At 32.7% G+C, this 72,089-nt stretch overlaps 4 protein-coding genes across 7 annotated transcripts in view; 1 reads left to right on the forward strand and 3 right to left on the reverse strand.

Moving 5' to 3' along the window:
• The window catches only part of LOC133283946 (probable starch synthase 4, chloroplastic/amyloplastic), a 19,781-nt gene extending 18,996 nt beyond the window's left edge, over positions 1-785 (reverse strand). For both annotated transcript variants that reach the window (XR_009747846.1, XM_061480879.1), the window contains exons 1-4: positions 657-785; positions 408-443; positions 271-304; positions 88-157 (exon numbers count right to left, since the gene is read on the reverse strand). Coding sequence is in view for 1 of the 2 variants with exons in the window: in XM_061480879.1 (XP_061336863.1) it covers positions 88-157; positions 271-304; positions 408-443; positions 657-763 (247 nt within the window). In the remaining variant the exon portion in view is untranslated. The remainder of the gene's footprint in view (positions 1-87; positions 158-270; positions 305-407; positions 444-656) is intronic.
• Positions 786-6,305: 5,520 nt separating this feature from the next.
• LOC133283942 (uncharacterized) lies at positions 6,306-11,683 on the forward strand. Of its 3 annotated transcripts, none has more exons than XM_061480872.1 (10): positions 6,306-6,409; positions 6,882-6,988; positions 7,126-7,361; positions 8,023-8,140; positions 8,912-8,986; positions 9,079-9,205; positions 9,306-9,886; positions 9,995-10,143; positions 10,600-10,686; positions 11,304-11,683. In XM_061480872.1, exons 2-10 carry the CDS (start codon positions 6,968-6,970, stop codon positions 11,413-11,415), a joined length of 1,506 nt encoding a protein of 501 aa, XP_061336856.1. In that variant the 5' UTR covers positions 6,306-6,409; positions 6,882-6,967; the 3' UTR covers positions 11,416-11,683. The 3 variants fall into 3 exon arrangements, with proteins under 3 accessions (XP_061336856.1, XP_061336858.1, XP_061336857.1); XM_061480874.1 differs by having other exon boundaries at positions 9,082-9,205; positions 11,304-11,682; XM_061480873.1 differs by lacking the exon at positions 6,306-6,409 and adding an exon at positions 6,473-6,707.
• Positions 11,684-24,976: 13,293 nt separating this feature from the next.
• Positions 24,977-33,167, reverse strand: LOC133283958 (phosphoenolpyruvate carboxykinase (ATP) 1-like). Its single transcript, XM_061480894.1, has 12 exons — positions 32,911-33,167; positions 30,198-30,376; positions 29,369-29,522; positions 28,962-29,046; positions 27,794-27,894; positions 27,256-27,554; positions 26,848-27,021; positions 26,696-26,761; positions 26,017-26,195; positions 25,744-25,913; positions 25,486-25,654; positions 24,977-25,285 (listed from the first exon to the last, which is right to left on the reverse strand). The coding sequence occupies exons 1-12, from the start codon at positions 33,165-33,167 to the stop codon at positions 25,142-25,144; spliced, it is 1,977 nt and encodes a 658-aa protein (XP_061336878.1). The 3' UTR covers positions 24,977-25,141.
• Positions 33,168-39,431: 6,264 nt separating this feature from the next.
• LOC133283943 (phosphoenolpyruvate carboxykinase (ATP) 1-like) lies at positions 39,432-46,337 on the reverse strand. Its single transcript, XM_061480876.1, has 13 exons — positions 46,195-46,337; positions 45,697-45,972; positions 44,821-44,999; positions 43,873-44,026; positions 43,461-43,545; positions 42,247-42,347; positions 41,698-41,996; positions 41,291-41,464; positions 41,138-41,203; positions 40,424-40,602; positions 40,149-40,318; positions 39,890-40,058; positions 39,432-39,693 (listed from the first exon to the last, which is right to left on the reverse strand). The coding sequence occupies exons 2-13, from the start codon at positions 45,960-45,962 to the stop codon at positions 39,550-39,552; spliced, it is 1,986 nt and encodes a 661-aa protein (XP_061336860.1). The 5' UTR covers positions 45,963-45,972; positions 46,195-46,337; the 3' UTR covers positions 39,432-39,549.
• Between the last annotated feature and the right edge of the window lie 25,752 nt (positions 46,338-72,089).

Below are 72,089 nucleotides of genomic sequence, written 5' to 3' on the forward strand. Positions count from 1 at the left end.
CACTCTTCTGCAAAGCACAAATATGACTGAGGTCAACACCCAACAAACCCCCAAAAGAATGCAAGTTAAGGTATTGAAAGAACCAACTCTGCTGAGCTTCTCTGAACAATTGCCAAATATCACCATGTTTCAAATTCTGGTCATCATCAGAAGTTGACTAAAATAAAAAGGAAAAAAGATACAATAAGAAGGCAATGAAATACTTGAAAAATAAGGAGAGTAAGTAGGAAATGTGAAAAACACAATACATTTGAAACAAAAGCAGCATACCTGGGACATGTCCACATTTGTGTTACCCTCTAACCTAGTATACAGATTCCTAAATTAGTTGCCGAGTAGCCTCTTGTATGAACAGACTAATATATACAAGAAAATATTTATTTAAGCAAAAAAGAAAAAGCGAATACCTTTGTTCATGTAAGCCATTGACATCTCCATTATTCCTGAAAATACGTTATAAGAATTAAACAGGAAGAACAGGTAAAGCCATGAATCATTTGAGAGATCAATTATATAAACTATGAACGGTCACTGCAAAAATGATTGCTTTTTACGCAATGAGGCATCGAAGTTGGATTTAAAGGACACCCCATTTAGAAAATACAAGAATTGTTAAGGAGAGAGACCCAAATGCTTAAGACGATTTAAACTCTGACCTCAAACAAGAAAGAGGAGGAAGCGCAATGGGTTTTGGCATGGAGGAGAGTGAAAGACGAGGAGGGTAAGGAATCATCACTGTGTGGAACAAAAACAATGTCCCCATATCCTGATTTCAGCCACCAAGTGCTGGTGCTGCTAGTTACAGGTTACTGATGATATTACAACACACCCGTGTCCATGGACAATGATAATGTAACTATGTCACATCCATAGCACACGATGTTTAATCTAAGGGTGTCTTTGGTACAGGAGAAATTTTTTGGTGACCGGGAATCATGATTAATAGGAATTCAGTAGAAATTGAGTTTACTTGGAATCTTACGAAAGATATGTTTGGTTCGCTAAAATATTACCAGGAATATTAGGTAAAAATTACTGATTCCATATTTGGTTTAGAACGAAATATGACTTGGAATATGAGGTTACTTTACAAAAATAACCCCAAACTATTTTTACTTTTGTAATTGATAGATTGGGTCTAGATTTTTATGTGTATTGGGGTATTTTTGTCTCAAAATTTATTGTTGTGCTTTCCCTTTACTTGGTATTCTGATTAGTATTCCGAATTACCATATTATTTTTGGTAATCTGAATAGTGACTTTTCTTTATAAATCAAATTACCGGTAATCCTTGGATATCCGGGAATCGTAATTTATTCCTTCTACCAAACGTGGTAATTACATTTACCAAAGAAGGATTACCGGTAATCCTCTCCAAAAATTTGAACCAAACACCCCCTAATGGTTAATCTCAGCTACTTTGAAACTACCACCACAAAAGACAAGACAACTTGCCAACTACACAACACTATTCCAGTCACGAGGTTTTACTGGCCTATCACCTGTGATAAAAGGGGAAAGTATTTATAATTTATGTCATTTCACCTCCTAACTGAGATTTACATATTTATTTATTTATTTTTGTCAATTTTTTTTTTTTATTTATCTTTTTTTTCTTTTAAAATAATTTTATATCCTTTAAAATGATATATATTTTTTCTATGATAAAAATATTAATATCCCAAAAAAAAAGCATTTAAATATTAGAGATAAATTATATTTATAAATTTTTTATTTATTAATTTTACAAATTATATTATATACTTTTCAGAGTATGTTCTTAATCGAGTCTACTCTCCGTAATACAAGAGTTTGTAAATAAAATATTAACTTGATTGCTTAGGCAGAAAGTTCGAACTTAAAATTGATGGAGCATCAAAAGTCAAAACCTTGGTTGCATTGGCTATAGTAAATGGAAGAATATCCCACAATAAATGAAAAGGTTGAATATATTTTTTTTATATTGTATGAAATAAATTTTATTTCTTATATATACATAAAAATATGTGGCAGACTCATATAAAGAGAAGAAGGAGAGAAAGAAAAAATATGGATATTATATATTTTTATAGGGATATGTTATTCTATCTATCCTTATTTTGTCTACCCTGGCCTACCCCTTTCATATCATTTGATTATAATCTTATCTAACAGTTGATATTTGTGATATAAAATAAACTTTTTTTCGCTTTTTTTTTCTCACTTCCTCCCGCACCTTTTTTCTCTCCTTTCCTTCCTCTCTTCGTCTGCGACTTCTCTCTTCGTCTGCGACTTCTCTCTCCGAAAATGAAAAACCCACCACAGTACCTGCAAAGAGTGAAAAAAATGGGATTGGAGTATGAAAGTCCCAATTTGTTTTTTTTTTTTACTTGAATCTAGTGGAGTAAGCGGTAATAAGATTGTTTTTTTTTTTTTTTTTACTTTAATCTAGTGGAGTAATCGGTAATAAGATTGTTTTATTTTAAGCCAAAATTTATAAAATAAACCTTTATTTCTTCCTCTGCGACTTCTCTCTCCCGAAATGAAATACCCCGGTGTCTGATTAGTAGCATAGAGACTTTAAGTATTGACGGTAAATCAGTAATAATGTCTTATTTTAAACCAAATTATAAAAATATCTTATTTCATGTTTGGTTCCTTTATCGAATTTGTATGCATTTCGTGAAGAATGATAGCCAAAAGGACGTGAAGAAGAGAAATTGATTCATAGAAGCAGAGGATTTGTTGCAATTTTTTGTTTCATTACAAATAAAGCATTTTTTTGTTCGATTTTTGATTCATAGAAGGAAGGGTGTGGGCAGAGGAAAGAGAAAGGGTGTGGGAGGGAGTAAGGAGAGAGAAAGAGAAAAAAGAGTTTATTTTATTTCGTAATTATGGACCGTTAGATTAGACTGTAATCAAACGGTGATGAAAGAGGTAGGCAAAGGTAAGTAAAATAAGAGTAAGTAGAATAACTCATTCCAATTATAATTGTTCATTCATTGACCTGGGCTTCAACATGCTCTATATTGCTTATAAATTATATAATTAAAGACTAATTCAATTATTTGACTATTTAGCACTAGAAGGAAGTTGAACCAACTCATAAGTTACATGATAGTCCATTACTGAACTAGAGCCTATTTGACACTTTTTTCTTAAGTCAAAAGTAACTTTTATGTTGTTTCCGAAAAAAAAAAAAAACTTTTATGTTAAAGTTAAAAAAAGAGCTTATAATATAAAGTCAAAAATTGTTTAGCGATTATATAAAATTTTGATGATGTTTTTTGAATTTTGAAGAGGGGCCATGAAATGATTTGTCGTTAGAATAAAGGATAAATATAATAAGGATAAAACTAAAACATAAAACGAGAACTCCAAAAAGTTGACATATATTTAAAAAAAAAAAACCCTACTGGGAGCTTTTTTTTTTATTTGTTATAAAACAATTCTTTTTACGATAAGAATTTTTGTAAAATTATTTTTGACTAAATTTTTATTTTCAAGGTGAAGTGAAAGTAAAAATAAAACTTGTATAAGTTTGAAAATGGTGATTGTCCTTCTCCTTCCTCGTTCCACCATTTTCACGCAAAATATTATCAACTAATAAACTTGTATAATTATTTAATTTAATAAAGATTAATCAGCTGAATATGTGAACAATGAACATGATGATATGTATTTATCTTAGTTAATTATGATTGTAAGGTAATTAACTTTGAGCATATGTTGGATATTTGAATTATCTTGATTGATTTATATTGATTAATTTTTATATTTAAAGCATTTATTTTGATTAATTAGACCTTGATATTTACAATTATTTCCGCGGAAATAATAAGTAAAAAACAATGATGTTTTAAATAAAATCCAAAGGAATGATCCTTGGCAAAATTTAAAATAGTGATTTTGGAGAGGGATATATATATATATATATGTGTGTGTAGGGGTGGTAAACAAACTAGGGGCCTTACAGAAGCTTTTGGCTCGGCTCGTGAAGGCCTGAACCTACTTGTCTGAAATTGGTTATTGGAACCAGGCTTGGACTTGTATAAAAGCTCGTTTAATAAGAATGCCCGACTCCAATTCAAAAGCTCGGCCTTAGAATCTCTCAGGCGGACCTAGTATATTAATTTTTACTTTTACTTTATATTTTTTATACTACTTGTAATAATCTCCTCTCTCTCCTCAATCCATTCCTGGTTAAACAGATTTTTTGAATAATTTTGTTCTATATTATGTTGTTTGGATATACATTGAATTTATGAATATTTATGGAATTACCAGTGTTGTTGATTGTATATCCTGTTTGGATAAATTTTTGTTGTCTTATTTTTTTTTAAACAGGTTAACAGGTCAAACTAGACTTTTATTTTTTGTAAATAAGACATGCCACATGCCGATAATTATATTTGTAATAGGTAACACACTAGGTCAGGCTGACACATTTGAACACATGCTTAACCTTTTAAGACCAAAGCTCGGCTCGGCTCGGCCCGTTAACACCCCTATGTGTGTGTATACATATGGGTCAAGATCATTTTACACCAGTATAAGTTACACTTTTAATCTTGTCCGTTAATCCCACTTATATTTAAGGACTCAAATTTTTAGTAATACGAGTCATTAGATCAAGTGGATCAGTGGTCAAGATTGAGATATTATTAGTTAAAAGAATGCCGATTTAAAAAATGAGTTTCACTTCTTACAATTGAGGTCAAGGTGAGCTTATTGTCTTGTACTCTTGTACTCCTAATTTCCATTGTATATTTTTTTTAAGGGGTGAATTGAATTAGGATTTTAAAAGATTTTTTTGGGAGAAAAATCTTATAAATTTTAAAAGGCTATTTGGAATTGGAAAGACTTTGAAGACTTTTTTAAAAAACTTCTTTTACAATCAAGATTTCATAAGATTGGATTTTAATAGAATTTATAAGATTTGAAAGGACAATGTGGATTTATAAGATTTTAAAAAACTATATAATTTTCTAACAAATATTCAAAATTACAAGAGTCAATAAAAAAAGATAACAAAGAAATGCAAAGAGATTAATAAAAATAAAATGTAATATAATTTTCTCAATTAGTAAAATTTATGATAATTTTTCGTTTGGAATTTTTTGCAATTAATCTTGTAAATTTGGAGGTTTTTGTTCTAAGTGATGAGAGTTTTCTAACCATATATCATATGCACGTTTTCATTGAGTATTCCAATAAAATTTCGAATCTGAATTTATGGATTTTATCAGATGAGTTTAGAAATTTCTCAAATTATTTTCAATCGATACATTGAAATCTTAAATTGCTTTGCACATTTTGAAAAACAAGTTTTTAGTGATCTGTTGACACAAAAATTGTTTGAAATCGTTTCCTGTAACAAAGGAATTTGATTCATGATTGTATTATTATGAAACATAAGGTTCATATTATAAAAGTTTCAATTTTTCTTTAAATCGATCTTGTTTCATTGATATAAAATGAAAATTGGTTTGGGGTTTTTGTTCCCTTATTGTTTTTTTACTGTTTTTTTGTTACTTTTAATACAAAAATCATGCATTTTCGTACCAAGAAAAATTATGACCAATAGCTTGAAAAATCATTTTTAAACTTTCAAATTTTTTTAAAAATTACTCCAAAATTTGCTGTTTTTGACATGAATTTTAAAATCTTGTTGGGTTATTTTGTGATAAAAATTACTCAAAAATATATTATTTTTGAGCTTTGACGAAGCTCCTATGGCAGAACTTGGTTTCGAGCGGGTTGACCCACCAAAGGAAGAAGAAGACACTGCAATACAGAAATCACAAGAAATCCTAGGGGTTAGGGTTAGATTGTGAGAGAGACATCTTATTTATATTTCTCATTAAAAAGTCTCATGAAATTCACACCGATAGAAAATTCATTAAAATCTTAAGATTTTTGAATACCACAAGATTATTTTTTCTCTATTTAAAATTCTGATTGAATATCATTAAATTTGGACGGACTCTAAAATAATCTTTTAAAATCATAATCGAATTAAAATCTTAATTGAATACCAATGGATTGTTTTGTCTAAAAATAATCCATTAAAATCTCAATCCAATACATCTTCTTATTATAAATAAAAATTAACCACGTGACGTAATACAACGTATCTAGATCCCTCGTGACAAGACCAATTTTAATGGCTTAGTTGTTAATTATTTTTTGTTTTCTTTGGGTAGAGGGGCCAAAATGTACGGGCCCAAATACACTTTGCAAGCTCTATCCTTTTGGTATAATCGGGTCGGGTCGGGTCGAAAGTTGGAGTTTGGAGGGGCAGAGTGGGGGGGTCGGGGGATGGAAATTTCTGGAACAACAAAATAAAAAGACGTTCCCCTCCCAATGTTTATCTCTTTTTCTTCTGCCCTAATCGACCATCCCATCGCTGCACAGGGAAGAGATCAAGGTATGCTAGATCTCATTCTTTTTTTCCCCAATTTTCGACCTTTGCATTCCCTCCGTTACGCCCATAACATCAATTGTTACCCCACCGTTTCAATTTATGCTCATTATTGCGTTTCTCCCTTCTTTATTTTCCCCCAAATCCCCAATCGATGCGGGTGCCTCTCATCAATCAGTTGATTTTGTTCATTGGTTTTTGCTACGGGACCTTTTAATTCATCTCGCTGATCCTCCCAGTGTGTGGCAATTCGGCAAACAATCATGCATTTTTTTATTTTTCAATTTTAGCGAATTGTTACCCTGTAAGCCTAATTTTAGTGTTTCTGAGAAAATATTCTAGCTTTTTGTTTCTAGGTTATCGGGTCCTTTTCTTTCCCTTACAATTTTGTATTTTAACACTGTCAGTTACAGTTGCTGAGAAATTCAACTTCGAATCTAACCTTTATTTGCATTGCTTTGTGTATGGGTACCAACAGAGCTGGCCTTCAATCAATCAAACCCCTAATTTTTTGTCTCCGAATATTTCGTAATTGTTGATTCTCTAGTTCTACTTGAAAAGGCAATGCGGGGCTATGACAGAGATGTAAGCTTTCTCAACTTCAACGATTGAGATTCCGATTGTTGTTATTGTTTTCTTATCATTACTTTCTTCCCTAATTGAGTCACCTTTTGTGGTAACTGTTTTATGCCTTATATTCATCTCCTATTTCTTATCTACAGGAACTACAGGATTACGATGATTATGAGGATGAGGGACTGGAGGGAGGGGAAGAATACGAAGAGGACGAAGGGGAAGAAGACGAAGAGGAAGAACCTCGAAAGCCAACAAAGGAAGAATTGGACTACCTTGAATTGAGGCAGAAGTTGAAAGATTCTATTAGAAAGCAGATGAAGAAGGAGAATAGTACTTCCCTTGCAGATTCTAGTGCTAGAAAGAAGAAACTTCCTTATGATAAGTTAGTCTTGCAACTGTCTTTTTAACCATGTACATAGTCATTATATGCTAGAACCAATCTCAAGTCAAAAAAATTATCCTATATTGGTTAGGTATATGGTTCAAGAGTTCTTTTTATTTATTTTTCTGAAAGTTCTATTGCATCTTCTACCTACAGTAACATACCATTGACTTGGGGACATAGTGTCATTTATTTGATAAAGTTGCTTGTTTATCGAGGCAATTTGTATGAAATCAGTTGCTTCAGGAATATAATCCCATTATCTTATTTGCCTCAGTTTTGGAAGCTGCTTTTCTAACGACTTTGTGGCTTTTCTCTACATGTCTATTGATAATTTGATGTACTCTGCTTTATTTAACCTACATTTGTTTGTTCTTTTAACTGAGGCTCTTATTTTTAATTTTGATTTATGAGTAATGGCTTTTATCTTGCTTTCAATTCAGGTTTGCTTGGCTTTAAAATTTCTGTTATCTCCTGTCTCTAACAATTTTGAGGCTGCAGATTTTGTTATGCTAACCTTCTTGCTTGTGTGGTTAATAATTGTGCATGCTTTGTGCTCTTCATCAATATGGTTTGTAGTTGCTTAGCATGGATAAGATGTGTAATTTGTTAACAGGAATAATTTTAAAATGTTGTCCTCAATCTTTATCTGTTGCTGCAGTTATGGGTCCTTTTTTGGCCCTTCTCAACCTGTTATTGCACAAAGAGTAATCCAAGAGAGCAAGTCATTGTTAGAAAACCAGCATTTGACGCCTAGGCTTTCTAACTCACCTCACATTGTATGTATTCAGAACTTTTAATTTTTGCATTCATTCTAAATCTTTTTTGTAAAGCTCTGTATGATATCAGTAATCTTCATTTCAAGCTTTTATAATTAATTGTGATTTACCTATTTTAGGTATGCTGAGTATTTTTATTATTATTTTTAAGTGTGATGTCATGTGTGGTAAAATGATTGTTTGGGGTCTTATGGCAACTGGCTTCTGTTTCCCATTTAGTAATGCACCCAAAAATTAAACTAATAAACAAAAGAAAACAAGTTACATAAAAATCTTTAGCTGTTAAAATATATTATATGATTCCTTTCCCTCTCTTGCCTGCCATCATATGATTCGAGGGATGCCTAAAAGATTTCTAATGGTTTATATGTGGTGTTTTTCTTTGATTTTCATTTTAATTATTTATTATTTTTCGTTATCTATTGATGTATTAACTTTTAACTTTGATGTGGAGTTCCTTAAGCCTGACTTCCTATTGTGAAACTCCCTTAGGAGTGATTCCTGAAGTGAGATTGGTCAAAGATTTGTCATATTCTGCTCCTGTATACGAAGAGAGGAGTTGTTAAATATCTCCTGAGTTTCTTGCTAATTTTTGTCTTGCTTTTATATCATTCTTCAAATTGCTGTAGTTGTCTGTTTTTGCTCGATGCCTTTCGCTCATTGCTTTTCCCATTACCAGGAATATGTAGCAGCTAGGTGTTCTTTAATGCCTTTTTTGCCTTGTAGTATTTCCTTGATGCAGCTTTCTCATAATAATCCTCCTGTCTGCAGAGCAAGAACACAAATAAAGTATCTAATGTAGTATCAAAGTCTTCAGCTCATAATCAGCGACCCAAAGTCAGTGAGGTATTGTAGCTATTGTATAAAACTTCTCTTGTAATTCATAACTGTTTAGCAATCATCTTCTGAAATGATTGTTATGAACTATTGTGTTGAAGCAGAAGAAAGTTAAAGCTGAGAAACTTAAGGTTATCAGAGATTACTCATTTCTTTTGTCTGATGATGCGGAGCTTCCAGCTCCTGCAAAAGAGCCTCCATCTCGGAATGCATCTGTACGCAATTCTGGTAGGTTGCTGCTTGGATGTTTTTGTGGTGTTTGATTGCGGGGGTTAGAACATATTACTGTAATTGAGAAACTTATACAAGGTTTTTGTTGATGTTGAAGAGGGAAGACCAGCTCAAGTTGCAGGGTATAGTAAACAACCTTTGATCAATGGTGGTAAGCATGTTCATGGAAGTGGTGCAGACCGGAAATTTGTTGCTGGGGCTAGTCATTTACCTCCCAAATCAGGGTTGAATAATAAGCTAAGCTCTACCAGTAAGTCCAGTAAGGCATCGGCAGATTCTAGAAAACAGCTCGGAAGCAACATTGGGAATGGGCCTAGCCGGCCGATGGGGCCAAAAGGCTTACCGTCAAAGATGCCTGTTAGTTCCATGGGGAATGGACCAGGCCGGCCAGGGGGGCCAAAAGGCTTATCTTCAAAGATGCCTGTTAGTACCTTGGGAAATGGACCAGGCCGGCCGGTGGAGCGAAAAGGTTTACCTTCAAAGATGCCTGTTAGTACCATGGAGAATAAATCATTTACATCTGGTAGAAAAAACCCTATAAATGGTATGCAGAAACCTCTCCCTTCAAAGGTACACTCGTCTGTTACAAAGCAGAGTCTGGAGCAAAGAAAAGACTCAAGAGAACAGAATAAACCTAAAATGGTAGAAAAACAACCAGTGGCATCATCAAAAGCTCAGGTATAATGCTATTTACATATGCACATATATGCATAATGTTAAGGATTTTTTCCTTTGAACTTGTTCTATATATCCTGTTATTAATATATATGTTGATTTGCTTTACAGATAAATAAGCCACTTAAACAAATTCCAAAGCATTCTGATTTGCAAGATCACCGCCCCAAGAATAAGGTTAGGAAACGATACCCCGATGAGGATGAGGATGAGGGTGAGGGTGGAGTGGATTATAGCACAATGATCAGATCATTCTTTCAGTAAGTTATTAATTTTTCTTTTTATATGTAGAAAATCTTGGTTTCTGTACGCTGTTTTTTTTTTTTTTTTTTGTGGAGTTGAGAGATTGGAGAGAGAAAATATTGGAAACTTAGAATTATTTTTTGTTTTACTTCATTAATTTTCAGATTCAGTTCATATTTTGACTGCTATTGACTTTTGTTTGGGTATGTTTAGATTCCCATCTATATCCACTGAACTTTATACCTTTCTTCGTTTGGTTTGAATTCTGAATTGTGTTTGTCAAAATAATCTATTAGTGGGTTCCTGATAGTAATTAGTAACATCATTTTTTTGGTTGGTGGGGCTTGATTTCATGTACCTGATTATTGATCAATTTCTGAATGAGTGAATCGTTTTTTATCACCGAACGTCCTCCCCTTCTCAATTCTTATGATTTAGAATAATTGATTATCATTTTGTTTGATTGTTTGCAGATACAATCCCAACAATTATGTTGACGACGAAGATGATGATAATATGGAGGCAGGCTTTGATGAAATCTTGAGAGAGGAAAGGAGGAGGTTTGTTTCTCTACACTTAAACTTCGCATATACTACTTGTTAATTATACATTTGCCTGTTTATTTAGTTGAGCACAATATACCTAATGTGAGGGAAAAACCTTTCTTTTCTTATGTTTCTTTATATTAACGGGGCCTACTCTGAAACTTTTATTTATTAATTTTTTGTTGATTTGCATAACGTATGTTTTTTATGTCGCCCTTTACGCGATCTCTTTTTTTTTTTTGGTAAGCATACGATTTCTTTCAATAAAGAGCAAGAGGAATGTTTGGTACATACTCTCATACATTCTCTTTTCAACACTTACTTTTTTATTGGATGAAATCCTATATTGGTATCATTGAATAACTTGGGACCACTCTCTATTAGTAAGGTTAGTATGAGATTTCATCCAATAATAGTGAGGTTGTCGTGAAGAGTCTCAAAGACTGTTATTATCATTTTATGCTGTATCTTCCCAAGTATCTTCCCAGTAATTCTCCTACTACTTAATAAAGTATTAAATGAAAAAGTAAATGTATTTAATATATTGGTAATCTTTTGGGTTTACTATAAAAATTAATAAAAAAATCTAATATTTTGGGGTGCTGATGATTCTGTGTAATATACAATCGCAGTGCCAAAATTGCTAGAAAGGAGGATGAGGAGCAACTTAGGTTGATAGAAGAGGAGGAAGAAAGAGAGCGAAGAAAACGATTGGCCAAGTCAAAGAAGCGCGCGCAGGCTTGATGAGTAACCATCTAAACACCAAATACCATACTTTGGTTTCCATTCCTTGTCATTGGTTCAAATGGAAATTCAATTGCCTTGTTCCAAGCGTTGTTTGATTATGAGATTTGCCAAAGTCAGTTCATCAATGATTATAACAAATCTATTTGCTCACATTCGAATCTGATGTTAGTTTGAGTTACTTGCAAAAGTAAGTCACATTTTATTAAATGAATTATGGTAGTTGTATAATTTTTTATTTTTATTTTTCATTATTCGTCATACAACTACAATCATCTCAACTAATAATTTTTTTTATTTCATGGGGAGCTAATGCTGGAAACTACTAGCTTAGTGCTTGTAAATTCATCCACAATGTCCTTTTTTTAAGGTCAAAATTGGGTTTGAGGTGCGGAAGAATTAATTTCTTTTGTAGCAGATGTTTGGATAATTTGTTTGGTTTTCGAAATAAATTATGGTTAATGAGATTTATTTTGGGATAAGTAAATTTTAAGTGTGGCTTGAATTTTTTTCAAAAAAATAAATAATTTAGGGAAAAGTATTTGTTATTTTAAATGACATATAGTTATGTCATTTTAGGGGAGAGATAGATGCAAAATAATCTTTTTATTTAAATTTAAATTAAAAAAAAATCACTTATTTTTTACCTTATTATTTTCATTCAATGTGTTATCTCTCTTTTAAAATAACATAATTTATGTCATTTAAAATGATAAATATCAAATTCATAAATTTATACTTGAAAATGATATCTTTTATCATTCAAATAAAATCAATTCTCGTAAGCTCATTTTTAAATTTTCTAAATATAATACTTTTAAATTTTTTTTTTCAAAAGTTAATTCTTTTTCAAATTAAAAAAAAACTAATTCTAGGAAGATTAAAAGTTAATTCTTTTACCAACCACTGTCGCCACCATCACCATCATACGCCACTGCCACTACCCTCATCGTCTTCACTACCACCACCACGACGCCACCACTACCATCACCACCACGTCACCAACCACTATTATTGTTGCAGCCACCAGCACCATCGCCACAATTACACCACCCCCGCCACTACCATCACCACGCCATTGCCACCATTACCACCACCGCCACCAACACTGTCACCTAGCACCACTGCCACCGCCGCAGCCACTGCCACCACCACCACTATGATCCCTTCACAACCACCACCACCATGCCACTGCTACCATTGTTGCCACCACCAACCACCATACCCACCACCATTGTCGTAACCACTGCCGTCACCTCCACCACCACCACCCCCACCACTACCACCGTCGCCGCCACCATTACCACCGTCATCGTCGCATCCACTGCCATCACAACCACCACCACTATCTTCTCCACGTCACTGCCACCACCACTACCGTACCGCCGCCGCCACCACCACAACCACACCATGTGAAAAGGAAAGTGATGATCCAGAATTTTTTTATATTTAATAAGAATTACTTTTTATTATATTATTTGTTGTGTTATCAAACACAATTCTCATTCTCAGAATAAAAATAGAACATGTTATCAAACACATTTTTTTCTCAGAAACTGTTCCATGGCACAGAAATAGAAAAGAATTGTTTCTTTTCAGAAACAGTGCTAAGGAATAGAATGGTTGTTATGCACACCCTTATGCATCTTTTCGGAATCAATTTTTTTTTAAAATTTTTGTTCCTGGGAACGTAAATGGATAAAAAAACTCGTTTGGTAAAATCGATTTTTTTTTTGTTCCCAAGTTTAATTTGTGCTGGGAAATAGAAAAAAGAATAAGAAAATTTCTATTTTTTTGTTCCCGGACACAAAATGAGAAACACTTATCCTTCAATCACTCTTCACTTCTACCATCATCACAACCACCACCATCATCCCAAGACGACCACCGCCACCATCGTCGTCTTCGCCATCGTACCACTAGTGTCGTCGTAATCAGCCCCCACCAACATGATGTCACCACCATCACTATCACCACCACCTTCACCCATCACTACCACCATGCCACTGTCACCACCACCACAACTACCACCCCCGCCACCACCACCACTACTATCACCGTCACCACCACCACCACCATCATCGCAACCACTGCCGTCACCGCCACCATCGTCATCACCATGCCACTGCCACCACCACCATCACCACCGCTACCACCACCACGACGCCACCGCTACCATCACCACCACTGTCACCAACTACTACTACCATTGTCGCAACTACCGCCGCCGCCACCAACAACCACAACCACCACCATCGTCACAGTCACTATTGTCACCACCACCACTACCATCACCACGTCATCACCACCACTACCACCATCACCACCACCACCACCACCATGCCATCGCTACCATTATTGTCGCCACCAACCACCGTCCCTACCACCATTGTCGCAGCCACTGCTGTCACCTCCACCACCACCATCCCCACCACTACCACAGCTGCCGCCACCATTACCACTGTCATCGCCACAACCACTGCCGTCACAACCCCCACCACCACGTCACTGCCACCACCATTACCGTACCGCCGCCACCACCATGCCCCCACCCGCGGCCGCCACCACCACAATCACACCATATAAAAAGGAAAGTGATGATCCAAATTTTTTTTTTTTTTTATATTTAATAGAAATTATTTTTTATTATATTATTTGTTATGTTATCAAATATAATTCTAATTCTCGGAATAAAAATAGAACATGTTATCAAACACATTTTTTTTTTCTCCGAAACTATTCCAAGGCATATAAATAGAAAATAATTGTTTCTTATCAGAAAATAAAATGATTGTCATGCACATCCTTAATGTCATAATAATTAGTATTGGATTTCTATTATCGACTTTTGACTTTATGAGATGGAATAAAAATTCTGACTGAAATTCTAAAGTTGATAGCAAAGTGTTTAAAATTTCATTATATCTTCTAAAATTTTAAAATTGATAATATGATGTCCAAAACTAACTATTCGGTGACACTTACACGGCGAAAGAAATATCCTTTAGGAGGATTTTTTATGATTGTTTAACACCACTTAGAATTTGTTTCCATTAAAATTTATTAAAGTGCAATATATATCTCTTAGAGACGGAGAGGTAATTTTTTTTAAAAATTACCGAATATATATAAACAACACGCCCATAAGTCCATAACACGCTTGTATGTTTTCGTTGGGTCATGAGCCCATTTGACTCTATCAGATTCGAGATTAAAACCGAGGCTAACTGTCTTGCACTGGGCCTCTCCCGACTTATCTAATTGTACTGGCCCAAGAATTTAGAAAATATAGAAAAGATGCATTTTTTATGTTTGATAATTCTTAAATTATATATGGGAAAAGTATCTATCCTTTTAAAGGATATAATCATATGTCATTTTAGATCCTAATTGTTGATTTTCGTCAATCAACGATTATAATTTATTGAGTCAAAATTATTAATTAATTAATAATAAGTTTGACTCAATAAATTAAAACCATTGATGGACGAAAATCAACGGCGAGGATCTAAAATGACATATCCTTTAAAAGGATAGATGTTTTTCCCATTATATATATAAACGGCTTAAATCTTAATATTTTAATTTTTTTTCTAACAAATACATTCTACTAAAAAAACTTTTACATAAATTATGAAACCAATCTATACTATATTATAATTCAGAGCCATTTTGTGGAAGGTTTTGCCACGTGTAATTTATACAATGATTTGAAATCTTTTGAAAAGTATAAACTTTCCATCTTAAAGCAAGTTTTTTAAAACAATTAAATTATATGGGTTACATACAAATTAATAAAATTAGTTTGAATTTTGAATTTGAAATTTGAATTTAAATATAGACATTAAATCAGATATGATGACAATGACTCAAATTAAGAAAACCAATTAATTAGATTGATTGGCTCAAATTAAGAAAACAAATTTATTAAGATTGGCTAAAATTATGAAAATCAATCAATTGGATTGATTGGATAAAAAAAGAAAATTACCCAATATGAATGAAAAGTGATGTGGTTCTAACCAAGGGGGTTGATTAGCATCATATATAGTTGATCATTTTTCTTATTTAAATGATATATTTTTCTTATTTTGCTCCATTCAAAAGCCTAGATGATAATTACTCATTATTGTGGCGGCCCTTCTATTTTCATTCTTCAATATATCTTCCGCATAAATTCCTTCAATCTTCCATTTTGTCATTCGAATTGCAACTTCCTCCAAAATTAAAATGACATATTCGACTTTTGGCTCAAAACAAGCAAGATTTGAAATAAAGCTTCAATTGTATAGGAAACGACAATTGAGAAATCCACACAATTCATGTAATTTTGGTCTTTGCAAACAACATTCCACTCAACAATTTTGTATCATTTGTTCTTTCCTTCAACAAAACTATTTCATTTAAATATTATACTTTATCATGAAAAATTCATATCCCACTGTACTCATAAAAATAATTTTCTTTAAATAATTGTTTCATATACGTCTAATGCCCAATAGCAATTTCAAATATAATAATAAATTAAAAATATTTACTATTTTTATGTTTGTTTCTAAAAAGTAAGTATTTGAAAAAAATTATATAGTTAAAATATTAATTTTTGTTTCCAAATTTTATAATTTGTAACCAATTTTAGTAACACATAATGTTTTTAAGCATATCATATATGTTATTAAGTAATTTAGTTTCAAATATAATTTGATTTCATATAGAGTAAATACCATTTTTAGTCTTCAGCAAAATTTATGATGCCCACTTTAGTTCCTAGCAAATAAAAAGGCCCATCGTGGTTCCTGAGAAATTCAAAATGGACCCATTTTAGTCCTTTTAGAGACTAATATGGGTATTTTTTGAATTTGTGAGGGACCACGATTTCAACTAAATGGATCCTTTTTGAATTTTTTAAGGACCACGATGTGCTTTTTTATTTGCTAGGGCTAAAACGGGCATGGTAAAATTTGCTGAGGACCAAAAATGATATGTACTCTTTCATATATAACAGTTTAAAAACAAAGTATTCTGTTTGTGTAACACCCTCCCTTGTATGCATCCAAGAGAGTTGTTTGCTAAGCGGAATTAGAGTTCTTTTGTACTACTTAAGTACTGAAAAATTGATTTAACGTTGCCAATTAAAAATTAAAATTGAAATCGGGTTTCTCACAAAAATCAGAGTGACATTTTTAAAATGCATAACTTGCTAAAAATATTATTTTTGCTGACTGACCTTGCTGTCTTGAAAAATTCGCATAAAATCGAGCTTTCAGAATTTCACGTAAAACTTTTATAATCAGAAACTAGACACATGGGGCTTCGCGTGCATATAAATTATAAGTAAATCGGAGGTCGTTAGCCCCTCGAAACATAACTCGCAAAGTGCTCGCCAATCTGTTTAAAATTCAGCACTTTAATAAAACGTCAAAAACCATTTTCGCAAACGTTTCTAAAATCTGTTTCCAAAATACTTGCTGGTCATAAAAATCATAAAACAACAATAAAGTCATAATCCAACCGTAGTCCAAGTTTCTCAAATTAATACAGTCATCCATCAAATAAAAACAGCAGCAACAACATGCCCAAACAGCAGAATTCAACAGCAATTATCCAAACAATCCAAGTGCGTATTTAACGCAATTATCCAAACAATCCAATTAGCCATCATCATAGTGCGTATTTAACGCCATATTTATCATAATGCGTATATAACGCCTTCATTACGCTCATAGAACCGTCGTGCGCATACATACACAGTGGATATTCCATAATGGCTCCCTCAAGGGTGAATTCCAACTGTGACCTATGCGGACGGAAGCCAAATGTCCCCTTCCCTGGTACCGATGTATGCCTATATGATGCGTGCTCAATCGTATGTATATTTGTATAAATATTCTTAGTGTCAATGATAACACAAATTCTGTATATGCATGCCATGCTATGTTTTTACGCACAAAACAAAAATAAGAGATGCAATATGATGTATTTTATGCATGACTAATTCATCCTTATCATAACATATATGTTATGCTGCCACATAATAAATTCATCTCATCACAAGCTTACCTTCAAGACATTTCCATAGGCAGAATACTTTCATCATAAACACAACATCATTACTAGGCACATGTGAGCAACATGTCACAACTTTATACACTAGTCAATAATCACATTAGGTAATACCACCTAACACATACCTCGCGTGTTACAATTAATTACCAAACAGCCGCGAAAACAGTCCACCTTCAAAGGTTATGCGTACCTAAGCAAAAGCATACAAATCAGAAACGTTCGTCACATTACTCCTTTTACGCAACATACGTTTTCGCTCTTTTCACCCTTACTTCCCAATCGGTTTTTAGGATTCTTTTCTGACCTTAAATTAACTATCACAATTCGTTAACAGTGAACAAATCCAAAGTTTCTACGCCCAAACAGAATCGGTTATTAAGCATTCATAGGGTGCTCATGATATTCATTCACATAACCTTTTCTACATGACATAGGAACGATAATAAGGCTTTAACATGCTGTCCATAAGGTTCTTAACACATGCAAGTGAAGTGTTTATTTTTTCTAATTCAAGGGAAAATTCTGAACTCAAGGTGAGCCGTATTCCAAGCTTACGAAATTATTTCTTTAGTCTAGCATGTACCAAATTCATGGCCGTTTGAAGGACAGAAACAAGGGAAAGAGGATGACAAAAATTTACATTTTCCATTTCCACGTGCAGCGTCCAGACAAGGGAAGAGCTTGACGTTTGACTTACCTCTACTTGCATGCACCCTAAAGACCTCTAATCGCACAAGGAGCTGCCTTGCACCTTCCTAAGCTCCAAGAAATCAAGTCTAGTCCTTCCTGAGGGTTGATGAGCGCACAAGGGAGAAGAATGGGGGACAGAAGCTCAAGTTCAGCCTGCATGCAAGTGAACCTCTATCAAAACCGAATGGAGTGCTATAGGAACAAAAGGAGGAAAACGTATTACCTCCTTGCTATGTGATGTCCGGCCGAACAAACCAAGGAGAAAGGAGTAAGCTTAGGTGTTCCGTCCTCTGCTCATGGAGCTCACGGTTTGTGGGAAGGATGTAAATGGTGGTGCCCTTCTAGGATGGTCACGGTTTAGCAAGATATGAGAGAATATGATATAATTTTTCTTGATGTTCCTTCTCTACTAAGCCCACGGTTTAAGGGGAAGGGGAAGAAGGAAATAAGCTAAGTTCTTGTTCTGATTCAAAAGATTAACATGCAGCCTAATGTCTCACTCAAATCAGCGCATAGGGATAAAGAAGAGGGAGAGAATAAGGGTTTTGAAAGCTGGATTAGGATGACACCATTCAGATTTCTTTTTGGTCTCATTGGCTGCATGTGGTTGGCAAGGCTGAATGGGTTTGGTTAGTCTTACAAGCAATCAGCTTGTTGTTCATCCTTTTAGGCGCACAAATAGTGAGGGTGAGATGGCTGAGTGCCTAACCTCCTAGCCACTAAAAACACATGCATTCTGATACATGTCTTCCCTTGATTCAGCGCACAAGAGGGTGTAGGGTAGTGTGGGATTTCAGCCCAATTAAAACACATGCAAGCTGACCACCATTCATCTAATTGGTTGCATGTTATAAAGCAGAATGGGTTGGCTAATGTCACAAGGAATCAGAATTCTATACCTCCAATCTAGCGCATAAGACAAGGTGAAACCAAGTGGCTGATTTGTGCCATTGGTAGATCCTAAACCAATCATAGACTGCCTTAATGGACTCCTAAGATAATGTGAGGATGGATAAAGGGTTAGGCTGAACCTAAAATGCTCCTTAAGACCCTTGGGCCTTCGGCCCTCACATGGAATGGGGTCCAAAATTTTCCTTCCCATGGCTCTCCTTTCTTAGGTACTAACCCACTAAATTATTAATTCCCATGAAGCCCAAGTGGCATTATGCTTTTTATATTTCACAATTAAATCACTCCTATACTTTTAACTAAATTTTCACATGCCTAAATAGATACTCACCTATTTTCCTTTTTTTTTAATTCAAAACATTCCCTAAATCAAAATAATTCTACTCTAGGGAAATTAGCTATACAATTCGCATACAAGGCATGTTTTAACCTCCAATTCGAACTTCACACATGTTTCCATATTGCTCTTAGCAATTTATATATTTTTCCTAATTATGCGGGATGTTACAGTTTGAATTTAAATTTTTAATTCTTCTTATTGTTTACTATTCCATTATAATTTAAAATTTAGAATAACAATATCTTCCATGTTTTTTTTTTTTTTTTATAACATATCTTCCATGTGTTAACTTATCAAAAGATTCTTACAACATAAATTTATAATGTACAATTCATATTTGAATATTTTTCATATGCATTGCTAAACAATTGCTCATATTTAATGTATATCAGTGATAGTATTAAAAGAAAATCAAAATCCAGCTCTATGCAATGATTGTACTACTCCTTTGATAGGACGTGTTTGGAACAAACATGGGAATACTTGGTAGATGGAATATTGTATTTTGTATGGCCGAAGGAGATTTTTACAAAATCAAGGTACATAATTTTAAATAACTTATTCAGATAGTTTTCCTTTTCAATAGACAACAGTCTCATTAAACAGATAATGATATTGCTTCCTTTTTCACTGTAGATATTTCAATTGCTAATTCAGACTTAAAAAATTTCTGTTTGATTGAAATAGAGATGTTGCTCAATTCAAATGGAAGATCTTTGAAAGAATTTCATTCCATGTCATCCTCACATCATTGTTTGTTTAATGAATTCATGAATCACTTCTTAGTCAAGAAATTGAACTACAATCGCCAACAAATGGCTTCGGATCTGAAGACATTCTTATCCATAATGAATGAAGATCAAAGAAATTTTTTTTATCAAATAATTCATGTTGTACAACATAACACAGGTGAGTTCTTTTTTGTATATAGCCACTGTGGGACTAGAAAAACTTTTATTTGGAAAACTGTGACAGCAGTTGTTCAGTGTCAAGGTAAAATAGTCCTCAATGTTGCTTTAAGTGTAATTGTTGTCTTGCTTTTGCCAGGGGTAGTAGGACAACACATTATGGATTCTCAATTCCATTAAAAATTGATGAGTTGTCGACATGCAATATTAAATAAGAGAGTTTAAAGGCAAAGCTTCTTCAATAAACCAGTTTAATTATATGGGATGAAACATGCATAATTAACAAATTGGCTTTTGAGGCTCTTGATCGTTCACTTAAGGACATCATAAGGTTTTACTAACTCCAATTCTGAAGAGAGACCATTTGGAGGCAAATGTGTTGTTGAAGGAGGAGACTTTCACCAAATATTACCAGATATTCCAAAAGCAACTAGGGAGGATATTGTTTCTACAACAATCAATTCATCAAAGTTATGGTTTCACTGTAAGGTACTTAAATTGACTAAAAACACGAGACTGCAGATAGCAATGTCGGCAAAACATCAATTCATGAAAGATTTCGCAGATTGGATAATCAAAGTCAGTGATTGACAAGTTGGCATAGATACTGATGGTATTGCTCAAGTAGAAATCCCAGAAGATCTTTTTATTTTGGATTCAACCAAACCTCTTGCTGGTATTGTTTAGTTCACTTATTCAAATTTGCTATAGAACATGAAGGACTTCAAGTTCTCTGACGAAAGAGCCAATCCAACTCTTGAAGTAGTTGAGATGGTGAATGAATTTACTTTTCTCAAGTCCCCGATGAAGAGAAAGAATATTTGATTTTGAATCATATTACATAGCAGACGAAGATGTTGGGATTGAACCTGATTGGTTCACTATAGAGTTTTTAAATGAAATTAAGTGTTAAGAATTTCCTAATCATAAAATCACTCTGAAAAAATGAGTTACTATTATGCTTCTAGGGAATATAGACCAATCTTCTGGCTTATGCAATGGAACGAGACTAATTGTTGAAGAACTAAGAAATAACATCATTGGTGCAACTGTCGTTACAGGAAATTATATTGGTCATGAAGCTTACATTCCTCAAATGAATATGATTACATAAGATCCTGGCATTCCTTTGAGATTTGAAAGAAGGCAATTTCTAATTAGTCTATGTTTTGCCATGACCATTAACAAGAGTCAGGGCCAATCTCTTTCTTATGTTGGACTATTCTTATCGAAGCCTATTTTTACTTATGGACAACTATATGTTGCTGTTTTTAGAGTAAAATATAAGAATAGTTTGAAGATTTTAATTTTAGATGAAAATAAAAATTCATGTAAAAAAACTAACAATGTTGTTTACCAAGAAGTGTATCAAAAGATTTGAACTTCATTACATGAGCATTTAGTCTTCTATTTAAATTTAGTAACATTTATTACATTCATATATTCTTAAAAATGTATTTCAAATTTTATTTTTAATGTATTTTACAATCTTTAGCGTATAATATTCATATCAAAATGTAATAAAAACCATTCAAATCCTAGTGATGATATAAGACAATGCAACCTGATTACCTAAAGTAACACGTAGTCTCATAACTTTCAGTGAATGACATTATGACAATACCATGTGTGCATTTTTTTTAAAAATAGGAAAAGTTTAAAACCTCCATGTGCTATTGCTTTGAATTACTTATATTATATCTCTATATTTTTTTAAGGGTTCGCTTTTTCTACAGTCAATGTAGATAATTTATCTACATTGAGCCTAAAACGATGTTGTTTTAAGGCGAAAATCAAGGTATTTTTGTGATTGTAATTTACTTCAGGATTATATTAATCTTTTTCATTATAATTTTTTAATTTTTAACTCAAAATGATGTCTTTTTGAGAGCAAATGTAGATAACTTATTTACATTAGCTATAGAAACATTAAAGCCTTTTTTTAATCACTTAATCCCCTTTAACTTTTTCCATCCACCCCCATCTTTAACACTATTAGAAACTTGACTAACTATGCCTATTTTTTTTTTTGGTAAACTAAATATGCTTACTTTACTTTTCTTAAAAGAAGAAAATAAAGGGATAAAAAAGACCAAACATTATCAAAACTTAGAATACTTAATATAAGACTAAAAGAAAAAAAGAAAGATCAAATGTGTCCAAGTAAAAAAAATAAATAGAATAAGGACAGAAAAAATAGAAGAAAAAATAAGAACAAAAATATTAAAAATCACAACAGTGATAGGAAAAACTAAAATGAAAAAAAAACAGTCTAAATGAAAAAATATACTTAATATAAAAAATAGAAGAAAAATTACGATAAAATATAAAATACAAAATAGAACAAAAAGGAATCACAAATATGATTTTTCAATGTATTTGATTTTTTTTTGTCCTTGATCTATTTTATTATTTTTTATTTAGATATGTTTAGTCTTTTTCTATTTTTATATTTTTTTCACTTTTCGATGTATTTTATTCTGATTTTTTTTTTTAACCTTGTGCCACCCTATTTACTAAATACTTCCATAAAAATAATTTAAAAGAGAGAGAGAATAAACTAGAGATATAAAAAAGACCAAACATATCTAAATAAAAAGAATAAAATAGATCAAGGATATACTTTCTTTATATTTATATTTATTTTTAATTTTTTCTTCTATTTTTTTGTATTCAATGTGTTTTTTCATTTAGACTATTTTTAGTTTTTTTGGTCATTGTTGTAATTTTTAACTTATTTGGTCTTATTTTTTGTCCTTATTCTATATTTTTTATGAAAAAAGTATTTCTCCAGTCACTGGAGATAAAGTTATCTCTAGGAAGCTCAAAACGACGTCATTTTTGGGTTATAAGATTAAAAAATTATAATGATAAAGACTAATATAACCCTGCAAATATCTTAGAATTACAAAAATACCTTGATTTTCGCCCCAAAACGATGTCGTTTTGAGCTCACCGGAGATAACGTATCTCCATTGACCGGAGAATTCCTTTACCCATTTTTTATTTAGATACATTTGATCTTTTATTTTAGTCTTTTATTACGTATTATAAGTTTTCATACTATTTGATCTTATTTTTTTATCACTTTATTTTTTTCTTCTAAGAAAGATAAAGTAGGTATATTTAATCAAATTTTTAACAGTGTTGAGGAGAGGTGTAGAAGAAAAAAATTACAAGGAATCAAGTGACTAAAATAAAATATAAAGGTATAAATGATTCATAATAATAGCGCATGAGGTTTTAAAAAAATTTCCATTTAAAATATGAAGGTGTTAAGACATTGAATATCAAGCCAAAATCTTTAATCTAACGTTGTGATTTTATTTAGGGTTTATTGGTTCTTAGTAAGAGATAAATTTATCTTTTAAACATATATAAAAATGGGATAGGTTATTCTACCTACTCTCATTTTGTCTACCCCTTTCATCACCGTTCGATTACAATCTAATCCAACGGTCTATAATTGCGAAATAAAATAAACTCTTTTTTCCCTTTCTCTCTCCTCACTCCCTCCCACACCCTTTCTCTTTCCTCCCATTTCTCTCTCCCTCTGCAATCCGGCCACATCCTTCTATGAATCAATTGCAACAAATTGAACCAAAAAAAATGCTTTATTTGTAATGAAACAAAAAAATTGCAACAAATCGAATTGCAACCCATCCTCTATGATCCGGCCACATCTTTCTATGAATCAATTTCTCTTCTTCACGTCCTTTTGGCTATCATTCTTCACGGAATTCATACAAATTCGATGAAAGAACCAAATATGAAGTAAGATATTTTTATAATTTGGCTTAAAATAAGACATTATTACCGATTTACCGTCAATACTTAAAGTCTCTGTGCTGCTAATCAGACACTCGAGTATTTCATTTCGGGAGCGAAAAGTCGCAGAGGAAGAGATAAAGGTTTATTTTATAAAATTTGGCTTAAATTAAAACAATCTTATTACCGATTACTCCACTAGATTCAAGTAAAAAAAAAAACAAATTGGGGCTTTCATACTCCAATCCCATTTGTTCACTCTTTGCAGGTACTGTTGTGGGTTTTTCATTTCTTGAGAGAGAAGTCGCAGACGAAGAGAGAAAGGGAATGAGAGAAAAATGGTGTGGGAGGAAGTGAAAAAAATCTTAATAAAATAAATAAGACATAATTTTTTTTTTTAAAAAAGTTTATCCGAACGGATCTTTTTCTTTATTTTTATCTTAATTTAAGATATGATACATATTTTTTAAGTTTAACAATTGTATAATCAACTTTAAAATGTATATATCAATAGTAGTAAAATTAAGACATTCTCTAAACACAATCAAACTCCGAAATTTACATCGCAAGTCCAAATTGAATCGAAAGTCCAGATTCATTCCCACTTATTTCTTTTCCTTTTTTCCACTTGTAATTGGCAATTTGATACTAAAAGAATCCAAAGTGTAACGACCTATATGATAATTACATCAGAATCGATTTCAATATATTGACTCGAATTTGACAAGGCCCAGCAGGCACTATAACTTTAGTAGCGATTAGGGGAGAGCATTGATGGACAAAATGATTGTGGTGCAGAAGTAACACTTTTGTGGTTTTTCCGTTTTTGTAACAAAATAAAAATTATGCAAAAGGTGTTAGTTGCAACAAGTGAAAAAAAAAAGGAAGACAGTAAATGTAAAGACTAGAACATGAATTCACTCAAACTAAAACTAGAATTGTAACTTCTTATATATGAATTGAAACCAACCAAAGTTTTATTCTATGGTGAGACTGGTTCCACCATCCTAATATTCCAATCCCAATCACACAAATTAACATAAACTCAAAAGATTGGACCAGCTGCGAGAATATCTTCTGTAAGAGTGTTGTCCTTGCCAATCTTGTAGTTGGTGAAGGTTTCGAAATTCTTCTTGAACAATCCAGCCAACTTCAACAGTGTCTCCTCGTAGGCATTTTTGTCTGACCACTGCAATCCATAAAAAACTTTTAATGTTAAAATACTTAGGCAAAGGATAGAGCACTGGGATATAATATTTTTAGAGAAATATAATATAAAATTATTAATTTTTCAACTCAAAAACTTAAACGTGTTAAAGTGAAAGCTACGTTAATGACTTTATATTATATTTCTCTAACTAATGTAGAGAGCTCTGGGATATAACTGACCGTGTTCACAGGATCTAGAATTTCTGAAGGAACTCCCTCCACTTCCGTGGGGATTTCTAGCCCAAAAATCTCAGTCTTAGTGTAATCTGCATTCAGGAGACTTCCAGAGTGAATAGCATCAATTATTTTTCTCGTATATTGTAGTTTAATACGGCTCCCATAACCATAGCTGCAGTTTGACACAGGCACGAAAAGTCAGCTTTACATTTAGGGTCAAAAAGAAACTTTTTATTTCAATGACATCAACTACAACCATACCTGCCAGCAGACCAACCAGTGTTAACAAGCCATCCAGTAGCACCATGTTTCTGCATCTTTTCAGCAAGCATTGCTGCATACTTTGTAGGGTGTAGCATAATAAATGCTGCACCAAAACAAGCTGAAAAAGTTGCCTGTGGCTCCTTTATACCATCCTCTGTACCAGCCACCTACGGTTATTATTAAGAAAAAAAAATATTGGTGAGAATTATAGAAGAAGGAACATTGGTAAATAGTAAGGTAGCAGTTAAGTTAGTTGCTGTGATGTATTACCAAAGCAGTGTATCCGCTGATGAAATGATACATGGTCTGCGCCAGGTTTAGCTTACTCACAGGAGGGAGCACACCAAATGCGTCACATGCCAAAAGTATGACATTCTTTGGGTGAGGGCCAACACATGGTAACTTTGCATTTGGAATGTACTCTATAGGATAAGCTGCACGAGTATTTTCTGCAATAAAAATTATCACATATAATTGTTAGCAGGGATCCCTTGTAATGGATGATTACAAACTACATTTATATGAAGCCCGCCATAAATCCCCATCAATTTTAGTCAACTTTCTTTATTAAAGACTAAATAATATTCAAATTCAATTAAATAGTCAGCATCCTGAATTTTGGCAAGCAGAAGTTTGACTTGCTAATCTGTCAAAATGCTTTTGTCTTTATTCAATTCCATCCTTATCCCTTGCTGTATATAAAGGGAGGTTTACTTTTAAGAATTGACCATTATCAATAATAGATTAGTTGCAAGTTGTTTCTTATCAAGAACATCATGCAAGCACATATTTAAGCCAATTGTTCAATAGTACAGCATAGTCCTCTTGCTGTCACTTATCAAGCAAATAATTTAATTGAAACCATCCAAATCATTACTGAATCAAAATCTTGGTCAACCTCTAAACAAAAGAACATAATCCAAATTCATCTTAAAAAATAAGTATTTACCTGTAACCGATTTGTCAGTGTAATCAACCTCTCGAGTATGCTCATCAAACACCACATTTTCCAAGACTGATAAAGAATAAAAATAAATAAATCAAAATGCACTTCTTATTAGGGGAGATCAAAATACATTAAAAATAGTCTGAGATTAATACCTGTACCAAACCTGATCGCATTCCAGATATCAGGCTCTTTCTCCCGTGAGAGATCAATGCATTTGGCATAGCAACCACCTTCAATGTTAGAGACACCATTCTCACTCCAACAATGTTCATCATCTCCAATTAAATACCTATTGTGATCGGTAGAAAGAGTGGTCTTTCCAGTACCTAAATCAAATAATAATAAAAAAGAAAACCAAAAAAGATCTATTAGGGTCATAGGAAAATGAAGACACAAGCCATAACTAATTTCCACGAGAAAAGCATTTATATAGTTTATAACAAGCAGTGGAGTATGGCCACACATAGGGAGAGTAAGAAGGGAAATAGGAACATATCATAGGGCAGGAGTTTGGAGTCAGATTATTCTGATGGAGGATTTTCGATCCGCTGATATTATACCTGAGAGTCCAAAGAAGAGTGCAACATCCCCATCTTTTCCCATGTTGCATCCAGAGTGTAAGGAGAGGATTTGACGCATAAGCATGAGAAAATGCATAAGACTGAAAAGACCTTTCTTCATTTCCCCGGCGTACTGAGTGCCGAGAATGACCATTTCCTTCCTAGCAAGATTAAGATCTACGCTAGTGGAGGATGTCATGTAGTGAGTATAACGATTACACGGGAACTGTCCAGCATTGTAAATAGTGAAGTCCGGAGTACCAAAATTCTCCAGCTCTTTAGGAGTGGGTCGGATACACCTGTCAGTCACCCAGTTATCCACTTGTACACTAAACTAAACTAACAGGGGAAACCTTTTCCATCCTTATCCCCTTGATATGTTATATGCTATGTTATGAACAATAAATATGTAAATTAAGGCTGTCAACGATAGGGCACTTATCTGGAGGGGTCTTATACCTCTTTGTCTGAAAGGAAGAAGAGAGAAACTACATACTAGTGTTGGCAATGGTAAATTTTACTTTAGTTTTTCACTTACATGTTGTGCATGAACAAGGAATGATAAGCCCTGGCAGAGACAATCCGGACTTTGATTCTGTTCTCTGGGTCCCAATTCAAGAATTGGTCATTCACGAAGACCTGCAAATCACAAACATTATTATTATTATTTAGAACTCTACCAAATGGAATTGCCATCCAGATAATACCAGATATGATATTCAAATAGAATATTTGTTATTTAAGCGAAAAAGTATTGATTAAAAACAGTTATCCATCACTCAGGGAACATATTTGACATCAGGGCTTATCTAGATAGTGATTAACTTTGATTCTTTGTTTAAATAGCATCGCAAACATCATTCAAATGACCATCAGAGACATTGAAAGTAACAAATGGAGTCTAGGACATGTCAAAGAATGCATTATTCTGTCATTGTAGATAAGGGTGACCATAGATTTGGTTTGATCTAATGACTGAGCTAATTTGAAAAAATATAATTGAGTTTGGTAATTAAGTTGATTTTTGGTCAACCCAAACCAAATCAATCTCAGTCAATGCCGATATCAGATTTAATTTTTTTAATCCGATGAAACCCAAACCAATCTAATTAAGATAAATATTTTTAAAATTTATTCAGTTCAATGTAGAAGATTGGAGTGCTTCGCGGGGGCTGATAGTATTACAGCTATGAATGAACAGCTGGATGCTTATCTAACGGAGCTAATAAATTCATCAGATACATAAGAGGACAGGCCACAGCACACCACAGCCATTGGTGCTCTATCCTATACAAGTAAAAGCATGTATCCTTCCTTATTCCTTCATGAATCCTGAGGCTGAGTAATCATTTTCTGACCCAAATGGAATGGACGCATATCTTCTATTTCTTAACAACATGAAAAAGACATATCCACATCCATAATAAATATAAAACGCGACCCAATTCCAAGCAGAAGGCGCACGACTACAGTGTCGTGTCACGTAAGGGATCAGGTGAGTTAAACTTTTTCCTCGCACGCCCACTTGGACCAAAAGCCAACATAGGCACCATCCCCACGTCACTATCTTAAATAGCCAAAAGATGAGATAACACCATCCTCTTTTATTATCAATATCATAGACCATTCGATATAATATTAAAATTATTACCAACTTTTTTAATAATAAAATAAGAAATGATAGAATGAAAGAAGAGAGAAATGACCTTGTCCAAAGAGTTCAAGTAATCGACGGCTCTTTCTCTGTTCACCATGAAGGTCTGCTCGTCCATCTCAATGTTAGGGGAACCCCTGCAAAGTACAATATTGTGACATCAAATAGAAATAAAGGCAAAGAAAATTGAAAATGAAGCAAGAGACAGATACATATGCAGCATATATTATTATGGAAAAACAAATTTGTCTTTTTTGAACAACATAACTTGTATCATTTTACTCTTACAAAAAATAAGATCTACATTTTTTTTTGTCCAATATCTTTCTATCACGTTCTCTCCCTTAAAATAAGATAGCTTTACGTACTTTCAAATAACACTATTTCCCCTATTATTATACATCATAATAATAATATGGTGAGAGACTTGCTAGTTAGCTAGTTGAATATAGTACTCACTTTCCCCACCAAAGCTCGTTATCGGTAACATCATCCTTGACGACGCGCTTGTCCTTGGGAGAGCGACCCGTCTTCGCCCCAGAAAGCGTTGCCATTGCCCCTGTGGAAGTGATGAACGATCCTTTCTCATACTTGATCGCTTGTTCATAAAGTTCTGCACCAATTCCAAATCCCACAAAAAACAAAATTACAAAATATCACATCAATAATCTTAATATATTAGTAATATGGTTTTTTTAATTAAAAAAGATATTCACGTCCTTCACATCATTGAATATCGCAATCAATTCAATTAAAGGATCCAGTAAAAATAAATGAAAATGGTATCAGTGGGAATAATTAATCGTTGAATACAAATCGACAACACACATTTTTCTTCTGGTACAAATGCCTTTACTGTGTTCAATTAATTCAGATTATACAAAAAATTTATTTTAAACATAATCAAATAAATCATAATATTTTACATGATTAAAAAAATTAATTCTTTAAATAATTATGACTTTGATCAAAAGCAACACACGATTAAATAAAAATAGTAAATAATAACAATTCAATTTGTAATAAAACATTATGCTTGACTAATTCAAATGCATCAGGATTAGGGTGATGTTTTGAACTAATTTTCGTACACCAGTTGTACAACATGATGCAATAGCTATCACTATCAGTGTCAAGAATTCAATTCATAAATTGAAATGAAAAACACGACAAAGTCCGATATAGCATGGGAAGGAGACTAATAAGACCATAAAGATCAATAAAACAAATAACATCATCATCAGAAAAAATAAATAAAGTATATATGAATGCTTAGAAAGGTGAATACCAGCAGGCGAAAGATTGTAGAGAACATGGGTAAATTTCAAAGCACTGTCACTAACAGCAACGGTGGGAGGGGCATGCTGGTGCGTATCGTGAGCAACACTGTGAGTTTCCAACTTCTTAGCTGGGTCTCCCCTTACCACCTTGGGTCCAGTCTCTCTGGTCAGTGACGCCAGGGATGCGCTGTTTCAATAAGCAAGTGTGATTCAGAATTTAATATGTAAGTCAAAATAAAGAAAAAGAAATTGAAGATCAAACTAAAGCAAAGGGCAAAAAAATTTATTTATTGCAATTTAATTAAATAATTACGTATTTATTGTCATGTGACGCCTCACTGGGGCGTCTCTCACGAGGTGGTGACACGTGTCATTTGTTTTTGCCAAAAAAAGATTTAATTTAATCATAAAACTTCTAAAGGCCATAACTTTTGACTCGAGTATCCAGTAAATCCGGTAATTTTTTTTTGATTCCACATAACTTTTCGAGATCTACGCAATGATATCTCATTTGATATATTTTATTTCTCACAAACACAATTTTAATTTGCAAGAATGGTATTATAAAAGCGGTTAAATCCAGAAGCCTCTGAGTTATGGGTTTGTGATTTAATATAAAAAAATAAATAAAAATTTTGATTTGTGATTTAAATTCAAAATAAAAAAAATTATTATTAATAAAGAAAACAAAATAAAGATTTGATTTGTGATTTAAACTAAAAAATCAATTTGAAAAATCTGTAGAAATAAAGAAAATAATTAAATAAATATTATAAATTTCTAAGGAAGAAGGATATTATTTTTAAAATTGATGATTAATGCTATAAGCTTCTGGGTTATTATTCGTGGTCTGAAATTAATGATGGCTATGAATGTTTTTCAAAAATAAAATTACCTAAATTAGGCGTGATTTCCTCTTGATTGAAACCCAATTTAGACGTGGTTGGTGATGTGTTAGGTTTTGACAAGTGTTGACACGTGTCACATTTTTAAACTCAGAAGCCTCTGAGTTCTGCGTTTGCGATTTAATGCAAAAAAGAAATCAAGATTTGATGTGTGATTTAAATTAAAAAATAATTTTTTTATTTTTATTATAAAAAAATTTGGTTTGTGATTTAAATTAAAAGTAACAATTATTATTAATAAGGAAAACAAAATAAAGATTTGATTTGTGATTTAAACTCAAAAATCAATTTAAAAAATCTGTGTTAATAAAGGAAATAATTAAATAAATATTCTAAATATCTAAGGAAGAAGGATTACCTGATTTAAATTTAAATTATGTTGGTGAAAAATAAAATATATCAAATGAGATGTCATTGCGTAGATCTCGAAAAAGTTATGTGGAATCAAAAAAAGAACTACCTGATTTGGATACTCGAGTCAAAAGTCAGGGCCTTTAGAAGTTTTATGATTAAATTAAATTTTTTTTTTTGAAAAAACAAATAACACGTGTCACCACCTCATAAGAGAGGTCCCATTTGGACGTCTTCCCCTCATGAGAGTCACCCCAGTGGGGCGTCACATGTGACGCCCAAAAGGAGCGTCACAATGTGCAATAAATGCATAAATATTTTTCAAACTGTGATATTTACTTAATTATTTAATTAAATTACAATAAATAAATTTTTTTTCCCTAAAACGAAGGGCAAATTGTTCTATGTATAATTCAAAATGCTTGTATAGGCAAACGTGTCGTTCTCTGATTGCACCCCAGCTAACAAAATCCATCAATGATATCATCAAACTCATTAGCACCGTTTGATCCATTACACGTAAATCTACAAAATATATCGGGTCCCACAATCGTTTTCTAGTTAAAATTAAAATTTGAGTAAATATTTTTTTTGTCCTCAACAAATTTCACGATGCCCGCTTTAGTCCCTAACAAATAAAAAGGCCCGTCGTTGTCCTTAAAAAATTCAAAATGAACCTATTTTAGTCCTTTTAGGGACTGGTATGGTTCTTTTTTGAATTTGCGATGGACCACAATTTCAACTAAATGGGTCCATTTTGAATTTCTTATGGACCATGATGGGCGTTTTTATTTGCTAGGGACTAAAACGGATATCGTGAAATTTGCTGAGGACCAAAAAGAGTATTTACTTTTAAAATTTTACATACAATAGAATCCAAAGAGATAAAAAATCCTAAAACATAAAATTATAACATAAAAAATCATAAAAAATATTTAAAATATTAATGAAATCATTTTAATAAAAAATCATAAAAATATAAAATTATAATTCTAAATCAAGATTTTAATTATCATAATTGTGACCTGTACGCTGTATGCATTGAGTAATTGTTTTCCACATTAATTTAAGTATTATTCATTAAATTTAACCTTTAAATATTGGGAAAGACAGGTATAGTACAGACACCAATTTACTAGTTCTTATCTTACTATTTCTTTTTAAATGTATCCTCTTATATTTCGTTTATTATAATATGCTCAAAGAATTATATACAAAGATAAATTGATAATTATAATTTTATAATTATTTATATTACTATTTTTTTTCTTATTACCATTAAATTATTCTTATATAATTATAATTATAACACGTGATCATGTCATATTACATAATATATAAGGATTCATATCAATTTTTTTTATTTTTTGCCATGACCGTTATTTACCAGTTATTCTCTTTGTCTATGAATAGAGAGAGTATACAATTCTTAAAACATTAATAAAAGCGACAAAAATAAATATACCTGATGGACTGTAGTTGCAGCTTCTGGCGCTCTAGTTCAGAGAGAATGGCAAAGGGAGTTTGAATCCCTTTGACAGGGGTGGTGGGTGCGGACTTCTTTTTCTGTCGAAAGTGAAGCTCATCAAGGGTTTGAGCATTCAGCGTCGTAACACTAATCTCATCATGCTTTTTCGGCGTATGAATCTCTGGCAGTACGTTCGTTACGTTGCCATTTCCGTTCTCGAATCTAACGCTGCCACCATTACCATTCCCTTCCATCTTCTTCACTCTGCCAAAAACGAATTAATGAATAATATATAAATTATGTGTGTCATATCATAAATACGTTAGCTTAATCATCATCATCCAAACAAGAGCCTTGTTTGACACTTGCACTGTTGAGGATCAAAGTAACCGCTATGATCATTAGTAATCAATAACTAGGTGTCCATCAGCAAACGACAGTAGACTACAAAACATTAAAAGAGAACGAACCAGAGATTTTAAACTCGCTGCTGCGGGAATGAGGAAAGGTAGAATATAACAAAGGCTAATGAGAAACAAAGGAAGTTGTGGAGAGATGAGCAAGGGAAGTGCAACGTATGTGTTGCGTTTGTGAGGATTACGGGAGAAAGACAAGTTCCTTGGTGATGGGAAAATTTTAAGACTGGGTTGCCCCTTTTATAGGAAGGATTCGGGAAAAGCATCATTTTAGGACTTTTGGATAAAATAATTGTCCAATTAAAACTGACTCGATAAGGTTTTCTTTTTAAAAAATTAATGTAGTTAAATATGTCATTGATACTGACTTGACTAGTCCCATCTGACAGGACTCATGCCATGTCAGCCCTACGTAAGTAGTCCCGTTATGATCAATGTTGTTAAAATCGAGATCTTAAATAAAATCGAAAAGGAATTAAAAAAATCATAAAACGTAAAAACCTAATGTAAAAAAAATCGTTAAAAATCATAAAAACATAAAACCGTTTGGAATATTAGTAAAATCGTTTTGATAAAATCGTAAAAACGTAAAATCGTAGTGATAAATCGAGATTTTAACAACAATGCCATTATCGTAAAACTTCGGAAGACCGTAATTTTGATTCGGTATCCAAACCAGATGATTTTTTTTTATTTCACATAACTTTTCGAGATCTACTCAATGACATCTTATTTGACATATTTTATCTTTCACAAATATAGTTTGAATTTGTAATAATGGTAACACAATTACAAGATCATTTAAATCCAGAAGATCCTGATTTCTTTCCGAACCAACACCATGAGTTGCCGCGTGTCATCTTTTGTATTTAAACGCTTTTGTGATTGTGGTACTATTGTTACAAATTTGAACTATGTTTGTGGGAGATAAAATATGTTAAATGAGATGTCATTACGTAGATGTCGAAAAGTTATATGAAATAAAAAAAAATCTGATTTGGATACCCGAGTCAAAAGTTATGGTCTTCCGAAATTTTACGGTAATGAGAGACTTCCTACGTGATGCTGACATGACACGAGTCCCATCAATATCATTGACTGGGTTAATCCCGTCACTAGGGGTGAAACTGGGTCGGGCCGGCCTACAGAGGCCTACGGCTCGGCCTACATCAGGCTAGACTTGACTTAGTATATTTTGTATAATAGGTCGGGCTCGGGCCTTAAAAAAAGCCTGTTTAATAAAAAGGCTGTAGGCCCACTTTCAAAAGGTCGGGCCTATAAGCCTACAGGCGGGCCTATATTGTACTATTTATCTTAAATAAAATAAAATAAAATAGAGTAAGTATGCCTTGAAGAAAAAAAAATATAAATTTAATCAATTGCAATTATTTATAACTTAATTATATTTGATTATATTTTAACAGAAATCTTACTTTATTCTTATATAGGAGGAACCAACATCTCAACATGTTAGATTGTGTATATGAATATATTAAAAGATTTTTGGGAGAGGTTATATTTACTACAAGCATCATGATGTGTTTGTTGGATTCATGTAGTTATTTTAATTTACATAATATGGATTTGTTTGTTGGATCTGATGAAATATATGTTATTTAGTTTGAGCATTTTGCTTTTGAAAATGACTTAAATGCATATTGTATTAGTTTTGTTATGATTCATGATTCTGTTTGTTGAAATTATGATTTTTTGTGTAGCAACAAAATTTGAATACTTTGTAAAGTTGATTAATGGTTCTGTTTGGAAGTTAAAAATTAACAGGCTAACGGGCCAAGCCGGGCCATTTATTTTTTTTATAAATGGGCCAAACCAGGCTAACAGTACTTAGACTCATACTAGGCTTAGGCCGGGCCGAATTGAAATTTTTTGACGTAGGCTTGGGCTTTTCGGGGCAAAGCTCGGCCCAGCCCAGCCCACTTTCACCACTACCCGTCACTATCAGTTACGTGTTTGGTTTGAAAAATTTATCCAATCAATTTTAATTGGACAATTATTTTGCTCAAAAATCCTAAAATAATGCTTTAGGCGGAAGGATTCATTTGCCACCATTTGTTAACTGAAGTTAAATATATAACCATGATACACGATCAGCATGATTAAATCCTATCCCTTGTCATCAGCGATCATGCTGGGAAAAGAGAAAATTTTCCAAATCTCTTTATTAGGGGAATCAGAGTGACCTTAATCAATGAATAGATATCCTTTAAAATTCGGATTTAAATACGTGTTTTTACAATTTTATGATTTTTTTAAGGGTTTGCTTTTTCTGCAATTATTGCAGATAAGTTATCTGCAGTAAACCAATATAATATCGTTTTCAGACGAAAATTATGGTATTTTTGTAATTTTAATTTATTTCAGGGTTATAATAGTCTTTATATTTATAATTTTTTAAGATTTCAATACCAAAACGACGTCGTTTTGGAAATAAATGCAAATAATTTATCTGCATTAACTGCAGAAACATTTTCCCCTTTTTTTAATCACAATGATTTCATCAAAATTCTAAATGTTTTTTTTATGTTTTATGATTTTTTTAACATTAAGATTTTATATTTTATGATTTTTTTTATATTAAAATTTTATATTTTATGATTTTTTATCCTCCTTCTGATGTTAAGTAAAATCTCGATTTTAACTAGCATAGTGCACCTATCCAACTTACCATACACTCATTCCCTCCTTGTGTTGTCATGTAAACTTTTTTAATTTTAATTTCACCTGAAATACGAAAAAAACTTTAGTACGTCAAACTAAGTTCAATGCGATGATAATGTATTTATCCTAGGATACAGTTTGTTATCTTACTTATTTGTACGGATTCACCCACGTATCATAAAATAAATGAATTACCTTGCACTGAATTTCAAGTTTTATTCCTAAAATACAACTTCTTATTCTTCTTTTTTTCTTTTAAAATCCAAAATATTAATTTTTTTTATACTTGAACATTAGAAAGAAAATATTAAATTTTGCATTTAATATATTGTATTTTAAAATTACATATTTTATTGAAATATTTGAATTTCAACATTACTTTAAAAACACTCTATAACACCCCAAATTTCTAATAATTTATAAAACATTCTTACATTAAAGAAAGGGAAAAAGGTGTGTCATCTTAAATGACACACCTTATATTCTTTCACTCTCACAAAGAGGTGGGACCGATATCTTTAAAAAAAGTTTCCCCACTCTCTCTTATGATTTATCTCTATCTCTCACTTAAAATGACACAACTTTGTGACCTTTAAAATGATACACACTTTTCCCTTAAAGAAATTGCCAAAATTCACGTTTTATTTAAGGGTTCGCTTTTTTTTTTTTGCAGTTACTGCAGATAAGTTATCATGGTATTTTTATAATTTTAATTTATTTCAAGGTTATAATAATCTTTATATTTATAATTTTTTAAGATTTTAATACCAAAACGACGTCGTTTTGAGAAAAAATGCAAATAATTTATCTGCAGTAACTGCATAAATATTTTTCATTTTATTTAATTACGATAATAGAAATATTGCGGAAGCTAATCTAAAACTAATTTAGGGAAATGTTATCGCTGCACCTGTACAGGGACAAGTGTAACGCTAACTCTATTACATTCATAAATATTAAAATAAAATTAGAGACTATATCTTATACATAAAATTTAGGACTAATAAGAAATTCTCTGAGTCATTATCCTCATTGCCTAATGCGAGCCCCATCCTTTGCAACCCACTTCACTGAAACTCTGCTCTCTCGAAAGATCATTGCAGCATAAATAAACAAAAATACAAACAAACAGCAAAGCTGATAATCTTAATCAAAAACAAATATATAACTCAATATAAAAGATGCATGTAATCAAATAACAATTTGACTCAAATAATAATTAAATATTCATATCAAATAATAATACTAAATGAGCTGCTCAAGGACATCATAGTATTCCAGAGTATCATAATTCAAACATTTATCTTCATAAATTTTCGAATTTATTTAAGGGATATAATGATTCAAATATTCCACATTTATCGTAGTAAAACCCAAATCATCATAACTTTCCAATTTATTTAAGGATATAACAATTCAAATCTTTAACATTTATCATAGTAAAGCACAAATCCGATTATCATCGTAACTTTCCAAATAATTCAAATATTCCACATTTATAATAGTAAAACCCCAATTCAATCATCATATCAATTATCCATTACACATAATACAGTCATCATATCAATTATTCAATTATTTCAGGGTATCAAAATCATATTTTCCACAATCATTTCAGTAAGATTCATATTGCACTTATATTGCACATAATCAATTTTTCATCATTTTATCAAAGGCAAAATCCGTTATCAAAGCATTAAGATTATTCCCAAAATAATTAATCCTATTATTTTGTAAACCCAATAAAGTTCACAATAATATTCATATATAATTAACCTATAGTTAATATCACTTGATTCCATATAATTAACCTATAAAGTTCCTAAAAAAAATATCAATATCACATATAGCAAATTAAATTTGAAACCACCTAAAACATCCTAAGGATATTGATTCAACAAATTATATATAATTCATTGTTATGGTCTAATTATTTATAAACCATATCATATAATTAGATTATAATTATTAATATTTTCAAACAGATTATTAAATATTAATTTATTATTAATTATATAATTCAATTAAAAATACTCTATAATATTACAACGATTAATTACATATAACTACAATAATAATAATTAATAAGGATGACATATTATACAAATTTTTTATAAATTAATCAAAATAAATGTTTTAAATATATAAGTTAATCAATATAAATCAATCAAGATAATACAAAGGTTCATCATATGCTCAAAGTTAATTACCTTACAACCATAATTAATTAAGATAAATAAATATCATCATGTTCACATATTCAGTTGATTAATCTTTATTAAATTAAATAATTATAAAATTTTGTAAGTTGAGAATATAGTTGCGTGACAAGAAGCTGGTGGAATGAGGAAGGGCAATCACCCTTTTCAAATCTAGACAAGTTTTATTTTTAGTTTCTCTTTTCCTTGAAAATAGAAATTTAGTCAAACATAAGTTTATAAAAATTCAATAAGAGTTTTTTTATAATAAACAAAAATAAATAAATTTTGTTATATACTTATATGACTTATTATGGGCTGTTATATGTATTAAATATAAATTATATTACATATATTAAAAATATTATTTAATATCAAAACGTGTCCTAATGTGTCAAAATATGACATTTTTTAAAATTAACGTGTCGTGTCATGACTCGTAGGATTTCGATCATTTCACGTGGAAAAGTGACCATGTGGTCATGTTGGCCATGTTATTTGATCACTTATCTCATCATCAATGAGTGGTTGTGATCAAATAACATGACCACATGACCACTTTTACACATGAGAGAATTCAAATCCTGTCCCATATCAAGTGTCGGTGCAACATAGAACATATCTACACTACAACTGCTTTTTGTATACAGCATCTAAATGTAAAATATCTTTAATTTTTGAAGCAAAAAATCTTACAAAATAAAATAAAATTTCTTTAATTTCTCTTAATATAAATTTAATTTGTCACAGCTCCAATAATGAATTTTATTTTATTTAATAAAATAAAATTACCTTTACCTTATTACATTGCTATGTTTTGTTCACCGAGAAAGTGGGACAGAACGAGTGATTTCAATCGCAAGTCGAAGTTGAATGGAAAGTCCATATTCATTCCCACTTATTTCTTTTCATTTTTTTCACTTGTAATTGGCAATTTGATACTAAAAGAATCCAAAGTTCAACGACCCATATGATAATTACATCAGAATCGATTTCAATATATTGACTCGAATTTGACAAGGCCCAGCAAGCACTATAACTCTAGTAGCGATTAGGGGAGAGCATTGATGGACAAAATGATTGTGGTGCAGAAGTAACACTTTTGTGGTTTTTCCGTTTTTGTAACAAAATAGAAATTATGCTAAAGGTGTTATTTGCAACAAGTGAAAAATAAAAAAATGTAAAGACAGTAAATGTAAAGACTAGAACATGAATTCACTCAAACTAAAACTAGAAATGTAACTTTTTATATATGGATTGAACCCAACCAAAGTTTTATTCTATGGTGAGACTGGTTCCACCATCCTAATATTCCAATCCCAATCACACAAATTAACATAGCCTCAAAAGATTGGACCAGCTGCGAGAATATCTTCTGTAAGAGTGTTGTCCTTGCCAATCTTGTAGTTGGTGAAGGTTTCGAAATTCTTCTTGAACAATCCAGCCAACTTCAACAGTGTCTCCTCGTAGGCATTTTGGTCTGACCACTGCAATCCATAAAAACTTTAATGTTAAAATACTAAGGCAAAGAACAGAGCTCGGGATATAATATTTTTAGAGAAATATAATATAAAATTATTAGTTTTTAAACTTAAAAACTTAAGGTGTTAAAAGTGAAAGCTACATTAATGACTTGATATTATATTTCTCTAACTTATGTAGAGACTCTGGTATACAACTAACCGTGTTCACAGGATCCAGAATTTCTGAAGGGACTCCCTCCACTTCTGTGGGGATTTCTAGCCCAAAAATCTCAGTCTTAGTGTACTCTGCATTCAGGAGGCTTCCAGAGTGAATGGCATCAATTATTTTTCTCGTATATTGTAGTTTAATACGACTCCCATAACCATAGCTGCAGTTTGACACAGGAAAGAAAAGTCAGGTTTACTATTTAGGTTCAAAAAGAAACTTTTTATTTCAATGACATCAACTACCGCCATACCTGCCAGCAGACCAACCAGTGTTAACAAGCCATCCAGTAGCACCATGTTCCTGCATCTTTTCAGCAAGCATTGCCGCATACTTTGTAGGGTGTAGCATAATAAATGCTGCACCAAAACAAGCTGAAAAAGTTGCCTGTGGCTCCTTTATACCATCCTCTGTACCAGCCACCTACAGTTATTATAAATAAATGAAAAAAATATGGTGAGAATTATAGAAGAAGGAACATTGGTAAATAGTAAGGTAGCAGTTAAGTTAGTTGCTGTGATGTATTACCAAAGCAGTGTATCCGCTGATGAAATGATACATGGTCTGCGCCAGGTTTAACTTACTCACGGGTGGGAGCACACCAAATGCGTCACATGCCAAAAGTATGACATTTTTTGGGTGAGGGCCAACACATGGTAACTTTGCATTTGGAATGTACTCTATAGGATAAGCTGCACGAGTATTTTCTGCAATAAAAATTATCACATATAATTGTCAGCAAGGATCCCTTGTAATGGATGATTACAAGCCATATTTATATGAAGTCCGCCATAAATCCCCATCAATTTTAGTCAACTTTCTTGATTAAAGACTAAACAATATTCAAATTCAATTAAATAGTCAGCAGCCTGAATTTTAGCAAGTAGAAGTTTGACTTGCTAATCTGTCAAAATGCTTTTGTCTTTATTCAATTCCATCCTTATCCCTTGCTGTATATAAAGGGAGGTTTACTTTTAAGAATTGACCATTATCAATAATAGATTAGTTGCAAGTTGTTTCTTATCAAGAACATCATGCAAGCACATATTTAAGTCAATTGTTCAATAGTACAGCATAGTCCTCTTGTTGTCACTTATCAAGCAAATAATTTAATTGAAACCATGCAAGTCATTACTGAATCAAATCTTGGTCAACCTCTAAACAAAAGAATATAATCCAAATTCATCTTAAAAAACTATTATTATTATTTTTTTGAAAACATCTTAAAAAATAATTATTTACCTGTAACTGATTTGTCAGTGTAATCAACCTCTCGAGTATGCTCATCAAACACCACGTTTTCCAAGACTGACAAAGAATAAAATTAAATAAATCAAAAAGCACTTCTTATTAGGGGGAGATCAAAATACATTAAAAATAGTCTGAGATTAATACCTGTACCAAATCTGATAGCATTCCAGATATCAGGTTCTTTCTCTCGTGAGAGATCAATGCATTTGGCATAGCAACCACCTTCAATGTTAGAGACACAATTCTCACTCCAACAGTGTTCATCATCTCCAATTAAATACCTATTGTGGTCTGTAGAAAGAGTGGTCTTTCCGGTACCTAAAACAAATAATAATAAAAAAGAAAACCAAAAAAGATCCATTAGGATTATAGGAAAATGAAGACACAAGCCATAACTAATTTCCACGGGTAAAGCATATATATAGTTTATAACAAGCAGTTGAGTATGGCCACACATAGGGAGAGTAAGAAGGGAATTAGGAACATATCGTAGGGCAGGTGTTTGGAGCCAGATTATTCCGATGGAGGATTTTGATCCGCTGATACTATACCTGAGAGTCCAAAGAAGAGTGCAACATCCCCATCTTTTCCCATGTTGCATCCAGAGTGTAAGGAGAGGATTTGACGCATAGGCATGAGATAATGCATAACACTGAAAAGACCTTTCTTCATTTCCCCGGCGTACTGAGTGCCGAGGATGACCATTTCCCTCCTAGCAAGATTAAGATCTACGCTAGTGGAGGATGTCATGTAGTGAGTATAACGATTACATGGGAACTGTCCAGCATTGTAAATAGTGAAGTCCGGAGTACCAAAATTCTCCAGCTCTTCAGGAGTGGGTCGGATACACCTGTCACCCACCTAGTTATCCACTTGTACACTAAACTAAACTAACAGGGGGAACCTTTTCCTCCAATGAGCAGGGATATGTATGTTATATGTTATGTTATGAACAATATATGTATATATATGTAAATTAAGGCTGTCAACGATAGGGCACTTATCTGGCGGGGTCTTATACCTTTTTGTCTTGAAGGAAGAAGAGAGAAACTACGTACTACTGTTGGCAATGGTAAATTATACTCGAGTTTTTCACTTACATGTTGTGCATGAACAAGGAATGGTAAGCTCTGGCAGAGACAATCCGGACTTTGATTCTGTTCTCTGGGTCCCAATTCAAGAATTGGTCATTCACGAAAACCTGCAAAACACAAAACATTGTTAATATTATTATTTAGAACTCTACGAAATTGAATTGCCATCCAGATATGATATTCAAATAAAATATTTTTAGTCAAGCAAAATAAAAATAAAAATTATTGATTAAAAACAGTGATCCATCAATCAGGGAACATATTCGACATCAGGGCTTATCCAGATAACGATTAACTGTGAAGACAATTGCAAAGAATTTCTTTTATTCTTTGTTGAAGTGGCATGGCAAACATGATTCAAATGAACATCGGATAGAAACATTGAATGTAACAAATGGAGTCTAGGATATTTCAAAGAGTGCATTATTCTGTCATTGTAGATAAGGGTGACCATAGATTTGGTTTGATATAATGACTGACCAATTTTACCCGTGGTAATTTGCAAAAATATAAATTGAGTTTGGTAATTAAGTTGATTTTTGGTCAACCCAAACCAAATCAATTTCAGTCAATGCGGATATCAGATTTTAATTTTTTTAATCCGATCAAACCCAATCCAATCTAACTAAAGATAAATATTTTTTAAAATTTATTCAGTCCAATGTAGAAGATTGGAGTGCTTCCTGGGGGCTGAGAGTATTACAGCTATGAATGAACAGCTGGATGCTTATCTAACGGAGCTAATCAATTCATCAGATACATAACAGGACAGGCCATAGCACACCACAGCCATTGGTGCTCTATCCTATACAAGTAAAAGCATATATCCTTATTCCTTCATGAATCCTGAGGCTGAGTAATCATTTTCTGACCCAAATGGAATGGACGCATATCTTCTATTTCTTAACATCATGAAAAAGACATATCCACATCCATAATAAATATAAAACGCGATCCAATTCCAAGCAAACGACACACGACGACAGTGTCGTGTCACGTAAGGGATCAGGTGAGGTAAACTTTTTCCTCGCACGCCCACTTGGACAAAAAGCCAACATAGGCACCATCCACACGTCACTATCTTAAATAGCCAAAAGATGAGATACACCATCCTCTTTTATTATCAATATCATAGACCATTCGATATAATATTAAAAATTATTACCAACTTTTTTTATAATAAAATAATAAATGATAGAATGAAAGAAGAGAGAAATGACCTTGTCCAAAGAGTTCAAGTAATCGACGGCTCTTTCTCTGTTCACCATGAAAGTCTGCTCGTCCATCTCGATGTTAGGGGAACCCCTGCAAAGTACAATATTGTGACATCAAATAGAAATAAAGACAAAGAAAATTGAAAATAAAGCAAGAGACAGGGACATAAGCAGCATATATTATTAGGGGTTTGTTTTTTTTTTTTTTTTGAGAAAACAATCCATTTCTACATACACTATGAAAAGATGTGCTATTTTTTGTTTTTTTAAATAGATGGATCCCATATTTATTGTATTTATAACATGATATTAGAATTCTCATGTAACAACAGATTCCTTTTTTCCATATTATTATACATAATAATAATAATAATCTGGTGAGAGACTTGCTAGTTAGTTAGTTGAACATGGTACTCACTTTCCCCACCAAAGCTCATTCTCAGTAACATCGTCCTTGACGACGCGCTTGTCCCTGGGAGAGCGACCCGTCTTCGCCCCAGAAAGCGTTGCCATTGCCCCTGTGGAAGTGATGAACGATCCTTTCTCATACTTGATCGCTTGTTCATAAAGTTCTGTACCAATTCCAAATCCCACAAAAAAGCAAAATTATATAATATCACATCAATAATCGTAATATATTAGTTATATGGTTTTTTTAATTAAAAAAGATATTCACGTTCTTCACATGAGAAGTGGGTTAATTTCGTAGGAGATTAATGACAAATTTGTCGGCCACAAAAATCATTGAGCATCGTAATCAATTAAAGTAAAATAAAGGATCCAGTAAAAAGTTAGTTGAATACAAATCGACCACACACATTTTACATTTTTCTTCAGGTACATATGCCTTTAATGTTATTTATGTGCTACTGGAGGATGGAAGAAAAAAAAGAAAAGAAAAATTCAAAGTGTACTTTTGTAATAGGAGGACCACTGTGAACTTAGAGCACCTTATATTTTTTCCTTTACTATGTTCAATTAATTCAGACTGTATAAATAATTTATTTTTAGAATCAAATAAATTTTATCTTTTCATTATTAAAAAATTAATTTCTTAATTAATTATGACTTTGATGAAAAGCAACACACAAAAATTCAATTTATAATAAAACATTATGCTTGACAAATTCAAATGCATCAAGAGAGGGGGTGACGTTTGGAACTAATTTTCGTACACTAGATGTACAAAATGATGCAATAGCTATCAGTGTCAAGAATTCAATTCATAAATTGAAATGAAAAACACGACAAAGTCCGATATAGCATGGGAAGGAGACTAATAAGACCATAAGATCAATAAAACAAATAACATCATCATCAGAAAAAAAGAAATAAAGTATATATGAATGCTTAGAAAGGTGAATACCAGCAGGTGAAAGATTGTAGAGGACATGGGTAAATTTCAAAGCACTATCACTAACAGCAATGGTGGGAGGGGCATGATGGTGCGTAACGTGAGCAACCCTCTGAGTTTCCAACTTCTTAGCTGGGTCTCCCCTTACCACCTTGGGTCCAGTCTCCCTCGTCAGTGACGCCAGGGATGCACTGTTTCAAGAAGCAAGGGTGATTCAGAATTTTGCACCAAATTATAAAGTAATTTAGAATTTAATGTAAATAAACAAAAAAAAGAAAGATCAAACTAAAGCCAAGGGCAAATTGGTCTATTGTTTAACTATAATTCAAAATGCTTGTATATGCAAAAGTGTCGTTCTCTGATTGGACCCCAGCCAACAAAGTCCATCAACGATATCATCAAACCCATTAGCACCGTGTGATCCATCACACGTAAATCTACTAAATATACCGGGGCCCACCACCCTTTTACCTCTCATGTCGTGCCTGTATGAATGAATTGACTAATTGTTTTCCACATTAATTTAAGTATTATTCATTATTCTTGGGAAAGACACGTATGGACACCAATTTACCAGTTCTTATATTATTATTATTTTAAATAGATTCTCTCAAATGTATTTTATTATAATATGATTATTTGAGTTATTATAAGTATACAAAAGTGAATAATAGTATAATTTTATAATTATTTATTTTAATAATAATATAATTCTATTAATTTTTTTTTGTAAACATAATCATATTATGTTAAATAAGACATGAGAGATGATCTATTTTTTTTTTTTTTTTTGCCAGACCATTTACCAGTTCTTTTCTTCCTCTCTCTATGAATAGAGAGAGTATAAAATTCTTAAAACATTTATAAAAGCGACAAAAATAAATATACCTGATGGACTGTAGTTGCAGATTCTGGCGCTCATGTTCAGAGAGGGTGGCAAAGGGAGTCTGAATCCCTTTGACGGGGGTGGTGGGTGCGGACTTCTTCTTCTGTAGCGAGTGAAGCTCGTCAAGGGTTTGAGCCTTCACCGTTGGAACACTGTCGTCGTGGCAAATCTCATCATGCTTTTTCGGCGTATGAATCTCTGGCAGTCCGTTCGTTACGTTGCCATTTCCGTTATCGAATCTAACGCTGCCATTACCATTCGCTTCCATCTTCTTCACTCTGCCAAAAATGAATTAATGAATAATATATAAATTATGTGTGTCATATCATAAATTATAAATACGTTAGCTTTATGATCATCCAAACAAGAGCCTTGTTTAAGGCTTGCACAGTTGAAGATCAAAGTAACAGCTATAATCATAGTAATTAATAACCACGTCAGATGTCCATCAGCGAAGAAAGAAATTATTAAACTACAAAACCTTAAAAGAGAGAACGAACCAGAGATTTGAAACTTTCTGTTGCAGGAATGAGGAAAGCTAGAATATAAGAAAGGCTAACGAGAAACAAAGTAACTGGTCGGATAAATGAACAAGGGAAGTGCAACGTATGTGTTGCGCTTTTGACGATTATGAGAGAAAGACGAATTCGTTGGTGATGGGAAAATATTAAGGCTGAAGTGTCCCTTTTATAGAAAGGATTCATTGCCACGATTTGTTAACTGGAGTTAAATATTTAACCAGGGTACACATCAGCATGGTTAAATCCTATCCCTTGTCCTCAGCGGTCTTGCTGGGAAAAGAGAAAATTTCCAAATCTCATTATTCGGGGATTCAGAGTCAGGTATAAAGACCTTAATAAATGAATAGAAATCACTCATTCCCTCCTCATCTTGGCATTTATATATTTGATTGGGTTTAAAGGATTTTAATAAAAAAATTTAGATAAAAAAATATATCGGTATTCAATTAGGATTTTAAAGCATACTTGTAAAACTCACCCTGATTCGGTCAGGTTGACCTGGAACCTGGTAAATCGGTTATTGGACCGGTTCGGGTCAAGCTTTGGACCGATCATGCATCAATCCGGTCAAAACCCGGACAAAATCGGCCAAACCCGATGACCCAGTAACGCGGTTGGGACATGCATTTAAAAATAAACCAAAATTATTTCATTTTGTCAAAAAAAATATATGACTCATTTTAAAAACTTTTTGTAACTTTATTTGCTTGTATACTTTTCTACAATGACCTCAAATTCCAGCTTCACTGAAGCAATTTGTGGAATAATAAATTAAAAAAATATGACATCATTTTTAATGTAGTTGAATTCGAAAAAAATTAGTTCAATGTCATTGAGAGGTATGTTTATGGGCAATCTAAGTTGCAATTTAAATTGACATAGTAATAACATGCATTTTTATTTATTTATGCTTCATATTTTTAAACTTATTTAATGAACCTTGTTTAATTCGTTTTAGAAATGGAGAATATAATTGAATTTATATGTTCATATTTATGTATTTTTGTATATCTATATGTATTCGGGTCAACCGGTCCGACCATTGACCCACCGGTCCGACCAGTGACCTAGTACCCCGATCAGGTCGGGTTTAATAACATTGTTTTAAAAGATTGAAAAAAAAGTCACATGGTATTCGATTAGGATTTTAAAAGATTATTTTAGAGTCAGTTTAAATCTGTTGGTATTCAATTAGGATTTTAAACAAAGGAAAAATAATATTCTGGTCTTAAAAAATCTGACAATTTTAATAGATTTTATATTGGTGTGGATTTCGTGAGATTTTTTAATGAGAAATATAAATAGAATGTATGTCTCACAATCTCACCCTAATCCCTAAGTTTTCTTGAGATTTTTTATTGCAGTATCTTCTTCTTCCTTTGGCAAGTTGATGTGCTCGAAATCGGGTTCCGCCACGAGAGCTTCGTTAAAGCTTAAAAGCAACAGGTTTTTGAACGATTTTCATCAGAAAATAATTCAGAAACAACAAATCAAAAAGATTCTAATATAATCCATCTCAAAAACAGCGGAATTTTGAGCGATTTTTGAAAGCTTTTCGAAGTTTAAAAATTAATTTTTGAAGCTATGGGTCGCGATTTTTTTGGCACAAAAAAATATGATTTTTATATTAAAAATAACATAAAACAGTGAAAATATAAAATGGGAACTAAAATCCTTAAACCAATTTTCATTTTACATCAATAAAACAATATCCATTCAAAAAAAGATTGAAACTTTCACAATATGAACCATATATTTCGTAACAATATATTCATGAACGAAATTCCTTCGCTATAGGAAATGATTTCAAACAATTTTTGTGCCAATAGATAACTAAAAACTTACTTTTCAAAAGCCCTAAAGAAATTTAAGGTTTCAACTTTCAATGTATCAATTGAAAATAATTTGAGAAATTTTTTAAACTTTCATGTAATAAAACTAAGAAATTCATATACGACATTTTCTTATAATACTCAATGAAAAATGTATATGATATATGGTTAGAAAACTCTTATCATGTAGAACAAACACCCCAAGGTTTCCAAGATTAATTGCAAAAAAATTCAAATGAAATTTTATCATGAACTTTAGGTTCTATATGCAAATTTATAATTATTTTAATAAATAAAAAATTTAGGTCTTATAATCATATATGCATAACTCTCATACCAAATAAAAAAGATAATTTTCAACGCATTGGTCAAACCAAAGTGCGGGAACGAAAAAATAATAATGCGTGGAGGACTTTAGATATGTGGAGAGTTGTTACTTAGCAACTTTGAATGTTTGTTAAAAATTATATTATGTTTTACTGATTGAGAAAATTATATTAGTTTTTACTTTTTTTTATTAATACCATTGCATTTTCTTATTAACTCTTGTGATTTTGAATGTTTGTTAAAAATTCATATGATTTTTAAAATCTTATAAATCCATATTATTCTTTCAAATCTTATAAATTCTATTAAAATCTTTTAAAATCCAATCTTATGAAATTTTGATGGTAAAAAAAATCTTTTAATTTTTTTTAAAGTCCATTCAATTCTAAATAGTCTTTTAAAATCTATAATATTTTTTATTTCAAAAAAATCTTTTAAAATCCTAATACAATACATTACCCTAAACTTTTTAAATTTCTTTTATACAATCCTGGCACTAGAAAGATTTAAACTTGAAACTTCTTGGAGATTATCTAAATTCTTTATCACTATATCAATTATAGTGGCTTAACTTTTTAATTTTAATCTAATATTTTCTATTTTAAAATTACATCTTTTATTTTTAAATAGTAAATATATTATTGTATACGTCAATGTATATGATATATTAAGTAGTAATCTTTTAATTTTAATAATCAATTATACCTTTTGTTATAATTTGATATTTTTCTTTCATTCTATGAATTTCAACATTACTTAAAAAGCACTTGTTAAATAATATATACCGGAACAAATATTATTTTAAAAATATTCTGTATTTAATGTATACGTCATTGTAGGACTAGAATTAGCATGTAAGGGTAACATGATTATTTGAATTTTAGTAATAAATACTTTAGGAATATTTTTAAATATTATTTAATATTCCTTAATAAATGATTGTAATTACTTAAATAAATACATATTAAAAATCTATTTTTCATTTAATTTTTAATTTTTTTGACCAATACCTTCAAATCAAATATTTGTAATGACTATTTTTAATAAATCACTAAAAAAATAATATTTATAAATTAAAATTTTCAACGACTATAAATATTATATTAGTAGAAATTTGTTAATAACTTAAAAGAGGATCTTTAGTAGCCTCATTTCATTTATCTAAGATTTACAATAATTAGTTATAAAAATAATATTCTATAATATTTATATAGATTGAAATTTAATTAATTATTATTAAGAAAATAATAATAAGAAGAACTTTAAAAAAATTAATAATAATAATAGTTAATTATGAAATTTTTTGGATTGGAGACCATCTCTATCCACTGGGAACAATGACCATTTTGCCACTGTTCATCATAAAATTTACCAGAAAGCCACGCGCACAGTAAAAATTCTCAAACTGCCACGCAGGCTAATTCGCTACATAGTGTAGCGAATTAGGCCTGCTGATGTGTCACCTCCCCATTGGTCCACGTATTTCGCTACACAGTGTAGCAAAATACGTGGTCAAAAGGTCAACCTGGTCAGTCACCTTTTGGACACGTGTCAAGCCACCCATATTTCGCTACACTGTGTAGCGAAATACGTGACAACGGTCACCTGCTGCACTGCGCATGTCAGACATGTGGCAGCTTTGCACAAATTCGCTACCCAGGGTAGCGAATTATGTGCAAGTTTTTTCCTATATAAATCCCACGGTCCCCACCCCCCCCCCCCCCACCATTTCCTCTCATCCTCTCCCTCACTCCCTCTCTCTCTAAGTGCTTTCCCTCTCTACAAGGTTAGTATCTTTTATTTTATTGCTTTTATAATATGTTTGTTTCATTAATTATGTTTTTATAAATGTGTTATATTATTTTATATTTATACTTGAAACAATAGATTAGTAAATATGTTATATTATATAGTGTTTAGGCTTGAAACTTTAGGTTAGTAAATATGTTATAGTATTTAGTGTTGATACTTGAAACTTTAGGTTAGTGAATGTGGTATATTATTTAATGTTGATATTTCCAACCTTCGGCTAGTAAATGTGATAATTTTAAATCATGCATAAATGATTAGGTACAATTTATTTAATTTATTATTTAAGCTTTAATTCATGTGTAATGTTATTTAATTTTAGTTTTTGATACCTTAGGCTAGTAAAATGTGTTAATTAATTACACGCTCTAATGCTTAGGCTAATATAAATAATTTTTTATTTATGCTGTAATATTTTGTGAATATTATTTAATGTTGGTATTTGAAACGTTAGGTTAATAAATGTGTGAATTTATTTTACGCATGAATTAATGATTAGGTCTACATAATTAAAATTTTTAATTAATTTATAAACGTTAATAATTTAGAAGTATTGTTTAATTCTTAAATTTTTGAAAGTTGGAAATTATGTGAATCTATTAACGCATAAAATCGTAGGTTTAATTAATTTAATTTATTATTTATGCTTTAATACTTATTTCAATGTTAGTTACTGTTGATTTTAGAAACGATAGGTTAGCAATAATTATTAATTTAGTTAAAGCAGAAACTTAAATGGAGAAAAACCTATTGAATTGTGCTTTTATTAATTTAATTTATTTAGCTAAATATTTATGAATTCTTTGTTGAAGAATCTTAATTTATTTGTTTTGTATTAATTTATTTAGATATGGAGCATGATGAGGCACCTCGTCCTGGGTCTCCACCCAGCGTGATTGACCCTAGGCCTTCAGACAAGACTCTCCTAACTTTACAGGAGAAACATATATCCACACATGTGTGGAACACCTGTTAGGATCCGAATGTCCAGGATCGTGTGATTAATGTGCGACATGCTGCGACACATGATCACCGTGCCATTCCTGAAGAGATTGAGCCATGGCTGAGGTAGGCTGGCTTCTACCATATTGCGCGCTTGCGCAACCATGAGGTTAGTAATTTTTTATTGTATCACTATATCCTGACTTTGGAATATGGAATTGTGATAATAATATTTTTATTGCTGATTGACCACATATTTTTTATGATTTCAGATAGACTATGCGCTTGTCGAGCGATGGCGGCCAGAGACACGGACATTTCATATGAAGATGGGCGAGGTCACCATTACCCTGGAGGATGTGCATCATCTACTAGGATTGCCCACTGTTGGTGAGGTTGTGTCCGGGCGCCACAGACGACATCCATTTAAGCAGTTGGTCAATGACTACTTAGGCGTTGATCCACAGGCTGGTAGGGATTTGTCTGGAGGTTTGTTGGGTCTCCACTTCCTACGGCAGAAGTTTCGGGATTATGCAGGCCACGCAAACACTAAGGTTGACCGTATGAGATATACTTGACACTAATTTTGCGCATACTCGGGGAAACACTTTTTGTGGACACTGCTTCCAGCTTCGTTCCTGCGAGATATTTAACATATTGGATAATTTCTAGCGGTGTGGAACCTATAGTTGGGGCTCTGCAGTTCTCGCCATCTTATATAAGGAATTGTGCAAAGTGACTAACAGGAGACGTTCTGAAATGGGTGGTTGTGCACTCTTATTGCAATTATGGGCGTGGACCAGAGTCCCGCCTATCTCTCCTGGAGTACCCGAAGTCACTGATGAGCATGTTGCTTATGGACTCAGGTAATTGCACTGTTGTTTATGTAAATTATTCAAACAACACTGTATTTATTTTTGTGGTTATTGTATGGTAATACATGTGAACTATTTGTTGCAGGTTTAACAGTTATGATCTGCGGCAGACTGTGTGTACACACATTCGCAGGTACCGGCATCGTCTGTACGTTATGCGCATACGTGAGTTTTGTTGGAGACCGTACCTGGGTTTCGCAGGTAATCCACCACCTTCTGACACCGCCCGCAGATGGATCTCTGTCTGTCCACTTATTTGTTACTAGGTCGTTGTCTATCAGCAGCCCGATCGAGTTCTACGGCAGTTTGGATTTCAACAGCCTGTTCCACATGCTCCGATTAGTTGTCTTGACCTGTTGACGATTAGCATTACTGTAAGACAGACGTAGATTGGAGGGAGAGACATGGATTCTTTATCGCTCAGTGGGAGGATAGGGATTCTCTGGTACTATGGGAGCTTTTGCCTCTTGTGCATAATGATGAGGGCCACCTATCTGTTAACAGTGAGTATATGGGGCGGTTTCATAGAGTGACCCGTCGATGGATGACCCGCAGGGCTGCGATTGCGATGCACGTGGTATGTTGTAATACTATTGACTGATGTGGTTTTATAAACTTGTTTCACAGTCACTAACAAGTTAATTCATGTATGTACTACAGGCTGATCGCGCGGAGACGGTGGTCCATATGGCTTCGCCAGAGGGTCAGGTATCGTTCTCTATGGATCAGATTTATCACGAGGCACTCAAGGTAGTTGTCGCGTGTGATGATATGACCAGATTGACAGATCCTGGCGAGCCCGCAGTCCCACCGGTGGTACGTAATACACAGGACCCTCTGCCTGTCCAGCGTCGTACTTGACGTTCGCGTATCGAGGGTTTGCCGCTTCACCATTCCACACCTCCTGTTGCTGATACGCCTATTGTAGTCCCTCCCATGCCCCCCCGTCCCGCCGGGATGTATTATTCCTCTGGTTTTCCAGCAGGTCCTTCTCAGCAGTATTGGTGGCCCCCGCCATTTTCTGGTGCACAGCTTGGGTTTCATCCAGCACAGTATCCATCCTGGCCGACTGCGCCACCTATGGGTCAGTATGGGTTTCCATCTCAGCCGTTTCTCATGTATGCAGGCGGTAGCAGTTCACAGCCTACGCAGGGCTTAGACTCATTCACAGAGTACTACAGGCCAACTGCTGATCCACAGGATCCATCAGTTGCACATGCTCAGCCAGATGATTCTGACCCGGTGATTGCCACTCCCACTGTGTACTCGACGAGTTTCTTGCAGTCACCACATTCACAGCCATTCAGGGATTTTTCTGCTCAGGATTTGGCCGAGGCTATGGGGGAGGCGACTGATGACCCCCACGTTGTTGCTGCTGGTGGCGATGATCCTGGTCACCACACTGACATGTACGGTCTAATAACGAAACCGACTATTTTTTACCGTCGCGATGAGTACGTACATTATACGACTCTTGCACTTCAAATCTTATCCTTTGCGCGTCATAAGAAGTTACGAAATGTGTCGCAGCTTTACGTTGATTGTCCATATATAGGCGCCACATGACTTTGGCGAAGCGATTACCTCTCGCAAGCTCCTTGCGGGCTTCCTGTCCGTGCTCTAAAAAATATGCCACCAGTCTACTGTAAGTTATACGCACAAGTGAGGTAATTGGAAGGTTTCGCGCCCCTTTTAGAACTTTATTAACACACTCTGACATATTTTTTGTCATGTGGCCAAACCTTCTTCCTTGTTCATCGTAATAGATGCTCCACTTCTCTTTCAGGATGCGATCAATCCAAGCAGCTATTTCAGGGCTTGTTTCTTTAAACTTCTCTAAACCAGCATCAAAGTCCAAGCGCGATGTTGTATATCCTACACATAGCACACACAAAAATTACTATCGGTGGTCCATTATACGAATCAGACCAATTGAAAACATACCTAACTTCTTCAACTGCTTCTTCAACATGACATTCTTGAACCTGTGATGAAAATTACTGGCCACATGACGAAGGCAATACACATGATATGCATGTGGTGTAGATAATCCTAGATCAGCATTGTTGACTGCAGACAAGATTCCCGCATGCCGATCATAAATCAGACAGATTCCGTGTTTTTGCGTAACATGTATTCGAATAAGTGCTAAGAACCACGACCAGTTGTCAGTATTCTCCGCAGACACGATAGCGAATGCAATTGGAAGAATGTAATTGTTGCCATCAACTGCTGTAGCAATCATTAGGTTCCCACGATATTTTCCATATAGATGGGTTCCATCGATCAGGATTATTGGCTTGCAAAAATTGAATGATTCACAACACTGTTTAAATGTCCAAAACACCCTTCTGAAAATCTTGTGAGCTTGGTCTAGGAAACCATCAATGAAATGGTCATGCAAATCTAGCTTATATGCAGATCCGGGAGAAAAACACAACATGTAATCCAGCCACCTAGGTAAGAACGCATACGACTCGTCCCAGTCACCAAATACTTTCACAATAGCCTTTTGCTTTGCCTTCCATGCATTTCTATACGATATATGGAATCCAAGGCTAGTAGCGATCCTTTCTTGGATAAGCCCAATTTTGACACTGGGCTCCTCTCTTATCATTTCTGTTTATGTGGTCAAACAACACTGTATTAGTCAACAAGAGACAAAGTTTTTATAAATTTAATAGCTATAATTGTACGCACCTAAGATCAATGAACAAATGAGATTTGAGTCCAACTGCTTGTGATCTTGGGTAAGAGACTGACTAAAACATGTGTGTTCGTTGTTCCATATGCCTATCGCCCATTCGCTGCCACCTTTTATTTGGTATGCTCTCATCCTCATTGGACAACCCGCGTTATGATTTTGACAAACCATAATCAACCTTTTTGTATCATTTTTCAGAACGACTGTTGTGCGATGATTTGCCATACAATATTGTTTAATTGCCATCTGTACATCTTGCTTAGTGTCAAACAATAGGTCCTTATATAGCTCGTCGCCAATATGCCAGTTCGGTATTTGTGCTCCATTCATTTCATCCAATTCTTGATCTGGATATTCCCAATTAACATTCGTGAAATGGCTAATTCCAGACCAAAATGGTACATTATCATTTCCTGCATAATAACATATCCAAAACCCCAATATTAATGTCGTTTTATTTTGATATTAGATATTTTATTATAAAGCATTAATTCTTACGTACCTGCAACAGGAGGATCTTGCATTCCGACAATGCTGGCGATGGAATTGGTTGTTCAACTGCAGTAGACGGACAATAATCAAAATCACCATCGACATCTGTATCCGATGACTCGCTATCTGGAACAAGACCTTCATCACGCTCTTCCTCGAAACTATCTGTATGCCAAGATGGATCGTACATGTCGTTGGCTGGAACCGCTTCATAAAAAATTTCTTGAGTTGGTGGCGCAAGCGTTGGGGAAGCGACCTCAACTTCCGGATTAACCATTGGCACCATGTTTATGTCGATGATGTCAGTGCATGGATTGCTCAGTTGACTGCTGGATTGTCCACCGTAGTTGACTTCTGCATACAATTCAATAAATCTTGACTCGTCGTGTTCAGAAGTGCTTGCATCTACTACTAACGTTACATCTTCATCGTCGACAATTTCCACACCAACCCATTGCACGGGGTTACCCGAGGCACATCTAGCGGTCAACCGAGCAAGAGTTTGACCACGTTGTAATCTCAACTTCTTATATATTAACTTCTTCAACTCGTGAAGATTGCATCTTGGGCTCATGCGAAACATTTTTGCATCACCTTCAAACACTTGCCCGTTTGGACCAAAGTATTTTCTCCCATTATAATAAACAATGGCTATTAAATCATTCCTACCCTCACTCATCCTACAAAAATAGAAAAAAACTAAGAAGATTCAACAACAACACAAAAGTAGTAAACCTTAACATAAAAGGAAAATTTTCGTAGTGGTGGTTCACACCCGAAATGGACTTATTTATAGCTCTTAATTCACTATGGGGGGTAGCAAATTAATGCTCATAATTCGCTATGCCCCCTCGCGAATTAGTGGGGAGATGACACTTGGCAGATATAACGTATTTCGCTATGACTCATACCAAAAATAGCCACATAATTCGCTATGTAGTACAGTGAATCATGTGGGAAGTGACACGTGGCCTGACTTTGAGTTGACATGATCTGACCCTTCTGATACATAATTTGCTACACAGGGTAGCGAATTATGTGTCCAACAAGGATGTGACACGTGTCCAAAAGGTGACTGACCAGGCTAACCTTTTGTCCACGTATTTCGCTACACTGTGTAGTGAACGTGGACCAGTGGGGAGGTGACACATCAGCAGGCCTAATTCGCTACACTGTGTAGCGAATTAGCCTTCGTGGTAGTTTGGGAATTTTTACTATGCGCTTGGCATTCTGGTAAATTTTATGATGAACAGTGGCAAAATGGTCACTGTTCCTACCCACTGTAGGCCAACTTGCATTATCGTAGGGCAAGATAGGCCAAGAACTTATTTGCTACAATTTATTAACTTTACTCATATTTTATTAGGTTATTCAAGTTAACTCTTGTAACTTAAGTGATTTTGATACTTTTGATTATTTTTTCAACATGAAAGTTTATATTAGGGAAAGACATATTTTCTTTTAAAGCCAGGGAAGATCATCAATCTCAATCAGAGTTTATGACAACATTATATATCACTATAAAAAAAAGCTTGTAATCTATCCCAAATCACAATTAACATGGGTGAAAAGTTCGACCAAATGCGCCAATCATTATTGATACACTTCTGATAATTTTTGAAATATATACATATGGGAAATAATCTTCTAGAATATCTTTCATCTGTTTCGTCTTTGTATATAAAGTTACAGAAAAATATTTCTGCAGTTACTGCAGATAAGTTATCTGCATTTACTCCTAAAACGATGTTGTTTTGGTGTTGAAATATTAAAAAATTATAATTATAAAATCTATTATAACCCTGAAATAACTTAAAATTACAAAAATACTTTGATTTTTGCCTCAAAACGACGTCATTTTGGGCTCAATGCAGATAACTTATCTGCATTTACTGCAGAAAAAATGAACCAATAAAGTTATTTTCTAATTCTTTTTCCAATTATAATATCCTTGTTACTTTTGCTAATTTTTGATTTAAATTTAAAACCTAAGACAACAGTTCACTTGAAATCTCATTGCCTGTTCTAAGTAAAATTGAAATTCTTTTTCAATTTCAGTGTTACCTTGAAGGAGATCATTGATGGAATCTTTAAGGCTAATCATGTTTAGCCTTGATTGAATGATTGCATTTTAGGGTCAGAGTATGATAATTGTCATTTCGTTTGACATGAAATTAATTTCATATATGTGTGAACTTATTTATTTACTCGAATTATAGGGATATTTAGAGACTTGACTCTCTCCAAACAAGTAATTAGGGTCATGGAATAAAAAAAATTATTACGAATTGATGTGACGTAATAGCTAAATTAATAATAGAAGATTATAGTAATGAAGGATTTTAATTTCTTTTAAAAATGCTTATGTTAGATGAATTTTTGAACTTACTCTTTTTTTTGGTACATGAAAGAAAGTTTATATTAGGTGAAGGCACGACCCAAACAAGGTAACGGAAGACCACAAATCTTGTTGAGGATTTAAGTTGGAATTATATATCATTTTTAAAAATTGAACCCAAATTAGGTAGAAAATTTGACGAGGTGTGTCAACTCTTATTAGCTTGAACTCCACTCATTATCTATTTGGTTTCTAATTGCATGATAAGCTTTAACAAAGTTAATATTTAATTTTTTTATGTTTAGAAAGTATAGTTCATAATTATGTAAAGAAGACCCTTATTTTCAAGTTGGTCAATCCGCGTTGCATGAAGGTGAAGCAAAAAGTTGTCTCATTTTGGGGTTGGTGGTAATATTGGTAATTTTTTTTATTAACAAAAAATGAGTATTGTCTAAATTTTGAGTCTGAAATTGAGGCTTTTTGACCATTTTAAAGTCGTTGACCTAAAAAATTTCAGTAAAGATATGAAATTATATTAATTTGTTACACATATTTCTTTTTTTTTATTTCGATAATATTATATCAAACGCTTACCGTTAAATCAAAAGTTATTTGTGTTACTCATCATCATTGTTTGATTTAACTCCGATCCATACTTGGTCTTACCAACTCAAGAATTTTGTTTCACCAACAATCCCCCAACAACTACTTTTCTCAAAGTGTCATCCCTGAAATCAAACCTATGAGTTTGACTCTTATATCATCAACTCAAGTATTACATCGAATGCTTATTACTTGACCAAAATCTATAACTATTAACGGAGACACAACTCTTTGTACTAATTCTTATCAAACTTAACGTCATAGTTCACTACTACAAAACAACCTTTTTGCGACGAACATTTTCCATCACAAAACAGGTATTTCAAAGTCGTATTTTTTGCCTCAAATTGCGATGGAAAAACCAGTAGCAAAATTTTCGTCACAAATTTGCAACGGAAATATGGTGATTAAATAAAATATGCAACGAAATGATGGAAAAAAAGCATTGCAAAATTGCATAAAAAAATATGTGACAATTTATGAAAAATATCATCGCAAATTTGTACCATAGTGATGCAGCTCATGAGTCTCATTTGGTGACTCGAATACGAGCATGACTCTCAAAGCAATGGACAATTCATATAGTATACACTTATAAAGAAGGAAACTTTCGTACAGACTAGCTGGCGAATCTCCCTTTGGTGAATCTGACTAAAAATTTGAAAATACCATCGCAATGTGCAACAAAATGATAACGACCATCGCAATCAACTCCAAAATTTGCGACGAAATGTTTAAAAAATTCCCTCGCAAATTTGTGAATATGTAAAAAATATTTAAATTCATTTATTTTTCGAAGTTAAATTTTAGCAAGGACCACAACTGTACTCAACCAACATGAAAATGATAAAAAAAATAAAATCAGACAACATAACAAAAATATTCGAGACTTGAGAGTAACATTCAAAAATAAAAGAATCAATAAGAAGTGCCTAACACTGCCTTTTCCAAGCAATCATCTAGTCATCACTGTCATCAATCCACTAGATTTAATTAAGAACAATCAAATCAAACACAAACACACTATCACATCAACCTTACATCCCAGAGTTAAATCTCCCAATTCAACCAAAACAACACAAGGCAATATCCTTATTGTTCAAAGTAGCACTAAACCCAAACCAAGAAACCCCAAATTTTGATTTGAAAGAAAAAAAGAGAATAGAAATTGGGGAATACCTCAACACGGGAAAAGATAATAGCAAGGTAATTGTTGAAGTTGGTGTATCTCACTCGACGAGATTGGCCTGAAAAATCTACAAAAACTTAAGTAATAAAATGGTTCTTGGATCTTAAGTAAATAAAATGAAAAACATCAACTTACCTTTTTTGATGAGGAAGTTACTTATCAATACTGACGAGAATAACCATCGTGAACTGTCTCCGTCGCCTTCATCGTTATTAGAGCTGGAAGTGTAACGCCCGACAAGAAAAATTTTCGGGAGGTCACCCATCCCAGAATTACTACATGTCAAACACACTTAACTATGAAGTTCTTCCGTTATGGGCTACTAAAAAGTAGATGAATCTTGTTAGTATAGGTAGTACCAATTATTTCTTATAAGTTATCATCAACTATGCTGTCCTATACCAGCACAGTCTCTAAAATCTCTCTCTTTCGGGTGTTGATTCGATTCATTCATGTACCCCCGCCGCTGGAAGCCTGCCAGGAGCCGTTCCTTGTCTGTGCCCTTGCGAACCATGCCCTTGCGCTCCGACGATCACTCCCTGCCATTGTCAGCGCCTGAGATGTTACATGCCCACCAACTTTCGCCTGGTTCGTCCTCGAGCCACACCGTAGTGGAAGAAAGGTCCTGCTCTGATACAATTTGTAACGCCCGACCACTTGCAAGAATCAATGACTAACCCCACACACTAACACGGGACTTTTCAGTGTGCTTTGTCCTAACTCGCACACTTCCTGGGGAATTTTTCCAAGAGGTCATCCATCCCAGAATTACTGCAAGTCAAGCACGCTTAACTATGTAGTTCTTCCGTTATAGTCTACCGAAAAGTAGATGCATTTTGTTAGTATAGGTAGTACAAATTAATTCTTATAAGCTATCCTTAACTATATTATCCTATACCAGTACAGTATCTGGAATCCCTCTCTTTCGGATGTTAATTCGATTCATTCATGTACCTCATCCGCTGAAAGACTGCCAGGAGCCGCTCCTTGTCTATGCCCTTGCGCACCGGCGATCACTCCCCGCCCTCGTTAGCACCCAGGATGTTATAAGAGGATTATGTGGAGGTGATTCTATCAAGGACGTACTGCATGTGGACTTCGTCAGTGTTCTTGACGCTATCATCGTTAGGGTCCTCTAATTCGACAAAGAAGAAGGGAATGAAAGGGGAGAGTTCGTCGGCGGGATGGTTCCGCGGTCGGCTTTTTCGGCGTTGGAGGACTTCACGAATGACAGAGGAGATGCGATGAAAATGAAAATAGTGGAAGTAGACTGATTTTGGAAAAAATTGAAATTGACATTGTGCAGCCGCATAAGGAATGATGAAAATGGTAAAGTGAAATGATGAAAGAGAAACAATGAGTAATAGTTTCTCACAAAATGGAGTTGAAAACTGAAAGTGAAAGGAGATGAAACTAAAATGAGAGAACTGAAATTGGCAAAGTTAATTTTTTTACTCTAACTTACATTTTGAGACAATATCAAATTATGTCCCAATCATATCATTAGTGCTAATAAATACTCCCAATGACCAGTTGACCGAGTCAAATATGTTGCAGTATCCATCGCAATTTGCGACGGATATAAGGCCCATCGCAAAATTGCACAATATTTTTGAATTTCAAATTTTTGCTAATTTTCTTTTTCTAACTTCTACATAAAATATTTGTCGCAATTTCGACGGATAAATGGCCAATGTTAAAATTGTGCAGTATTTTTAATTTCAACTTTTTGAAATTCAGCTAATTTTATTTTTCAAATTACGACGGAAAATATCCATCGCAAATTGCCAATATTTTGAATTTAATTTTTTAAAAATTCCCTAACTTTCTTTTTAAATATGGGACGAACAATTTCGTCGCAAATTGAGATGGAACGAGTAAAATCATCATAAATGGTGACGAGAAGAGGAAATCTATTGCAAATATAAAAAATAAAATTAGGAAAATTTATAAAATTTGAAATTCATACCACACAAAACAAGTTTGACTTAAGGTACAAAGGACAGAATAAGTACAATAATTGATGAGGATGTTGATTTGGTGAAGACCTACCATGAAATACCTGATGAAGAAGTTTCTCTTGAAATAATCTCAACTTTAGTTACTTTGTATAAAATTGATGATTCTTGAAATGATAATGTATAAAGCGATTAGTATAGCTGACAATTGCTGAGAAGATTAACCTTGAGTTTGATGATGATTTGGCATATATATTTAATTATTACAATCCTTTAAATTTTATTCTTCATATCCATATTATGAATGATTATAATAGATTGGATGAAGTTTGATTGGAACTATTCGACGAATTGAATGTTATCATTTGATGCAAGTTTTCTCTCTAGGTGTGCGACCGATTTGCCTGTCGTAAAAAATTTTGTTGCAATAACCTGTTGCAAGTTTTGTATTTTTGCGATATAACTAATTTCCATCGCAATTTGTGACAGCACAACGACAGAATATTCGTCTAATTTTTAGCGACCAAAATTTTGACATATTTCCATCGCAATTGTTGTATGATCGCAATTTTCGTCAGAATTTGTGATGGTTTAGTTTCCATCACAATTTGCGACGGTTTAGTTTAAATTGTCGTGCAATTTCAACATTTTCTTGTAATGATTTGATATGATTCTGAGTCTCTGACCGACATTAAGCCTTGGCATGATTGAATATTAGCCTGACCAATAAATAATAATATATTATGAAAGGAAAAATAAAACTTTCACCTTCATATAAATTGCATTGAATTTTCTTAATGAAAGATTTTGTTATTTTTCTGTATCTTATATGAATCTATTATTCAATTGTCAACTTCACTTGTTAATTACCCCGATTATCAAAAGGTATAGCTGCATAGGAACATATACTATTTAATTTCTATTTTACATATTAAATGAAGGGGTATTTGTCTTTTATGTTACGGGAATACCAAATTATTCTCCTGCTAAGACATTAGAGTGTGGGGTTCATCTACAATTAAAAAACAAAAACAAAAAAGTTGAATAGTGGATTTTGGTGTGTCGGCAGGAAGGAATAGTTTTTTACGGTAACAGTAGAAAATCATCCCCAAAAATGAAATATCTAATTTCAAGTTTAAACAAAATATTTGTTCTTTAATATACACTACGACAGCTTCTCTTCCTTTTCCCTATTTTGTATCAAACGAAGCTCATAATGCATGTAACAACTAATTAAAATTTTCTGCAATATTATAGTTTCTGTTTTCATACAAATATTTTTATCTTATTTAAAGTTTTTGCGATATATGTGTATTGAGGGTTGATAATGAATATTTTATTGCACTTATTTATCACTCTTGATTAGTATTTTAGGAGTATTTGAAATGAAAATAATGGTCTTTTAGGTTAAATTAGATTTCTGGTTGTTTATTGGGTTTATTTTATTTTCGTCATTAATTTCCAACTTTACGTTATTTTAGTATTTTGATCATATCTCACTCCACAGGTGTCTGATTGACTCCGTTTTTGTTGCGTTTTAAATATAACTCAGAGGGCTACAAATTCTATGAAGACAATAAAGCCCAATTAGGACAAGAAGATGATCAAAATCAGATCCCAAGTCAAAAACGAGTTGCTGGAATTTTAATAATTTAAATTTGTAATTAGAACCCAATTTCGTTGAGGCCCAAAGCCATTGTTTTAGTTCTGATTTTTTTTATTTTATTATTGTGAGCCGAAATTAGTTGAACCCTATTCCGGTCGTGATGTGGGTTAAAAAGATTCGTTTAGGAAACTTGTTGGCAGTCTTTGTTTGAGAGTTTGTACGATCGACAAATTGTCTCTGGAGATTAATTCAATTTATGTTCTTCTTCTTCTTCTTTTTAATTTTTGAATTATGTTTATCTTAGCCATGCTAGTCTAAGCACCTTTTGATCAACCTAAGGGTAATGGATTCCATGGATTAGTCTTGAGAATCTACGTTCTCTTTTAAATCAGATTTGTTTCTCTTCCAAACTCAGATTGATATCCTGCGACTGTGGATATTCAATCTGAGATTCGCGATTGCGATTATGGAAAGAGATTAATCATCGGATTTGATGATTAGATTGATTAACCCTATGACCTTAAGTCAAATGGGCTAATACTCTGCGATTGTATGAGTAAAAGCACAGTATTTGATCAAACGCTAAGCGATCGCTCATAGAAAGTTCTCAATTGAAAACAAGGATTCTGATTCAATTGAGATCAATCATGATTCTGATATCTTTTTATCCGGAGAAAGACATCCTGGGAATCCTAACCTTAGGTTAGTTATTTTAATTACGAATTTTAATTTCAATTTTTACGTTCTGTTTTAATTCTTATTCAAAGAGAACAAAAATCCCCTTTTTATTTCTATTTTAATTTGTGATTTTAATCATTGTGATTTCCTTGAGAGATGACTCAAGTTTGCCTTATATTATGAATTTTTTTAAAAACATGATTTTTTTTATTTACGCGAGTACGACAGCTCGTGTCAAGGGTGTAATGTACAAATATAATTTGCCAAATTTGAAAAATAAAAAATAGGTGTTGTCAAGTGTTAACATCTCAAGGCTGGCAGGGGCATGGAGTGATCTCTGGTGCAAAAGTGGCACAGACAATGAGAAGTTCATGCTAAATCTTACACCTGTAGTGTACATGAATGAATCGAATCAACACCCAAAGAGAGGGATTCCAGAGACTGTGCTGGTATGAGACGGTATAGTTGGGGATAATTTATAAGAATTAATTCGTACTACCTATACTAATAAGATGCATCTACTTTTTGGTATCCCAGAATTGAAGAACTCCATAGTTGAGCGTGCTTGACTTGGAGCAATTTTGGGATGGGTGACCTATTAGAAAGCTCTTCCATAAAGTGTGTGAGTGAAGACAAAGTACGCTGGAAAATCTCGTGTTAGTTTATAAGGACAACTATTGATTCTTGCAAAGGCGTTACAAGAATCCTTTGCATCTTTACCCCCAAAAAGGTCTTCACATTCAATCTTATGTAATTCCTCAAGCAAATATAGTTGAATTTGAAATTGATCTACCATGATATTAATTTGGTACCTCATAGAAAACCAAGAAATATAATAATACAACCATACAGGCATCTTTTTCGTATTGCATACGACTCTACTATGGTATGGGGTATGGAATATCTTTTTACCTTCCATCGAAAAAATAAAAAATATATTGACTCTCTCAGATCCTAGACCCATAAATGATTCTATAACCAACCTAAAAAGAAAAGTAATAAGAAGTACAGTAGAAGAGTCCAGATTCCTAACGAACAAATTCAAACTTTATTGAAAAGGATGAGCACTCATCTTAGGGTGGACTTGCTGCTTAGATGCTTTCAGTAGTTATCCACTCCGCACTTTGCTACCCAGCGTTTACCATGGGCATAATAACTGGCACACCAGAGGTGTGTCCTTCCTGGTCCTCTCGTCTAGGGAAAGGTCATCTCAATGTTCTAACGTCCACACCAGATATGGACCAAACTGTCTCACGACGTTCTGAATCTAGCTCACGTACCGCTTTAATGGGCGAACAACTTTATTTCTTATCACTATGGTATTATTTATTACCATAGTTAATAGATAATAGGCTGATTTGAAATTTCATTAAAATCATTGAATCTCATTATTTTATGTATAAGAATTCAATTAAATATCTCTATATATAAGCGGAAGAATCTGTTTATCCCAAGATTTGGTGAGAAGGGGAATATTAATGCGTTCGGGAATAAATAATTGATCTCTATCAAGAGACCCGCTAAAGCCCCGAACCATAGAGTACTTATCACTGGTGCCACAGAGAGATATGTTTTTATATCCCGCATTTTGAATCCTCCTTCTTCAAATTTATTCTTTATTGTAATTTGTAATGCATAATTACATATAGTAATATAATTTGATGACTATTTTGTTAATAATTGTTTGTATTTGTTGGCAGGATTATCAATTCAAACGGAAATGTACTTGACATGTACAATGATTCGTTAGATATTTCTTTTAACAAAGATAAAAAGATTTATTTCTGTCCGAGCATTCTCTAAAAATATCTTTCTGTTTTATTTAAGGGGAATTTCCTATTTATTTTTATTTTAAAAAAAATCTTGTCTTATTATCATTTTTATTATTATAAGAATTTTCTTCATTCTTCATTCTAAGTTCTATTATGATTATAGTATATTCTATATAATCTTTTATGTAATATATAGTAATTAGAAAATCTTCATAAAGTGTTTTTTTATTTAATTATATTAATATTTTTCTATTTCACTATAATTATGAGTTTTATTAATAAAATATTTTTATTATTTAGTGTTTTATTTTTCATATTCTTTCTCAATATTTTGTATATTATTCATATTATACCTCGTCTATTTTATTTTTTAATTCAATATTTTTTTTTCTTTTTTTAGTATTTTCTATAATATTTTTCTTTTTTATATTCTATTCTATATTTTAGGATATGAAACTAAAAAGAAAAAAATGGCAGGATAATTGATATATATATATATATATATATATCAAAGGAGAAAATTAAAAAAATAAGACAAAGATTCTTTACAATGACACTGGAAACCAATGAAAAGGGATGTAGCGCAGCTTGGTAGCGTGTTTGTTTTGGGTACAAAATGTCACGAGTTCAAATCCTGTCATCCCTACCCCTAAGTATTCGTTATCAGATTGTATGAGCAGTAACAAGGGCGATCTAATTCTTATTACTTTGGCTGGATTATTTGTAACTGCATATTTACAATATCGGCGTGGTGATCAATTGGACTTTTGATTAATTAACATTTTTGTTGTGTATTGACCTCCTATTACTGGATAATGTCCATAAATTTCACGATAGGTACATAAAGATTCGTAATGAACTTCAATAGGAACTTCTCTTGAGGAACGAACCCTTTGATCTAGTCGCTATCAAAACCACAAAGGACTGTCGAGATTTATTCTTTTATGTTGAAAAGCTCCAATTGCGTCATAAGAATTATAAAAAGTGAAATAAAATAAATTAACAAAACAAAATTTAAAAGAAAAACTATCGGAAACAGATAACAAAATCAAGAATAATTAATAATAACTAAAGATAATTTAAAAAATATAATTAAATAAGGACAAATATATCCAATCTAAAGTTTACATAGTTGTTACTAATATTGAAATCAAACTAATTCCAAGCAACTACAAGTTGTTACTAATAGTTGTTACAGACTTGGCAAGTATACCAGTTGTACAAATAACAAAGTGTGAAAAGAATATCAGTTCCACGAGAATTAGTATTCCAATCACTAATTTGCTATTTTTCTTAAGTTGGATGAATCTAAATATTAAAATTAGTTGTGCAAATAAAATTAAGAACAAAATCTATAATGTAAAGACTAAACAATAGTTATCCAATAATGACAGCTTAATTGGTGCAAGGGAGCTGAGTGAGCGGAGAAGGACCTCGGTTCGATCCCCACCAATGTCATCTTGGGGAGGGGCATAAAACCTTAATCATTGACCCGCCTCGGCTCGGGATTAGTCACATAGCCAACTCAAATAGTCGAAGCTTGTGGGGATACCCGGGGAGCTTAGTCGCCTTAAAATGATAATTAGGGTTGGTATCTAAAAAAAAGACTATTCCATTGAAATTTTGAAAATGAACGTTTAAATATCCATAAAAAAACAAGTAAATAGATCTGAAACATATAAAATGCAGTTAATCCTGCTGCAGAAAAAGTTATTTTTGCGAAAACTGGTGAATACAACCAACTATCATTAAGAATCTCAACAATAGTTACGAAGGATGAGTGGTTAAGGTTTCCGCTTACCCCAAATTTCATTTGTGTAACTAAATTTAAATTCAAAATCAATTCCCCTTCGGTATCACCAATCAATTCGACACAATTAATTATCACTAAATTTCTTGGTATCCTAACTATTTACTATCTTTTGTAAAAATTGATGTCTTAACATCTCTTAGAAGGGCCTAAGCATTACAAATAGATAATTATCAAGATTGCATATTTTCATATGTCTATTCCTAAAATCATACAAAATATGGTGAAATTATCATATTCAATTTATATACTAATATTTCTATTGTCATGTATAATCTTAATATCAATCCATAAGGGGGAAACTCATGAAAGGCATTACATGTAAAATAATTCAATCAATATTGAAAGGAAATATTGTATTAAAAAGATAAATCAAGTCACATCAAGATCCAATTTAGTTCCATCTAACACTAATACAAGAAAAATAGAAAGCCATAAAAGAAAGAAAAAGAAGTGAAAGATTAAGAAAAAAACTCCATTAGAATCATTAAGGAAGAAAGTTGATCTTAATGTTTTTACATGTTGATCGCACATTTTCCCTCTTCACTCATAAAGAGTTGAGTTGTGCTCACTCTCCAAGAACCCAGCTCTTGTCTCCTTGGCTAAAAGATGACTTGGAAAATTATAAAAGTCACATTTAAAAAGACGTTAGAGCCTAGGAGTTGGCTGTTGAGCGCTGTTCTGGACGAACACTAATGGATATTCTATAATATCTTGTGTGTTCCCTTTATGGAGTTTTTCCCTTTATATACACATGTTATAACTGGCATTTACCATAAAAGTGAATAATTACTTGTTATTCACTATTGAGATTATGGTAGGACCCTTTTGAGACCACTAACGCTTGGGTCCCACACATATTCTTGGCTCCTATTCTTGGCTACTATTCTAGGTTCTAGGTTAGAGTGCCCGTACCTTATCACAATATCCTGACTCGGATGTAAATTATATTTGGACTTGCCTAAGCCCACATGACCAACCCGGAACAAGCGCCAAGACACTCAAATCGCAAAGTGAAAACTTGGAATTTTTTCCTAGGCGTCTAGCGTTGTGCTTCTGAGGGGGGGTTTGGTACGCGGGATTTTGATGGATTCTCGAAAAACTGAATTTTTCTAAATTTTAAATTTTCAGATATTATTGTAAACTGAATGCAAAAATCATATTTTTAAAAATCAAGATTCTCGGACAAATAAAAATTTCTCCTGTACCAAACGCCCCCTGAGAGCAATCCTGATTCTAGTGCATCGAGTGCCTAGGCGTTGAGTAACGGGCGCTTAGACACCCGTCAATTCAAAATCAATTATTATTATTATTTTTATTTAAACACTTAGGCTCTAACTTACAAACCTCAAGTGCTAGACTTCGTGAATGAGATGTCATTTATTTATGTAGTAATCACAATATTTGTAACTCCATTTTTTCAAGTTGTTTAAAATTTCAAAAAATATTAAAAATAATTTATTTAAATATATAAAAAGGTATTTAATAAAAATTCATATTATGATTTTACATTCAAAACAACATTGATGAGTGGTATCAATCTACTTACTTCAAGAAAGACCTATATAGAAAATATGAATAATACACATAGTAGTAAAGAAAATATCTTTAGTAAAAGTTCTCGTTCTTTTAGCTAAAAGGAGTAATCTAAAAATAGTGAATTCCTCAATGTAACATTATCATTGTAGGCACTGAAAATTTCTTAAATTGAGTGGGACATATGCCCCTGATACACCCTTCTTCGTCAGTCCAATGAACATGAGGATGCATGAGTCTTGACACTTCTCAAGATCACATTGTTATTCAAAATTCATATATTTGAAAATATTGAGTTTGTTAAACAAAAAAAAGAAAAAAGGATTTGTTTCATTGTATTCTGGTTTATTTTGTTCGTGAAAATGTTTTACAAAATAGTTAATGAAATATGTGGTTTTTATAAAAATAACTCATATATTCATATATGTTCTTTAAATTTGATTCTAAAAAATATATATATATAATTTTTAAAACTTTTATTACAAAATAGGCTTTGTCAAACAAGTTTTTTTTTCTGAAAATAAAAAAAAATTACTTTTCGAAACATATTTCAAACAGGTTCAAAATTTCTTCCGAATTCTTACATTTTTTATTACAAATATTTATTTATTTTCCAATTTTTATCTCTACCATTTTTCCAACGCATCTAGAGCACATATTGATTTTTGTGAGGTTGTACGTAATATTTTTATGTGAAGAAAACATTTTCTTATATGTGAAGTTAGATCACAGACATTAATCTTAAAATTAGTTACGATGGAGACATTTTTTCCATGAGTCTCCCGGAGAGGCGGAGAGGCGAGAGTTTAATTATATGTTTATAGATCGAGAATCACGCTTTTGGATGAAAGTTTAAATATGATGGAGGTATATTATATTCAAGATATACTTAATTAGGATCTTACCTTTTATTTAAATACACATTAAAAAGTGTACCAATACGTTCCTTTCAACTTATGGACCGCTAAGGTTTACTTTCTGACATCATCAAGCAATTGTAAAACCACTCCATTAAGTACTGGTTAAAACATTGGTAATTGATGTGCCAAAAAAAAAAAAAAGCACTGGTAACTAAAATATTTTTTTAAGGTTAAAGTTCATTACACAATAAATTTCTTATTAAAGAAATTGTATATATTTTTTATTTTGTTATACATATAAAAAGAAATGGCGCGCACAGGAACTATACATAAATTAATGAATGTTTGCATAAATTTTAAATAAAGAAATTAAAAAAATATATAAAATATGAAATGTGAATATATATAATATCTGAAAAACTTATATTGATTGGAATTTAAAAAATTATATTTAATTATTAATTAAAAAATAAAGTTAATAATTATAATAGTTAACAACGTTATTTTTAAATTTATGACCGATCTGATTCACTGCAGCTTAACCGGAAACAGACTGAACCAAATCAAATTAACTGAAATTATTTTCTACTCTAATCTTCTTAATTCAATTCATATATTTTATCAAATTACTCGAGCCAATTATATCAAGCCATTTTAACATTTGTACACGTTATTAAGTTATAAGTTTAGGTAAGCAGAGAATGTCTATGTTCATTTTTGTCCTGAGATATTTTGAGTTAATGATAGTTATTTCTTTAATGTTCAGTTCAATTCAATACATACAAATTCAATTTTTGCTTCCCAGGCAGTGGTGATTGTTTTGTCTTTTCCGGTAAAAAAATTAGAAGAAAACCAGATTAACTAAAAATTGGTAATGGATTCATTGCAATCCGATCTTGTTAATTCATGAACCAAGACTCATTCATTGTGTGTGTGTAATTTCTAATTCTAAACAATTAATAAGCGTTTAAAAATAAAACGACATCCGCTATCCCTGGAACTCCGTCACCCACGCCATATCCCTTTTATCTCTTTCCGTAATATATAATAATTAAAAGTTATTTATTGGTCCAAGAAGATTCGATATATAATATTATAGGGTTTGGTGTTTGTCATTTTAAATGACATAAGTTATGTCATTTTAAGAGAGATAGACACGGAAAAACAGAAATCATGGGAGAGAGAAAGTGGGTGGTTTTTTTTAATTTAAAATTCAAATTTTCTATGTCTGTATCTCTCTTAAAATAACATAACTTTCTGTTATTTAAAATGTCAAACACTTTTTCTAATATTATATAAATATAACCTTCCCTGAATGGAACTAAAACTCGACCATACCGACCCCAACACAATACGAAGACGGTTGGTTTCTATTTGACTCATCAACGTCATGAGAATGGTGAAATTAAAGCAAACAGAGAAAAAAAGAAAAGCGTGTGACAAGTCACAACTCACGACGCGGCCTCTACCACATATCCCCTCCCCCAGTTTGCACTACTCTCATTATGCCCGTTACTGAATCTCACACTTTATTATGCTCTCACTTACTTTTCTTCTTTTTCAGTAAATAGCCATAAAAGTTTTTTTTTTCTTAATTAATCAAATTTTAATTAGTGTTTCACGTGAGTTTGTCTTGTCTTCCTTGGCAATTACTAACCATAGAAATTCATTTACAGTTGTGGTCCAAACTCACGTGTGAACAAAGAAAAGTTGTTACATAAAATTTCTTGTGTAACGAGTGGAAATAAATGAAAGAAGAAATTGACTCATGGTTCACTTTTTCTTTTGTGTCTTTTTTGCTCATTCGAGACACGGTGAGATGAATATGTATTTGGATTGACTTGTGAGCAGCAAAGCAAATAAATGTTTTTTGGCATCCTATTAATGATACTGCATATATTTTTTATTTTAATAATAAATTGTGCAAATAATATATTTACTTTAATTTGGTAAAAGAAAATTCAAGGAATAGGACATTCTTCCTATTTAAATTATAAAAATAATATATATATATATAATTAATGAAGTTTAGAAAAAAGGAGTGTCCCGTAGAGGAGAAGCATGGTCGGGATAATGTTGAACGTGATATATTTAATAAGATTGATGATAAAGATATAATACAATATTTTCAAGGAATGTAGAATCGAAAAATGTTTTTGTAATCGTTCTATTGTAATAGCTTAGTTAACTCTTGATTACTATTTTTTTATGTTAAGTTGAAGATTTTTTTCTTTTCTTGCTTATATTCTTTTATTTTTTAATGCATTTAAAACTCTTTAAAAAAAATATAAGATGCTGCCCCTAAACCCAGTGGCGGACTCAGAAAAATTTGTTTATGTCTGCATAATTAGTGGCGGCCCCCCGATTTTTTTTTTTTTTTTAAAGAAAGTTTAAATCAATACTTGAACCCGCTCATAATCTAGTTGCTTCTATAACAAGCTGTTGGCAATAATTTGACCAATTATTTTCCCCCTAAATCTTATCAATTCTCCAAAACAAATATAAGAATATACTTCAGTACATCCATGCATCATCATTCTATT

This window comes from Gastrolobium bilobum, unplaced genomic scaffold, assembly GCF_033153095.1.
Source record: "Gastrolobium bilobum isolate Gb01-03AN ecotype WA unplaced genomic scaffold, APGP_CSIRO_Gbil_v1 utg1266, whole genome shotgun sequence".
Classification (NCBI taxonomy): domain Eukaryota; kingdom Viridiplantae; phylum Streptophyta; class Magnoliopsida; order Fabales; family Fabaceae; genus Gastrolobium; species Gastrolobium bilobum.

Coding starts and splice junctions, on each gene's coding strand:
- LOC133283942 (XM_061480872.1), top strand. CDS start 6,968: ATGCGGGGCTATGACAGAGAT. Junction 7,362..8,022: donor AAGAAACTTCCTTATGATAA/GTTAGTCTTGCA, acceptor CTGTTGCTGCAG/TTATGGGTCCTTTTTTGGCC. Junction 9,887..9,994: donor TGGCATCATCAAAAGCTCAG/GTATAATGCTAT, acceptor TTTGCTTTACAG/ATAAATAAGCCACTTAAACA.
- LOC133283958 (XM_061480894.1), bottom strand. CDS start 33,167: ATGGAAGGGAATGGTAATGGTGGCAGCGTTAGATTCGAGAACGGAAAT. Junction 27,895..28,961: donor ACTTGAACTCTTTGGACAAG/GTCATTTCTCTC, acceptor TGTGATTTGCAG/GTCTTCGTGAATGACCAATT. Junction 26,762..26,847: donor TGCGATCAGGTTTGGTACAG/GTATTAATCTCA, acceptor ATTCTTTATCAG/TCTTGGAAAATGTGGTGTTT.
- LOC133283943 (XM_061480876.1), bottom strand. CDS start 45,962: ATGGAAGCGAATGGTAATGGCAGCGTTAGATTCGATAACGGAAATGGC. Junction 43,546..43,872: donor AATGAGCTTTGGTGGGGAAA/GTGAGTACCATG, acceptor TGTACTTTGCAG/GGGTTCCCCTAACATCGAGA. Junction 40,059..40,148: donor ACTGGTTGGTCTGCTGGCAG/GTATGGCGGTAG, acceptor GTCAAACTGCAG/CTATGGTTATGGGAGTCGTA.